Source organism: Oenanthe melanoleuca, chromosome 23, assembly GCF_029582105.1.
Source record: "Oenanthe melanoleuca isolate GR-GAL-2019-014 chromosome 23, OMel1.0, whole genome shotgun sequence".
Lineage (NCBI taxonomy): Eukaryota > Metazoa > Chordata > Aves > Passeriformes > Muscicapidae > Oenanthe > Oenanthe melanoleuca.
In genome coordinates, this window is record NC_079356.1 from 593,357 (window position 1) to 664,632 (window position 71,276).

At 50.3% G+C, this 71,276-nt stretch overlaps 1 long non-coding RNA gene across 1 annotated transcript; it reads left to right on the top strand.

Moving 5' to 3' along the window:
* The first annotated feature begins 36,308 nt into the window (after positions 1-36,308).
* Positions 36,309-40,091, top strand: LOC130262200 (uncharacterized). Its single transcript, XR_008842075.1, has 2 exons — positions 36,309-36,641; positions 37,577-40,091. It is a non-coding gene; the product is annotated as an uncharacterized LOC130262200 (long non-coding RNA).
* The last annotated feature ends 31,185 nt before the right edge of the window (positions 40,092-71,276 follow it).

Consider the following 71,276-nt stretch of genomic DNA (forward strand, 5'->3'; position numbering starts at 1 on the left):
GTCTGTTCCCAGCAGCCTGAAATGGCTCCTCCTGAACCAGTTCCAGCTGCCTGATAATTTATTTCCTGCAGCTATTTTAGCAGTTATTAGCTATTTTATTTTTATTAGTAATTGGTTTTTAGTTATTAGTTGGGGTTTTTTTTTTTTTTTTGTTTTACCTATTTTTTAATTAGTAGTTAATTTTTATTAGTTTTTGGCTATTTTATGAGTTATTTCCTGCAGTTCTCTCCACCAGCCTCAGCTGCCAGAAAACTGAGTGGTCCCATAACAATGCAAAAATTCCCAGCTGGGATTGCAGAACTTCCCTAAATTGAGAAACTGTTCCATCCTCCAGGCCCCAGCTCCAGTCCAGGACTGTTCCTGGTGTTCATCATGGGCAAGGTACCCAAATCCTGAGGAGAGGAAGGTTCCAGGTGCCTGGGCAGGTGTGAGCTGTCTCACTGCCCACCATGGGGGACTGACTCCTGCTCCCCCTCCCTCAGAATTACAGCAGATTTGCACTAAAAGGCAATGCCTACCAAAAGTTATCAAGATTATTTGAGAAAAGAATAATTTATCCCGTTTTCCAGGCACGTTGGTGTCCCTTTGCCCTCCCTGCCCACTCCCATTGTTTTTATTTTCTGCCGTCACTGTAAATATTTTATCTGGAGCCCAGATTAGTTCGGTGCCATTTACTGCTGCCGTTCCCATCTCCAGGAGAACGAACCCTGCTGGGCTTTAATGCCACCTGCCCCGGTGACAGATGGCTCTGTCCCCTGATCTGCTCTGTCTGGGTGTTTTTATGGGGCTGCTCCTCTGTTTTCTCTCCATTTACGGCCTCGCCGCGGGGAGGGAGCAGAGCAGGCATCGATCACTGCCAAGGGCTGCCAAGGGCAGAGCTGGGTGCAGAGCTGGCCTGGCAGGAGGGAGCAGCTCCCAGGGACACCTGGCACTGCCAGGGATGGCAGCTGCCCCCAAAGCCTTGTCCTGCCCCAGGGTCACTCCCTGGGCTCTGACCGTCTCCCGTGTCCAGATCGCTCCTGACAGCGCTGATTAAGTCAAGGATAGGACTAAAGCCCGCCTTAAAGGCCTGTTTTAACAAGTGCCAGGCCTGAAGGGCAGCTCTGTGAGGGCTCTGTCACCTCATCAGGGCCATGGCCCCTTCCTTATCTCACAATGCCACCTTTACCTGCCGGGACTGGGGCAGCAGAGCCCGGCTGGGTCACCCAGAGTGACCAGGCAGTGTTCAGGCTGAGCAGGGGCCTGACTGGGGCTAAACTGAGCCCCTCTCCTGCCCAGGCCAGGGCAGCACCACCCTGCCTGCAGGATTCTGGATTTTTTTGCAGTTCTGGGGCCGTGTGTTGCTTGTTCGTGCTCCCTGTGTGCCACAAGCACGCACAGACTCTGTCACTGCCACACACCGAGCTTGGGAGTGATCTCAGCAGTGCTGGGAAGCTGCAGAGCTCCTGCCTGAGCTCCTTCACCCTGCACACGACCAGAGGGTTTAAAGTCCTGCAGGCTCTCCTTGCCCATCACACCCAGAGCTACAAAACTTCACCTCACAAAGTTCTTCCTGTGCTCCAAACAAAGCCAGACCTTCATGTGGCTGAAATGACAGCCAGGTGAGGCACAAAATAGCCTGAGGTGGTGCAGGACAGGAACAGGATGGGCTGGGAAAGGTGTCCAGGAATCAGCCCTGAAACAGCAGAGCACAAAGACTTCTGCTTGGAAAGTTAAATGTGCCTGGGAAGGGCTGATTTAGCCTGAGCAAGGCAGCTGGGCAGATGGGTCAGTAATTTTAGAACCGGAATTTTGATTAAAAGCACTTGGCCACCCAAAGCTGGTCCCTGATGGTGATTAATTCACACTGCAGGGCGGGCACTGAACTCCTGCTCAGTTCTTATCAAGTGAAATGTATCCAGCGTGATCTGATAGGTCCTGAAAGGTTAATGTAAGCTAAATCAATGCTGTCTCCATCCCAATAAGGCGTGGAATTGTCCTTGAGTGTGAGTGTGCAGGGGCTGGGGACGAGGGCAATAAAGGGCTTTTAATCCCACGCTGATCCCTGCCAAGCCCACTGCGTGCCCGAGGGCTTGAGAAGGGCACTGATTTATCAGCCAGCAGACAGAACACTGAGTCTGCTGAGACATTCCATCTCCCTGCCTTAGCACTCTCTTAATAAACATTTTAAACACCCAAGCACCTTTCAGACAGCCAGAGGAGGGGAATGCAAAAAGCTGGAGTGGCACTGGCCTGGTGTGTGCCTGGGTTCTGAGCACAGAGACTCCCTCAGGACTGGGAAACCTCAGCTGGTGAAATGGTGTTAAAACTGGTTCTGTTGGAAGAAGGAGCTAAATGGAAACCTCTGCTGGTGAGATGGTGTTAAAAACGAGTTTTGCTGGAATAAGGAGTTAAATGGAAGCAGAGTTCTGGTGTGAGTTTAAACTTCCAGCACTTGGTTAAATCCCAGGGATCAAGGAGACTTCCAAGCTCTCTCAAAGCCATGGGGCATAAAGAGCTGTTGAGCTTCCACTCATATCTTTAAAAATAGCTCTTGAAATTAATAGCTAAACTTAAAGCCTTGGCTTAAACACTCTTCTGGTGAGCTGAGAGGGGCTGAGAGCAGGGGAGAGAGGGAAGCTCCAGGTTTGCCCAGCAGGATGTGCTTCTGCTGTTGGTTTAACCTGAGCACAAATGAACAATTGATGGCTCTAATTGACCCTGGCCTTGCACTGCCACACGTGCTCTGTGATTCTCCATGGAATGTGTCAGGATCAGGCTGGAAGCAGGCAGCAGGAGGGCTCAGGATCACACAGTCCAGCCCTGCCCCTCAGGCACAGGGGATCTTCCTGCCCCAGCCTTGTCCAGCTCCAGCCCCTCCAGAGCCCAGCCCAGCAGCTCACAGACACCCCGAGGTCACCACCATCTGGTGAGAAGCACAAAAGTGCACTTCTGACAGAGCTGGTGGCTAATTCTGAGCCTTACAAAGCCCAGCTCGTGCTCAATGCCAGACCAGCCCTCTGCCAGCTTCTGAGGCAGATTTGCCTCCATCCAGGCAGGTGGGGCTTGGAGCTGCACTCAGCACTGCCTCAGAGCATTATTGTTACAGTTGATTAATACCTGAGCACTCTGTAAAGAGATAAATTATGGTTATGCACACACAGGCACTCCATCCACTGACAGCAGATCCATTTCCCCCCGACGAGCTGCCAATTACTGAGTATTTCTACATTATGTTTACACAGCCTTTTATAATCAACACTCCAACCACTTTAGGAATTAAGTGCTTCAAACTATTGATTTGATTAATTCACCATCTTCAGAAAATCATCCTGCTCTGCTTTTCTTGCCCTTCTTGCTGGGATCTTCCCATGTCTGAGCACACGATCCAGGAGGAGCAGAGCTCACCTCCTTGAAACCACCTGCAGGAAAAGGCCCCTAAAACAGGGAGGGTGAGGGTAGATGGGATTTGGCAGCTGAAGGTCTGGGCTGAGGATGCTCCAAATCCCCATGGGAAATGCCCATCCTGGCTCTGAGGAGGCTCTGCCTTATCAGAGAGCCCAGGGGGCTGAGCAGGGGGATCCTGACAGGTAAAGGAGAGCTTTGATAAGAGCTCAGAAATTGTTTTTATCCTTGAGCAGTTTTTGCTGTTGCACGGAGATAATTCAGCTCCCAGCCTCCTCAGGAAGAGCTGCTGAGATGCAGCTGAAAGCCCCAAATCCAGGCTACTCCAAAAGCACTGTCTGGAAAATCCAGGCTTAAACTGAGACAAAATCTTCTCCTCGGAAATCGCAGTCCCAGCTAAGCTGGAGCTTTGTGGGCGCTTCTCATCTTTTACACTGCAAAAATGCTGCAGGAAAAAAGGGCAGGATGGAAACGCTTTCCAGGGAATGTGTAAAATCCCAGGGTGGCAAAATGTGGGATGTGCATAGGGACATATTGTTCTTACATGGGTTTTGTAGCCAGACCATAAAAACCCACCAATATATGGTGTAATATAAAACATATTTATAATATTCATCAAGAACTGTGGGGGTAGAACAAGGAACTGTGGGTTCAAACTGAAAGAAGGGAATTTAGGGTGAGAAATGTGGAAGGAATTCTCTCTGTGAGGGCTGGGATGGAATTCCCAGAGGATCTGTGCCTGCCCCTGGATTCCTGGCAATGCCTCCAGCCTGGCTGGATGGGGTTTGGAGCAGCCTGGGACAGTGGAAGCGTCCCTGCCGTGGCACTGGATCATTTTTAAGATCCTCCCAACCCAAACCACGCCATAATTCTCTATATTTTGCCCAAGAAATGGGAAAATCCAGGTGCAGGGCTGAAGGAATCTGGGATCTGTGCTGGCAGGAGCTGCCACTCCCCAGAGCAGCACAGAGAACTTTGCAGAGCTCAGCTCCAGAGCTGAATCCATCCGTGAATAATAATGGCACAGCCTCAAAAAAGAGGCCGGGATTATTCTTTTGAAAGCGTTGCAGCCTCCTTGAAAAATGACTGTTATTTATTTGATCGTCCCCCAAAGATTCCTTTGTCACAAGCTATTGTGTAAATTTGTGTTCAGACAATTCTGAAAATGTTGAATTATTCACTTGATTGGCCTTAATGTCTCCTGCTGAAACACCTCAATATGCTGCGATTATTATCGATATATGGCGGGCTAATAAAAGTGTGGCAAAAATAACTGCAGCTGGAATTTCTGACGGGAAAGGATAATTTCCTAACTGCTCAAACATTAGTAGTTAAGAAAGTTAAGATAAGGGTAATAAAGCCTCGTGCTTCAGGGCTTTGCAAACGGGGTTAGGAAGTAATTATTTTAAACTCATTTTTCAGTGTTATGTAATTTAACTCTCGTTAATAAAAGACCAGGTTTTGAAAGGCAGTGAAAGATGGAGCCTGGAAGCAGAGGGGATTTAAAATAGAGAAGCGAGTCCTCAACCTGCTTCAATGCTCCCCAACAGCACCCTCCAGACACTTATTTGCATTTTCTAACTCCTGTGATAAAATATTTCTCCTTCCCCAGATGTTGTGTTGGAACTCTGGCATTTCCCTGCAGTGCAGGAGCATCCCCTCATTTTCCTGGCACCACAAATCCCTTGCTGGAGGTGCTCACTTGGGTTCACCTGTGGTTTTTAAGTGTCCCTGGTGACTTGGAGCCGTTTGGGGTGATGTTCAAGGTCCCTTTCCATGATTCCTGTGCCTCTTCCTGCACATTCCCAGGGGCTGGAAGCACAGGGAATCTCCCTTGGCGTGGGGAGTGACCCTGAGGTTGTGTCCCTGGGCTGGCTGTGCTGGAATCAACAGTGGGGGGGAAATTGCTGCACATCTCACAGGGAGAGTCCCTCACTGGCCCCTCTGCCATCCTGGCTCCTCCAGGACACAGCCAGGGACAAGAGCTGGACAATCCCCAGATTCCAGATCCTCTTCCCAGAGGCACTTTCTCCCAGTGCTCCCCCAGCTCCATCACTGCCACACCATTATTAATTCCTGACTGTTGAATCTCTAGGGTTTTAGTATCACCTTTCAGGTTTTCTCCCAGGGTGATGCTGTGGAAAACTCTCAGTCATTCAACAATTTGCAGTTGAACAAACCCAGATTGTGCAGCACTGACACCAAACTCAGCCAAACAGGGCCTGGACAGAGCAGCAAATTCCTGCAAGGATTTAAACCTGTCTAGGTCAGTCCTGCTGCCACTAGAGGAGAAAATTCTTCACCTGCACAAGGTGTTCCAGTCAAATAAATCATTAAGAGCAGAATAATTCTCCCCACCCCACAGGGACGATTATATTTGGCTCTGTCTTGCCTCAGATTACAGGAGATGGCTGGGGGGGATTTCCTTCCCTTTGTTTCCCATCTGTGCTGAGTTCAAAACCGCTGCACTTGAAAAGCTCACCCAGAATCTACATAAGTGGGGTTTTCAGTCCTTGAAAAGAAACTTTTTGAGTTTTTCTTTGATTGAACCTTGCAGTAACTGAGATATCAGCCATTAGCAGGAGTTAAAACTTCCCCAAATGTCACCCAAACCCCCAGTTCAGGGCTGTGAAATTCCAGCTGCAAGGGCTGGGCTTAAAGATGTCATTGCCAAAGCTCAGGAATCAGAACTTCCTGAGCTGTTCTGTGGGAGAAGGATGGAGAGGAGCAGATGAGGGATTGTTTGGGGGGGTTGCACTCAGGTTTTTCTGGCTGGGTTTTTTTTCCTGTTTCTGGCTGTGAATGAAGCAGTGTTAACTCTGGGGAAAGAGCAGGAAATGAAATTTTGGGGCTGTTCTTCCAATCAGGCTCTCATCCTGCTGGGAATGATGAGCCCATGGAGCCCCAATCCCAATGTGAAATCCAAACCCCAGTGCAGCACTCCAAGTTTGCTCCCAGCAGGGCTGAGAAAAGGGGTGTCCCCTGCCATTCCTCACTGGAAATGGGGGACAGAGGGGACAGAGGGGACAGAGGGGTACAGCCCATCCCTGGGAGCCCTCTGGGGATATCCCTGTGCCATTCCTCACTGGAAATGGGGGACAGAGGGGACAGCGGGGACAGAGGGGACAGAGGGGGACAGCCCATCCCTGGGAGCCCTCTGGGGGTGTCCCCTGCCATTCCTCACTGGAAATGGGGGACAGAGGGGACAGAGGGGACAGCCCATCCCTGGGAGCCCTCTGGGAGTGTCCCCTGCCATTCCTCACTGGAAGTGGGGGACAAGAGGGAGAGGTTCCTCCTGGAGGGGCCGAGCGTGAGGAGCAGGCATTGCCCAGCCCCGAGCTGCAGCTCCCATCATTTACTCATGATCCATGGCTCTGCCCAGGCTGGAAATGGAGAGGAGGCTGTTCAGCAACTGCAGGGAATGTTTATCCAGGGCTAAGCAGATGCTGTGCAAACGAGGCTGCTGCTAACGAGCCAGAGAGAGACGCCAGATCCTCAAAGGCACAACAGCAGCGGGAACAGGGAGAGGCTTTAGTGCCAACCTGAGCAAGGAAAACCTCTCCCAACCTTTCCTGAGTGTGGAAAACCTCTCCCAACCTTTCCTGAGTGTGGAAACCTCTCCCAACCTCCTTTCCTGAGTGTGGAAAACCTCTCCCAACCTTTCCTGAGTGTGGAAACCTCTCCCAACATTTCCTGAGCATAGAAAACTTTTCCCAGCATTTCCTGAGCATAGAAAACATCTCCCAACGTTTGCTGAGCATGGAAAACCTCTCCCAACCTTTGCTGAGCGTAGAAAACCTCTCCCAACATTTCCTCAGCATGGAAAACCTCTCCCAACCTTTCCCGAGCATAGAAAACATCTCCCAACCTTTCCTGAGCGTAAAAAACTTCTCCCAACATTTCCTGAGCATTTCCCAATCTTTCCTGAGTGTTGGAAACCTCCCCCAGCTCCTCTCCTGCTGTCAGACGGATTTCCAAGGAGATCTCAGGATCCAGCCCCTGCCCTGACAAACCAGGCAGCTCCAAGGATGTGCTCCTGCCCCGTGGGATCCCCCAGCAGAGCCCACAGGAATTTCTGCCCAGCTGAGGAGCCAAATCTTCATGACTTCTTCAACTCAAATCTCTCCCATCCACCATTTCTGAGGAATTTTACAAGACCTCCTATTTTTTTTCCCCCGTTTCTCAAATGTCAAGTAGATCTTTTACAGCAGCTCTTAAGAAGATAAAGGGGATTAAAGGATCATTTTATCCTATTTAAAGTTAGCTCTGAGACGATAGGAGTAAACAGGAACATTTTAAAGGATGTTAATCTCGGCTCTTTTTTATCCCCCCCTCTCCTTTTCTTTTTCTTCTTCGCCAGCAAAATTTCACTTTGCTGGATGTGTTCCCTTTTGAGGGTGAAATGATTGCAAAGAGGCAAATGCTGCCACCCTTTCTCCTCACTTCAAAAAGCAAACACAAAATATTGCTCCTGATTGCAATATTAAACATTAAGTTTAAATTGGGCTGTCAATCACGGGCTTATGGAAAGAGATGGAGGGGATCAGAGGGGAACAAAAAGCTTTTGGGCAAGGGAGGGAGCCTGTCCCTGCTTGTGCCCCCAGAAAGTGAGGCCACAGCTTGTTAGCAGCAGAATTATGGAGATAACATTGTTGGAAAAAACCACAAGCAGCAGAAATTTGAGCTTTGGAGTGTTTGGGGGGATTTCAGGATACGCTGTCAGAGGCAGAGCCAGACGTGGTATCTGATGGTTCTCTCACACCTCAGAGTCACCAGCTCAGCTCCTCTCTGGGTGTTTGTAACCCAGCACAGCCCCAAGGACATCAGTCCATCAGAGGAACCAAACCTCTGCTATCAAACCTTGGCAGCTTCGCTAAACTGGCACCAGGGGCTCCCTGAGGGGCTGGAGCTGGGGCTGCCCTTGGGGCACAGCACCCCCTCCCCAGGGCAGGAGGGACCAGGAAAACCTGACAAATATGAATGCTTAGATTCTGAGAATATGGAAACCACAAGCGAGATTGAAATGAAAGCCACTTTTGAGATACCAAAGCTCAGTTACTGAATAACTAGAAGACAATAGAATGGCCAGCTGAAAGTAATCCCCTCTTGATAGAACAATGTCTTCTGCTGGAGAGCAGGTCCAAAGGTCAGAGAAGACCCTGCTAGGGTCCAAAGACCAGTTTTTAGAGTTTAAAGTAGAACACAATATGGTAATGTAAGGATTCTTATAGGCTGTATGTAAATGCTATAGGATTTGTATCTTGTGTTAGATTGGTGAGTGGAAATTAGAATATTCATCATAGAAGAAGATTTATTGGATTGCAAACAGAAAAATCACTCTCTTACTGCCACCACCCCTCTCTTACCTTACTCCCTCACCCCCTCACCCTCTTATTCTCTTACTTCTTTCTTTTCCCCCATTCTCTCCTTGTCCTGCTCTGGGCTGAGGCTGGCAGCTCTCAGCAGGACTCTGCACACCCACGCCCTTACAATAAACTGCAGCTTTCAGACCAAACAGGTGCCTGAGTGTGTCCCTGAGGACTGTCCACCCCCATACAAAGACTCCCAGACAGCCCCACGCTGTTCCTGCTCCTTCCAGATCCAGCAGATCCCGCAGACTATTGCTGGTCTCCAAAAACCCCAAGCATCAGCTCCTCTAAAGCAATTCCCATTTTCCTGGGGGTTTTATAGACCCCAGTGGATCCAGGGGATGGTGCAAACAGGAAAGTGTGCTCAGGGTTTCCTGAGGTGTCACCCAAGCACGGCCTTGCAGTGGCTTCCAGAATCGCCCCCTTGTTTTGGGGCACATCTGGAGATGTGGGATCCACCCCATGAGGGGGGACTCACCAAACGAGCCCTGCTGGGGTCTCAGCAGGCTCTGAATGCTCAGGAGAAGCAAAGTCACCTCCAGCTTTCATTTCTGGGGGCTGTGGAAGCAGCACGAGCTGTTGCTGTAGCAGCTTTTGGCTCAGGTACTGATCAGATGCTTCCTCTCCCAGAGTGTTTAAGATTTGTTCATTCTTTGTTTATTCCCCTTAATCTAAAATAAAAGTCACAGAGCCTTCAAGTGCATGTTTTACTCTTTGTTTGAGCTACATAACAAAGAAAAACAATTGCAAAGGCAGGCAGTGCATTCCACTTCCAGGCTTTCAAAGGATTATTACCAATGGCAGGAGAGAAGGGAATTACAGCTTTGGAAACTCAGGGGGAAATTCTGGGACAGCAGCTGCATTAAAGAGCTTCCTTCATTTTTAAGCTGCACTAATTATGTTCATTTAATACCAGACAGGAAAATATTGACAAACAACGCAGGAATTAAATGGAATTTTCAGAATTTTCAGCCATAGTGCAGCTGAACCTCTGCTGGAGCCTCTGGAGAGGGGCTGAGCACTGGGGTTGGGCTGGGATGTCCTGCACCAAAGGCAAGGACCTGCCAGGGAAAGGGCAGTTATTCCAAGGGTGGAATGGCATGGAAAGGGCAGTTATTCCATGGATGGAATGCCAAGGAAAGGGCAGTTATTCCATGGATGGAATGCCAAGGAAAGGGCAGTTATTCCAAGGGTGGAATGGCATGGAAAGGGCAGTTATTCCATGGATGGAATGCCATGGAAAGGGCAGTTATTCCATGGATGGAATGCCAAGGAAAGGGCAGTTATTCCAAGGGTGGAATGGCATGGAAAGGGCAGTTATTCCATGGATGGAATGCCATGGAAAGGGCAGTTATTCCATGGATGGAATGCCATGGAAAGGGCAGTTATTCCATGGATGGAATGCCAGGGAACGGGCAGTTATTCCATGGATGGAATGCCATGGAAAGGGCAGTTATTCCAAGGATGCAATGCCATGGAAAGGGCAGTTATTCCAGTGGTGAACATGCCAGGGAAAAGTGTCTGGGCTCAGGCAGAGGGTGCCCTGTGGGCCTGGCATGGCTCCAGCACAGCCCCTTGTCCTGCAGTGAGAGCCTTCCCTCCCTCCCAGCCCAGCCCAGCTCAGCCCAGCCCAGCCCAGCCCAGCCCAGCCCAGCCCAGCCCAGCTCAGCCCAGCTCAGCCCAGCCAAGCCCAGCCCAGCTCAGCCCAGCCCAGCTCAGCCCAGCTCAGCCCAGCCCAGCCCAGCCCAGCTCAGCCCAGCCCAGCCCAGCCCAGCCCAGCTCAGCCCAGCCCAGCTCAGCCCAGCCCAGCCCAGCCCAGCTCAGCCCAGCTCAGCCCAGCTCAGCCCAGCCCCCTCTCACCCCTGAGCTGTCCCAGGGCTCCAGGTGCTCCATCCAGGAGTTTTAGGGACACCAGGCTGAGCCTCTCACCACGAAAGTCTCCCCTCTCCCTCTCCTCTCGCAGAGTGGAGTCTCTCAGTTATTTTTCCCCACTTTTCTCCATCCCTTTCCACTCCTGCCAATGTCCAGGCAGGGGAGGAACTCCCAGCAAGCTCATTCTAGGCTGGAGCCCCTTCAGTCCCCTCATGGCTCCAAGCACCCCAGTCCAGAGGAATCCAATGCTCTGATTCTCCTCTGCCAGAGGAAGATTAATCAAATCCATCTTCACTAATTGGTTCCCTCAAAAAGGACAGCCTGGATTGGTACCAGGTGTGGGGTCATTAATAGGGATCACCAGCTGGATGAGAGAAACCCTCGATTAACAGGAAAATATCCTGATTTTATGAGGGAGTCCAGGCTTTGATCCCCATAAAAGCGACACAGGATGTTCTGGAGGGCTGTCAAAGAGAGCAGAACCTGGCTCATCAGGGCCTGTCACCAGCCAAGCTCCAGCCCAGCCTCTCCCAGAGAAAAGCTGCTGAGATGGAAAGCGAGCGAGCTCCGGGCAGCACATCGATCCCACAGCCTGGGCCTGCCAGATAAACACTTCAGGAAAAGCTTCCAAAAATATAATTTGGACATCCATTATCTCAGCCAGCCCAGCAGAGCACACAGCCCTGCATTCCCATGGTGCTTCCAGAGGGGTTTGTGGCCCGAGTGGCAGCGCTGCAAAGCCCAGATATGGGATTGGGAAGGGATAAAACAATGGAGCAGGGAGGGGAAGAGCCTGTGCTGCAGCAGGGTTGGCTTTGAGGCTGGGGCACAAGCAGAGTGCCTCTCCCCTCTTCTTCTGCTCTGAGTTGTGTTTATCAGCCCTGAGGAGATCTGAGCTCTCCTCTGGCTCCTCTGCACAAAGACTTTGGTTTTATCTTTTTTTCACAGAAAATGAACCCAAGCACAAAGCAGAGGATAATTCCTGGCAGTGCCCACTGCTCCTCCTGGTGTGCCCATGGCCAGGCTGGTCCCTCGGGCTGGGGGAGGCAGCTCTGGGGACTCAATCCCAGCCCCTGTGTGCTCAGCTCTGGCATCCCAGCACTTCCCCAGGCAGGGGCCAAAGGCTGCTCAGAAATCTGACCCCAATGAGGTTTTGCTGCCCCTCTGAGATGGGGTGGGGCTGTTGGTCACCGCTGCTGCACAAAGTGGGGACAGACAGAGGGACAAACCAGTGATGGGGGGACTGAGGAAAGGGAGTTGGAGATTTTGGAGAGATTCTCCTGTTCCTGTTTCCTGGGGGTGAGCACCAAGGGCAGCCCCAGCAGCTGTTCCAGCTGTGCTGAAACTGGTCTGGCCCTCCCAGGTGTGTGGTGGAGGAACAGAACAGAAGGATTATGAGGGATGGAAGCACCCAGGCACGGGGGGCCATGGAAATCATCTCATCCCACCCCTCCCACTGTCCCAGCTACTCCCAGCCCCGTCCAGCCTGGCCTGGGACATTCCAGGGATCCAGGGGCAGCCCCAGCTGCTCTGGGAGAGCACCCAGAGATGCCTGAGGGCCCTGTCCCAGCCTGGCTGAGCAGGGAGCAGCACGGCCTGGATGCAGCTGTGCCCAGAGAGCTGCAACTCTCAGAAACAACTGAAAAGTGGGGCTGGGAGCCACCTCTGGAGCATTTTGGTGTCCCTTCACTGCCCCAGCCCTGCAGCTCTGTGTCTGAGCCCTGCCCCGGGCACAGGAGCAAATACTGCAGTGCTCTGATGAACCAGAGTTAAACTGAACTCGGCTCAATTGAATCAAGCCCATTTTCACTGGGAATGAGCTGCTAATATGGTTTAACCATCCGCTGGAGAAGTTAATTTGGATTAATTTCCCGGAAAACTCCCGAGTAGGGGATTCCTGCACCACAGAGGCCTGGGGAGTTGGCAAAGTGACCTCTCCATTAGGCCAGTGTCACCATGTGCTGCACTGCTCCCTCCCAATCCCTGGGGCAGCAGAACACCAGGAACACCGGCCGGATTGGAAATCACCACAGCAGGCTGAACAGGTCTGCTGCAACAAGCACCTTGCCCATAACTGGAAATCCCTTTAATACTGCACTGACTGATTTCTTTATTGCCCTTGGATGAGGTTTAACACAGAAAACACCAGAGGTCTCGGCGCTTTGTCCTGCTGAGAGGGGCTGCATTCTCCAATCGCATCGCAGCGATTGTTCTGCTGGTAGCATTGCTCACGTCTGCCGGTGACAGACGGCTCTGCAAACGACAGCAGATTTGTGTTTCATTAGGACACTTAGCCAGGAGGTCGATCCCGCTGCGCTTCTGGCTCAGTGAGATTTGGGGAGCGCGGGCTCCCCGGCACACGGATGCTGAATTTGGAACAGAGCCTCATCGATTCCCAAACAGCCCTGCTGGGAACCAGGAGCTCTGACAGGCACGCTGCACCTCTTCCCCCGCGTGGTGGCATTTTCTGGGTGCTGTAAGAGCGCAGCACCCAGTGACCCCTGCTGCCCTCCCAGCCCGGCTCTGGCTCCATTCTCCATTGCCCTCTTGTGGTTCTGGAGCAGCACCTCAGCTGGAAACCTCCCCAGACCCCGAGAATCCCTCCGAAATTACAGCTCAGCGCACTGAAGGAGGCTGGCGGTGTTTTAGAGGAAACGCAAAATATTTCCAAAAGGCCTTGTTTTGTTTAACCCCTTCTCCCTCCCTCTCACTGTTCCATCCTCCCCCTGCTCCATTGGCATAATTGATTCCATCCAGGAGTTACTCTGGAGTTCAGGTTGTATTGATGATTTGGGTGCTAATGAGTCTTCCCAGTCTAGGCAGCCTTGCATAAAAAATGCGTTTTAAACCTCGTTATGGAGCATTGATCCGATGTGATTAAAGGTGGGCACCAGGCTTCAGTTACTCACTGCTCAGACATCAGCACAGGAAACACTGGGAATGACGTCCCCAAAAGTGCTGGTTGTGCTCAGAGCTGCAAATGAGCACAGTGTTTGTGCCAGGCTCTGGGTTCACTGAGGGGAGGATTCCTGCAGCAGATATTGCTGAAAAATCCTTCCCTAGGAGGGTGGGGAGGCACTGGCACAGGTTCCCAGAGAAGCAGGACAGCCTCTGGATCCCTGGAAGTGTCCAAGGCATGCTGGAATACCCTGGGACAGTGGAAGGTGTCTCTGCCCATGGCAGGGCTGGAATGAAATGATCTTTCAAGTCCTTTCCATAAACCAAGCCACTGTGATTCCATGAACCCAACAATGTTTTCATGAACACAACCACTGTGATTCCATGAACCCATCCACTGAGATTCCATGAACACAACCATTGAAATTCCATGAACACAACCACTGTGATTTCATGATCACAACCATTGAGATTCCCTTAACCCAATGATGATTCCATGAACCCATCCACTGAGATTCCATTAACCCAATAATTGAGATTCCATGAACCCAACCACTGAGATTCCATGAACCCATTCACTGTGATTCCATGAACACAACCATTGAAATTCCATGAACACAACCACTGTGATTCCATGAACCCATTCACTGTGATTCCATGAACACAACCATTGAAATTCCATGAACACAACCACTGTGATTCCATGAACCCATTCACTGTGATTCCATGATCACAACCATTGAGATTCCCTTAACCCAATGATGATTCCGTGAACCCATCCACTGAGATTCCATTAACCCAATAACTGAGATTCCATGAACCCAACCACTGAGATTCCATGAACCTATTCACTGTGATTCCATGAACACAACCACTGAGATTCCATGAACACAACCACTGAGATTCCATGAACACAACCACTGTGATTCCATGAACCCAACAATGTTTTCATGAACACAACCACTGTGATTTCATGAACCCATCCACTGTGATTCCATGAACACAACCATTGAAATTCCATGAACACAACCACTGTGATTCCATGAACCCATCCACTGTGATTCCATGAACACAACCATTGAAATTCCATGAACACAACCACTGTGATTTCATGAACCCATCCACTGAGATTCCATGGACCCTATCATGATTCCATGGCCTCGGGGAGGCGGGATGGGAATCCCAGGAAGGAGTTCCTGCCCTGCTGGAAGTGCTCTCCAGGGTATGAAGAACACACAAAGCACTTTTAAGGTGGAATTTGTACCCAGCCCACCCCGTGTCTGTCTCAGCTGCCACACAGGATGCCCTCAGACAGGGGGCTTCACCCAGAGCCACTGTCACCGACCTTAACCCCTCCCTGACCTCGCTGCTGTCACTCCTGATTCACACAGGGCCACTGGGACCAGTCCCAGCCTGCACTAACCTGTGCAGCTTCAGGAGCCTTTGGCACTTGGAGAAAAAGGGGAAAAATCTTATAAACCCTGTTTGATGTTGAGCAGCAGCTTCATGAATTGTAAAACCACTTTAAAATCTGGGTATTACAGGAAAATCTGTTCTGCTTCGGTGCCTCTGTCACTAAAGCTCCCCACATGCCCCTTGCCAAGGCAATTAGAGTGGGATCCTGAAATCATCGGGTCTGGGCCAGTCTCCAGCCCTCTGACCGAATATTTCATCTCCCAGGGCAATTTAGGAAGTTGCAGGGAGAGTCAGGAGTGGGGGGAGAGTGTTTGTCAGGAGAAAAAGCCAGAAGACGCCAAAGAAGAATCTCCTTTATGATATAAATCTCCTCAGCTTCATTTCCTCTGCTCAGAGCGTGGAGTGGAGGGAAAAACAGCAGCAAAGCCTCGAGGGCAGAGGACTCCTGACCCATCCCTGCCTTGCCATCATAAAGTCTGCTGGCCCCAAAGTCCCTGTTAGAGGCTGGACTTTGAAGAGCAATAAAGAATGTCAGGCTGACAAATCTATGCTATCAGCAGAGATCTCCCCTGCAGTCTCCAGGATGATTGCCCAGTTTTATTGCCCCTCTCTGGGCTGGGAGCTGGGATTGCTCTGCTCCAGCTCAGAGACAGGAGCCAGCAGCTCCAGGGGAGCTCTGTGCCCAGCTCAGCTGTCTCTCCAGCATCACAAATTTGGGTGGATAAACCTTCAAAGGTCAATGACTGACAAAATCAAAGCAGATTGCTAAGAAGGGAGGAAAATATAAATGATGGCATTGACTCAGGGTAATAGAGACACAAATGGAAATCAAATCCTGGATCTCAGACTTCAGATTCTGCCACAAACTGATTTCAGGGTGTGGAGATGTACAGCAGCTGCTCCAAACACACCAGGGACTGTGGCAAGGGAACATCTGAGCCAGAAAAGGGACATGGATTTATTGTTATGCATTTCTATGGGTTGTATGATCACTCTAAATTTCTGATGCTTCTGGAAATGTGGAATTCTGCAGAAAAAGTCCCATTCTACCTCAGGGTGAGAATGATGGGACCATTATCACTCCTGTTTGTTCCTGAAGTCCCCACACAACAGCCAGAGCAATCCAATACTCAGGGTCCCTTCCTTCCTCCTGGCCTTGAACTCCCATAAACCAGGCTTGCATTAATGTGGGGTGAGAAATCAGATTGATGTACAAGGGGGAGTGTCTGCCCCCACATTGTATAATTACATAATAAACTGTGGGAACGGTAGATTTTTATGTGTGATACTTCAGAAATATGGATGTACTACAAATCCAGGCCTAGTGGAGAGGCTAAAAAGCATTTTGAGGCCATTCTGAGGGATATTTAAGCAAAAACAGCTCGGCACCAACAGCCTGCAGCCCCCAGGAGAAAAAAGCTTCCAGAAAAATCAGACTGGCAAGAATTTGGTGGAAAAGGCTGGATTTTGGGGCCTTGTTCTTCCCCCATGGCTGAGGGGGAGGAGAGGCCCAATTAGGTGAGTTAAGTACAATAACAGTGAAATGCTGCACACATTCCACTGCAATAAAAATGATAATGATTCTACTGAAAAATATCATTACTTCACACTCATTTAATTCTGGAAATCTAAATTCACAAAGGAAACAAGAAGCCCTTTAATCTCAGGGTAGATAAATAGCCCAATTTTATTCCTACTATTATTTTTTATCCGTTTCCAAGACATTTTATAAGACTTCAGAACACGAGAGCTTGGTTTAATTAACATTATCACATTAAAAAGCACAGCCAAAAATTTCATGGCATTTTAATTGAAATATAATACTGTCTCACTTCATTTTTATTCTTTTTTTCTGTGTCGAGCACCACGATGAAAAACAGTCTGCCCTGCTTGCTGGCCTGGATGTGGATTAGCAGAGAGGGGTTATAAAAGTGGCCATTTGCTCAGCCTGAGCAGGGAGGAATGTTCTCATTTCCTTTGTTCCCACCCCAAAACCACGGCTCTGCCTCCGTAGGTGATGCCAATTCCATGCAAATAATTTTTGGATGAGGTTTGTGCACCTGCTGCCCAGGATAAAGGCAGCTCTGTGCTCCAGCCACCCCTTCCAGCAGGACGTGCCACGGCCTGGCCTTTGGCAGCAGATCCAGCTGGGGGTTTGCACTGAAAAATGCCAATATTCCCCTTTTCCAGAGCTCTGGGAATGTGGGACAGGGGGAAAGGACAAACAGCCAGGAGAATTAACAATTTACAAAGACATAAGATGTTAACAACAAATAGTCAATGCAGATATTAACAATTGTGATCAACGGAGTGCACACACAATAACACAGAATTTAACAACCGTAGTCAACTGGGTGGGCACCTTGTAGGGAAAAACCTTCATTGGGGGATTTATTCCTGACAGCAGGAGGTTGTTTGGCACAGGATTTGGGAAGGAGCAGAGCTCAGAGGGGCCCTGGCACTCACTGCACCCAGACCTTCCCTCTGCTGTGCCAGCCCCAGGAGCCAGAGCTGACATTCCCATTTATAAAACCAAGGCAATGGGTGGGATGAGATTTTCCAGGCTGACCGTGGGGTTTGGGCAGCACAACCTTATCAGGCTGTGCAGGAGCTGTGTGTCCCTTTCCCTCAGGCAGGAAAAATGGGATTTCCCTTCTGGGGTTGGCTGAGGCACCTTCCCAGGGCAGGGACAGAGCTGGGAAGGGTCTGAGCCCCAGGAGGGGCTGAGGGAGCTGGGAAGGGGCTCAGCCTGGAGAAAAGGAGGCTCAGGGGCCCTTGTGGCTCTGCACAACTCCCTGACAGGAGGGGACAGCTCTGTTCCCAGCTTTAGTTCTGTACTCAATCCTTGGGAAGCAGAATTCCAAACGGAGAGTTTCACTCCCTGAGTTCCTCCACTGGATTTCCCTGAGGCTGTGGGCAGTATTTGGAATTTGCAGTGGGATCCCTGATGGTCAGAACGTTCTGCTCAGTGACCTGTCACCAAAAGCTGCAGAGCTGCTGCAGCCAGCTTCTCCTAGGGAATCACTCTGGGATTGGCCAGGGGGGTTTTCTGCAGCTGGAGAGGGAGAAAGTCCTGGAAAGAAAGAGAGATGGCATGAAAAAAAAAAAATTGCAAAATGATGTGTCAAGAAAATATCCTGGGTTTGTTCTTCAGCAGAGAGAAAAGAGAATTTGAAACCTCTGTGGAAGAGAGTCAGGGTTCATTTCTTTCGTCTGAACAGAACTTGGAGAGTCCACTGAGGGCAGTTTCCACCTGATGCTTTAATCCATCCTTACCCTTGACAATTTCTTTTCTCAGCCATCCATAGCAGAAATCTTCTAGCAAATAATAACATTTTCTATACTGGATCAATACATTGGCTGGTGCTCATTGATCTGAATAAATAAACTGCCTTCCAGGAGTACTGGGACTTTGATTGGAATCTAATTATAAGAGTTCTGTGTATCTATATATTAAAAGTCCATGTTTCTCTGTGTTTCTGGGTGGCCACACAATTTCTGATGAAGTGTGTGCAGAACTCCAGATCTGTTCATGGACAAGGTGACCTTACCCACGTCTGGCTGGCACAGGGATGGGCTGTGTCCTTTCCTTGGGATACAAAAAGCATCTTTAATGAATTGCTTGGGAGCATTTTGCTCTGTGCATTAGCAATGATACCCTGATAACTGCACTTATAAATTTCTATTTCTCCCCCAGAGCTCTCAAGCTCTTGGCAAACACAAGAAAGGACGGATCTGAAGGCCCAACTTCAATTCTCCTTTTTGTTCCTGCCCGTCCTAAATCAATAGAGATATAAAAGTTGGAGATGAAAACAAATCATGGCCATGCTGCAGCTTTCAGGGGGAAGCACTGGCTACAAGCAAACAAATCAATAAAACTTCATATTCTTGGACCTGGGCTTGGCTTTGGTCAATAAATGCTCGGTGTTCTGCAGTTTTTCACAGCAGCCTGCAGGTCTCTGCCAGGGCCTGAGCTTTGGGTAGGGATGAGATGGGAGCTCCACTTTTAACTCTGCTTCTCAAATTTAATGTGGTTTGCCTCTGAGTGGAGAATTTCTGCCTGCCCAGCAGGTGGGAGCAGCCAGAGCCCAATGCCAGCACAGCCTCCTGCAGCTTCCTTTGTGCAGTTTGCTCCTCTAAAACAGAAGGACTTCCCTGGTAAGTGTTTCCTGCACACTTTCAGCTGGGAAGGGTCATTGATTTCAGCCGGCAAGCAGAAAACAAAGCAGGAGTGAAGGTGAGCAGGTGGATTTGGTTCAATCCCATTGAATCCTCTCTTTAATGCTCAGACCCCAGTGAAGAAAAACAAATCTTTCTAAACGCCCAGCAAAACCTCACCTCAGGATTCAGGCCCAGGATGGGAGAGGCTGCTTTGGTCTCTGCAAGAAGGAGGCAGAGCTGGTTGGAGTCCAGGCACGATTCAGATGGAATTTTCTTCATGAATAATAAAGGAAATGACACAGGTGGGGCTGCTCGAGGTGCAGGAGGTGTTAAAGGTCGGCGTGCCCTGATGTTGGAAAATTCATACTTAGAGGAGAAAAAGGTGTTTTTACAGAGTTCCCTTGGGGTGCTTTGTACAGCTCACGTTGGGTCAGGGGGAGGCTGGGCTGTCCCAGGTCTCTCATTTCCCAAACCCACCTGGGCACTGGGGGCAGGGACAGCCTGGCTTAACGAGCAGGGGGATTAATCAGTGCAATTCCGATGAATGAGTGGGAATTCCCTCCCTCACCGGGACACAGCAGCGGGATCTCACCGGGGTTTGATCAGCTCCCGGGGGGAGCAGCCACAGAGACCCCCGAGGGTCCCAGCCCTGCCCCAGCCTGGCCAGCACCAGGGTGCTGCAGTCCCACCTCTGCCCCTGGGTGCCTCCCCTGAACCCGCTGCCCTCATCACACCCGTCCCAGTCTGTCCCAGAAAAGATCTTCATTCTGCTGGCCAGGCTTCCCCAGCAGCACAGGGAGTCCGTCTGTCCCGCCAGAAATCACCAAGGAGTCCGTCTGTCCGTCCCGCCAGGAGTCACGAGGGAGTCTGTCTGTCCCACCAGAAATCACCACGGAGTCTGTCTGTCCCACCAGAAATCACCACGGAGTCCGTCTGTCCCACCAGGGAGTCTGTCTGTCCCTCCAGGGAGTGTGTCTATCCCACCAGGAGTCACCAAAGAGTCTGTCTGTCCCACCAGGAGTCACCAGGGAGTCCGTCTGTCCCACCAGGGAGTCTGTCTGTCCCACCAGGAGGGCAGGGCTGGGGGGATCCTGGGCAGGAATTGTTCCCTGGGAGGGTGGGCAAGGCTGGGATGGAATTGCCAGAGCAGCTGTGGCTGCCCCTGGATCCCTGGCAGTGCCCAAGGCCAGGCTGGACACTGGGAGCAGCTGGGACAGTGGGAGGTGTCCCTGGGGTGGCAGGGGTGGCACAAACACAAATCTGAGCCAGTCCTGCTGCTCCTCAGCTGCTCTGGGCCCTGTGACCCCTCCTGCCTGCAGAGCAGCCAGCCCAGCCCTGCTGGGGCACAGCACAAATCCTGCAGGGTTGGGGTTTTCCCTGGCCGAGAGGGGCAGAACACAGAGCAAGGAATTCCTGGGCAAACCCCAGAGGATGTGCTGCTCCTTCCCACCTCCCTGCCCGTCCTGTGTGAGACCCCAGACAAACCACAGCAGCCTTGGCCCTGACCCTGCCCCTCGGCCCCACTGATTAAAGTCAGTGCTTGTTCTGCAGTTGTTTATGATTTTCATGATCTGCAGATTTGCAGCTGATCACTCAAATCCCCTCAGTCAGACAAACACTTTGGATTTATTGTGCTGCACATTTTCAAATGATTATTTGATTCATATTTCCCCTAATGTTTTCAAAGCTTCATTTTTATTTTTCAGATTAATGGGAGCTGACAAGAATCACCCCACCCTCTGCTGTACCCACGGTGATTGATGGGCTTGTTGAAGGCACAACCCTTTCACATCCCTTGGAAAATTCCAGAGTTTGTGCAGCAGCAGTTGGATTTTCTTCTGGGAGGGTCACTGCTGAGATATGTGAATCCATTAAACACGAGGAATATCCCATTCCCAAGGACTAAGCCCAGGCACACAGCATCTCTTAAAGTATCCTTTACCCTTTATTGCCCTTATTAAAGTATATATTATTATATATATTATATATTATATATTATATATTATATATTATATATTATATATTATATATTATATATTATATATTATATATTATATATTAAGTATATATTATTACCCTTAGTAAAGTATTCATTGGGAAGCCAAAGGAGGCAGCTGGGAGCTCCTTCCAGGGCTGCCTTCAATGCCAGGGGTGCATCCCTCTCCCACTTTGAGCAGAGCTCCTCGGGAGGGTTTCTATTCTCCCTGACAAGCACAGGTAGCACATTAAAGTGAAGTTCAGCAAAGCACTCAGAAAATAAACTGAATGAATCTCCTGTCATTTTTAGGTGCTGAACGGGGATGTGCAGCTCCACGTGCCAGAGATGCTCTGGAGCCACAGAACCACTGAATATTTTAGGGTGGAAAAGACCCCCAGGACCATCCAGTCCAGCTTTGACCAATGCCACGTGTCCATTGTCACTGTCCCTTCCAGAGGAGGTGATTCTGCCCCAGCTGATCTTGGCTGAAATGGCAGCAGCTCCTGCTGGAGGAGCTGATTCCTCCCTCTGGCCCCACAAAGATTGCACACCCAAAAACAAATCCATGCCTTAGTGCAGAGGGACCCCCTCAGGGGGAAGGGTTTGATATTTCTTGGCAGGCTGATCTGTGATTTGTGCAGGGAGCTCACCAGCTGATGGGAACCAGGCAAGAAGGGAATGGGACAGTCCCTGTGTTCCTGGATAACCTGCACTTGAATATTAACTGTTGTATTAATAGGAGGAGGAGGAGGAGGAGGAGGAGGCTGCAGAGCTCTGCTCATTCCCTGAGCCCCGTGCTGGGCCCTGGCTCTGGGCAGGGACACACAGGGTGCTGCTGGAGGCCTGGGGGATTTATGGGCTGGGGGGATGGAGCAGCAGGGGATAAATCACCTTGGAGCTCTCCATCATCCTCAGCTGCTGATTTGTGGCAATATTATCCTGCCATGATTCATCTGGGTTCCTGGCCCCTCTGAACGCTGGGGCAGCTCTGGGCAGAGCTTGGCTGCTGCCTTTGGACACCCCAAACCCTGGGGTGTTTCCTGGGCCCTGCCCTGCCCCTCATCCCACCTCTCCTGAGTGTTCTCCATGGCCAGCACAGCCATCAGGAACAGCCAAATTCCCCTTCCCTGGGCTCCTTTCCCAGCCTGTTTTGGGCCCTCTGAAGGCACCACAACCTTCTGCTCTCCCAGCTCCTGCCAGTTCATCTTCACACACCCAGAGGTGCCCACGGGCTTTGAGAACATGACAAAATGTGACAGGAGCTCATTCTAATAGTGAATTTCACTCAGTGGCAGTTTCAGAACTGGGAATGGAGTCCACATCACCACTGGATCATCCAGGCTGGGCTGGTCCTCTGGGACAAAATTAGTGTGGGAGTATCAACACAGAATTCCAGAATGGTTTGGGCTGGAAAGGACCTGAAATCCCCTCCAGTGCCCTGGCAGGGACACTCCCACTGTCCCAGTGTCCAGCCTGGCCTTGGGCACTGCCAGGGATCCAGGGGCAGCCACAGCTGCTCTGGCAATTCCATCCCAGCCCTGCCCACCCTCCCAGGGAACAATTCCTGCCCAGGATCCCCCCCAGCCCTGCCCTCTGGCAGTGGGAGCCAGGAGCTCCATGGCATAGGACAGTGCTCCCAACATCCCAAACAGCAAAAGCTCCCATGGAATGCTGGGGTTTCAGTTCAATAATGCATTTTTAAACTTTGCTGTTATGGGAAGATGTCATTTCTATCGAAAGGTTTCAGTCCTTCCCCAGATAATGCCAGAGCCAAGACCTTCATTTTCAGGAAAATTTGCAATATGGGGATGAAATTACTGTTTCCATTTAAAAATTATTTCTTAAATTCTCTCTTCCATCTTTCTAACTAAATCAAATTTTCAAAAATCAAATTACACGGCTCAGGAAAATGACAGCGAATTAACTCTCGGGAAGTTTCTGCTCAAGTCACTTTCCCTCTTGTTTTAGGGACCACAGGAAAATGCACAGTGACATTTTAAACCTCAGCTAGACAAAGATTGGCACTTGGGTTGGAAATATTGACTGGAATGTTTCCACCGAGCCCTGAATTAGCCCGTGGCAGTGGGAGCCATTCCCTGTGTCCTGTCCCTCCGTGCTCTGCAGGTGGGAATACATTCAACATATCCTGCTGCCCAAACTCTGTTACTAACAGGACATCTCCTGCTCTCTGGTCATACTCAGTGGAAGGAGGGAATTTTGGATGCAAGAAATCCCTGTTTATTCAGGAAACAATAATTTCCTCAGTAATTATCTCTTCCCCAAGGATTCTGAAGCACCCAGGTGACTCTGGAGCAGATTTTTCATTTCCCTGCCAGCACAGGCCCTGTGCTCACAAACCCCAAGTGCAGCAGTTTTGCACTTAAAAACTCCTGTAAAAAAATCTCCATATAAATCTGTGAACTAAATATATAAATTTCCAGTCATGCAAAAACACATTCCCTAATTCCTACATAAAAAGCAGTGCATTGTAACAGTTTTATTATAATGGGAACTTGAGGATGCTTCTTGTTTATGGGCTGCAATAACCACATCATAGACAAAATAAATCCTAAAAGGCAGTGCTGGAGTGTTCAGGGCTGGAGTTTATCAGCTGGGGATGGAGTTATTTCAAGTCAGCCACAAACACACTCATCATCCTGTTGTTATGATTATGATGATGCTTTTAATTAAAATGTTAAAAGGAAAAATAGGAAAAGCTGTGGGAAAACACGTGGGGGAAGGTGAAGGAAGAAAGACAATTTTGGTCCTTCCTTTTCCTGTGTGTTCCTATTTCTCCCAAAATGCTTTCCAAACCTTCTCCTCTCCTTCCTTCCAAGGAACAAATCCCTGTCTGTGAGGCACCAGTGGGACTGAAATGGTGCAGTTGGAGCTGAAGGAGGGCAGGGCTGGATGGATTTTGGGAGGAAATGTTCCCTGGGAGGGTGGGAGGCCCTGGCACAGGGGGGCTGTGGCTGACACCTTGTTCATGTCCTGCCTTCAACCAGGCAAATAATTCCCACCCAGCTGGGAGGGGCAGCTGCAGCTGGAGGGGTTTGAGCCCAATTCCAGCCAGTCACTGCCCTGGCTGCCTGCAGCTCTCTGTTCTGAGCTCAGCGTGCTGGGTCTGCTTTGCCTTCTGTAAGAGCTTTCCTCATAATCAGTAATAAATTAATAAACACACTAAACAGACAAGGCTGGGCTGGGTATTTTTCTCTGTGAGGGTGGTGAGGACATGGGATGGAATTGCCAGAGCAGCTGTGGCTGCCCCTGGATCCCTGGCAGTGCCCAAGGCCAGGCTGGACACTGGGAGCAGCTGGGACAGTGGGAGTGTCCCTGCCAGGGCAGGGGTGGCACTGGGTGGGATTTATGGTAATTTCCAACCCAAACCATTCCAGGACTCCCTGATTATCAATTAGGATTTTAATTAGAATTTCTTGTCCAGGATCATACATTCTTTAACCCTGTGGAGGTGAAGTTAATGAAAAGGAGTTGAAGCAGAGAATGGGATGGAAAAGAACAATCCCAAATGCACTGGCTGAGGAAGCACAGCCAGAACATGCCACATAAAGTAGGTTCAGTCCAACATAAAACACATTTAAAGCCACGTTAAAACTGCATTTTTAAGGATTGCTCATCCAGGACAGGCTGCAGCAGCAGTGGATAAACCACCCATTCCTACATCTCAACAATCTTCACCTTCTCTGCGCTCATCCCATGGTGATGTTTTGGGAGGAGAGGGCTGCAGGCAGAGCAAGGATGGTTCAGAAGCTGGGATGACTCTCAGTGCTGTGCTGGCACTGAGCAGCAGAGAGGAATTCGTAGCAGGAGGATGATGCCTGGCTGCAAGGGGCACTGCCCTTGGCTCCAGAGCCTTGAGAAACAACAACAACCACAACAAGAAACAACAACAACCATAACAACAACCCAGCCCGGGGTTCTGACCTTGGTCAAACAGAGAACTCAGCTCTGGCATTCACAGAACTCACCAGGCTGGGGTTGCAGTCTGTCCTGCAGCTGGGATTTAATAAAACATCACCTGGAGACGGATCCAGGGCACACCTGAGCCATTAGCAGAGCTCTGTTTGTTGTCCAGGTCTGAGCAGGACCTGCAGCTCCTGGGGCTGAGCTGGGTTTGTGTCCCCCAGGAGCTCACCCCAGGGATCCTCTTGGCTTGGAAACAAAGCAAAACAAAGCAAAACAAAGCAAAATAAAATAAAATAAAATAAAGTATAAAATGTAAAATATAAAAAATAAAATAAAGTAAAATATAATAAAATAAAATAAAATAACATTTAAAATAAAATAAAATAAAATAAAATAAAATAAAATAAAATAAAATACAAAAAATATTAAAAATAAAATAAAATAATAAAATAAAATAAAATAAAATAAAATAAAATAAAATAAAATATAAAATAAAATAAAATAAAACCACTCAGCTCAAGAAGGCAGAGAGAGCCTCACCCCAGTGCTATGCCATATGCACGTAGAACTGGGAGCCAACATAAAATGTGTCATCTCCTGGCTGGAAAAATATCCCTGTTCTTATTTCTAAGTCACTGGCTCCAATGAAATTGTTGCTGTTATTTATCTTGTAAACATCTTCCCCAATCCACCACTGTCAGCTCCCATTATTCTCCTACAAGCTGCTGATAATGATCCATATCATCATCCCTCTGTGTCCAGGGAAGCCACAGCTTTCCTCTGCAAAGCATCAGCCTCTCACAGCCCTCCCAGAGCAGCAGAAAAAATTACACAGGTGACCAGACAGCAGAAGGTGAAGAAGAAAAATATGAAATGGCAGAGAAAAATCCAATAAAAGGAAAAGGAAACTCATAATTTATTGTGAGGGTGGGCAGGGCTGGACCAGTGCCCAGAGCAGCTGTGGCTGCCCCTGGATCCCTGGAGTGCCCAAGGCCAGGCTGGACACTGGGAGCAGCTGGGACAGTGGGAGGTGTCCCTGCCAGGGCAGGGGGGGAACAGGACTGGCTTTAAAGTCCCCTCCAACACAAACCATCCTGTGATTCCATGATTTGTTAAAGCAAATTTTGGGGTGAACTTTGGATGCATTCAGGAGCTGGAGCTGCCCATGAATGCATCCAGAATTCATCCCAGAATTCATCCCAGAATTCATCCCAGAATTCATCCCAAAATTCATCCCAGAATTCATCCCAGAATTCATCCCAAAATTCATCCTTGCTTCTCCCACCCCGTGGGGCTGGGGAGGCCACGGGGCTGGAGGGGTTTCTCTCACACTGCTGCTCAAGTGGGGCTTCAAACAGGGTGGGCCTGTGGTGGGGGCGATGGATCAGCATCCAAAATCCATCCAAAATACATCCTAAACACAGCACTGGCAGGGCAGGCTGGTGAACAGCCCACCTGGGCTCTTTTCTCTTTTTTTGGACATCACACCCTGCTGCTGAACAACTGTCTGGAGTTTTAAACAGCATTTCACCCAGGCCTGGGCACTTTTTGTGCAGACCAGTCCAAAACAAGAGCTGTTAATTAAGCAAAGCAGCAGTGAGGGCAGCAGTGATGCCAACATCCCTCCTAATCCCCAAGGATGTGGTTGGGAAAGTCACCCAGAGCAGGGGCAGAAGGTCTGAATGATCAGAAGCAACTGCTCAGCTCTTGTTTAATCACAGAGGAGCTCGGAGAGGAGCAGGAGTTTCTCTGCTAATTCCTGGGATGAGAGGCAGCAGGAGGGGATTTATCACCCTGTGAGCACCAAATGGGGATGAATGAAGGAATGAGTGAGTGGCAGCTTGTCCAGAGCCCGGCAGGAGGAGGAGACAGAGCAGCAAAGCTGTTGTTAATCTGGAGCTCAGCTGAGCTGAGGCACGGCCAGCGTGGCACTGCCACTTGGCTGCCCACCAGAGGAACTCAGCGTTGAACAGGAGCTCTTTTCCTGATGGATGCATTCCTGAGAATGGAGACTCATAAAAGAGAAAAATAGACTGGTTGTGCTCTGGTAGCAACAACCTGTGCAGTCATTATCACCAGCTGCCCCTGTGGATCAGGATTCTGCGTCTGTGCAAGGCACTTTCTGTGGTAATTTATCAGCACGTGGATTTATGGAGTCCACAAATGCTGTCTGGGGCGTTGTTTTCCCCTCCAGTTCCCCAGAAATGCCTCTATTTGTGTTTTGGCAGGATTGCTGCTCCTCTGGGCATGGTGGGTGGGAGGAGTGGCCCGGGCTGCCAGCAGGGCAAGGGATGCTGAGCCCAGGGTGCCAGTGGCTCCCAGGGGCTGCTGATGCTGGCCTTGTCTCCGAGGTGTCCCAAAGGATCCCCTCCCATCTCTTCTCATTCTGGCTGGGAAGTTCTTGCAGGCAAACACCTCCCACCCCTGGACTCCCTGGTACAGCTCCATTTTTAAATCACAGAATCCCAGGTTTGGGTTGGAAAGGACCTTAAATCCCACCCAGTGCCACCCCAGGGACACTTCCACTGTCCCAGCTGCTCCCAGTGTCCAGCCTGGCCTTGGGCACTGCCAGGGATCCAGGGGCAGCCACAGCTGCTCTGGCAATTCCATCCCAGCCCTGCCCACCCTCCCAGGGAACAATTCCTGCCCAGGATCCCCCCCCAGCCCTGCCCTCTGGCAGTGGGAGCCATTCCCTGGGTCCTGTCCCTCCATCCTTGTCCCCAGTCCCTCTCTATGTTTCTTGTGGCTCCTTCAGGTCCTGGAAGAGGCAATCAGGTCACTCTGGAGCCTTCTCCAGGCTGAACAGTCCCAGCTCTCCCAGCCTTTCCTCCAGCAGAGCTGCTCCATCCCTGGATCATCCTGGAGCCTCCTCTGGCCCAGCTCCAGCAGCTCCAGGTCCTCCTGATGTTGAAATTCCCAGGGAATGTGGCCAGGAAAATGGGATAAAAAGGAGGCTGTGTCCTCCAAAAATCTGAGAGATCCCAGGGGAATGGCCCATGGCCTCTGCCTTTATTTGAATGAAGTTACAGGACTCCTCTGTCTCCTTTTTGGACATAAAACTCTGGTGTTTGTGGATTAATTTTCCTGACAGCAGCAGCACTTCCAGCACAGGTTGTGCAAACCCAGGCAGAAGCCACAGGAAACAGAAGGGAGAGGAAAAGCAATGTTTGTGCAACAGAAATGCACAAAAACAATGGGAAATGAACGTGGTTTTGATGCTTCAACAAGAAGGCTCTGCAGAAAAACATTATTGTACCTGGATATTGGAGGGAAGGAGCTGAAATCACTGGAAATAGTTCAGCTCCCCCTGACAGTGTGACTAAAAATCCCATATGTACAATGTGTGCTTTGTACAGATGGCAGCATGAGGAGACCAGAGACTTGAGGAACAAAAATATCAGCCCCAAATCACCTGATTCTGGGTGTTTTCCCCAGCTCCATGTCCCTCTCAGCCCTTTTTGCTCCCATGGGGTGGTTTTCACTGAACTCCAGTGCAGAACAGTGTGGGTGTGTTGGGGCAGAGGTCTCCTGTCTCCTCTGTGCATCCCCAGGCTCGTGTAGGCAGGTGAAATGAATTCCTTCCTTTGCCATTCCCAGAGAATTCTCCATCCCCAAGTTGATTCTGAGTGCATTTTGAATCAAGGCTGCAGATAGGTTGGGTAAAAAATTAAAGTTAAGCTCTGCAGAAGGGACATTTACATGCAGCAGTGGTACAAGTGGGCAGATATATTTTAAAAATTAATTGTACCATAAATTAGTAAGTTAATTAATGACCATGCTTAGCATTCTGCTTTCAACACGTGTAATGATGGTGCTTTTTTTACAAGAAACTCATAAACTCTTCAGCTGTCTGAGAGGTTGTGATGAGGGACAAAGAGCTCAGGTTGGGGAACCAAATGTGGGGAAATCTCACAGGCTTCAAATCCTAAACTCCTCAAATCTTACATTCCTCAAAGAACTGCTTTTTTTCCACAGGTAGAGAGAAAAAGATTTGTTCTACAAATACAGCTTGTGGTCAAATGATCAGTGCAGTTTAACGAGTCTGGTTGCAGACAAGGGCTTGTTCTGCATCCCTAAATCTCAGCCCTTCTGTGCCATTTCCTTGCACTGCAGCATTCTCCAAAAATTCCTCATGAAATCTGAATCCCCCCTTAGTGCAGGTGAGTAATTTCTGGCAGACACAGGCAGGCATGGCCCTGCCAGGGGGAGGGGGTGTCAGAGAGGACAGAGATGAAAATCATCAGTGCTGAACCACTCCCAGGTGCTGCCCTGACCCCCTGGAGCACAGAGCTGGGGATAGTTCTGGAAATCCGTGTTTGCCATGAGCTGATCCCACCAGGAGCCACTGGGGTCTGTTGGGGAGGGAATAGAAAAATCTCATGAGTGCCTGGCAAGTAGTTCTGAACCAAGAGATGAAACAGAGATGTTGGCATTCTTTGACATAGAGGCTGAAAACAGCCATGTGAAGGTTTGAGGCCTCTTCTTTTGTCTGGATGATACCAAATGCCACAAACACCAAAGAACCAACAGACATCCTGTCCCAAGGCTGGCAGGAAGGGTCTGAAGATAAGGGTTACAGATAAGAAAGACATAAAACATGGGAATTTAGTAGTTCCTATAGGTTGCATGCACATATTAGGAAATTAGTGTATTGTATTAGATGGGTTATTGGAAATTAGAATATTCATCATAGAAGAATACTTATTGTATTGTAAAGGGCAAATCTCTCTCTTGCTCTCTCTCACCCCCTTGCTCTTATCTCTCACTTCTCACTCTCCATGCTCTACACTCTCTCACACCCACACCTTTATAATAAACTACAAACCTGAAGAACAGAAAATAGAGAGCTCCTGAGTCTGTCCTGACCATCCAACCAACAATCCAACCCCCACAGGGTGGGGTTGGAGCCGAGGCTGAGCTCAGGTGCAGCTCCCCCTCAGGAAAGATTTCCCTTTCTCAGGGAATTGCCTGTGTTTGGCAGCCTGTGACAAGAGGCAGCCAAACTCCATTTCACTGATCTCTGCCCTGAGCTCCTGATTCCAGCTCTTATCCTGGCAGGAATCAGCTGAGATCTTCCCAGGACACATCTCTGACTCCTACCAGTGAATTCCCGATTTTCCCCAGCCCAGACAGGCAGTGATTCAGAGTTTATTTTGGGAAAAGCTCTTTGATCCACATTCCTTCCAGGCTGGATTTTCATTTTGCCTTAGAAATCAATGCACAGAAAGCCATTCCATGGCCTCACACCACACAGTCCTACCAAAGGCCTCAGGATTTGAAAGAGAGGGGGAAAAGGGAAGGAGAGATAACAGGGAATAGAAGAGCTTTTGCTGTTCACCCCACGGAGTAGCTGTTCCCAAATCAATGCTCTCTCCTTTCAGCTCAGGTTCTCTGGGTACAAAGCAGAATTCATCTGGATAAAGCTGAGCAAAACTCAGGATTCTTCCTCCGTAGCAAATCTCTGTGGTTCCATCCTTTATTTCCATTGGAACTGGGGTGAGAAGGGAATGTTTGTTACTGAACTGAAGCTCCAGAAGTTTCCACAAGACAATTTTGAAGTGAAAGGAACAGATTGACACATTTTGAGTGGAAAGATTTCACTGCTTTTTGCTCAGCAGCTCTCAAACATTCCCTCAGTTCTGGGCTGTATTTTCCCCTTTCAGGTGCAGTGTCATATCACAGCTGAAGATTTGTTACCAGTTCTGGAAGAATCCTGCAAAAAGTACCAGGAATTATTGAACAAGGAAATAATCCATTGTTCCTCATTCACAGAACTAACTTTTGAAGGAAAAAAGCTGATTTTTTTTTTCCCCATTTTAATGGGAAGTTGCACTTTCAACACAAAACTGAACTCTTCCCTGTCACTGCTGTTCCAGTGAGATGATGTTTCATGGAATTTTTTGGGTTGGAAAAGTCATCTGAGACCATTGAGCCCAATCTTTAACCCAGCCAAGGCCGCCTCTGATCATGTCCCCAAGTGCTACATCCACAGGATTTTAAATCCTTCCAGCCATGGTGACTCCACCATGTCCCAGAGAGCTGTGCCAGGGCTGGACAACTCTTTCCATGAAGAAATGTTCCTGATATCTAACCTGATCCTCCCTTAACACAACCTGAGGCTGTTTCCTCTTGTCCTGTCCCTTGTTCTTAGCACTTGACCACAGAAAACTCCAAGGAATCCAAACTGATCCCAAAAGCTATGTCCTTTGTCCTGATTTGAAGGACAGATATCTGCCAATAAAGGCAGAAGCTTCTCTTTGAAATGGAGAATGTAAAGCCCCTCCCTCCAAATTATTATAATTTTGAAATTAAGGGGCTCTCAGGCAAAGATATGGGAATTAGGAATAACAGTTCATTACTAGGAAAATTAAAATAGAAATACAGTATTACAAAGAACAATCCCAAACCCTGCCAGAGTCAGAATCCAAGCTGACACCCGTCAGTCAGTCAGGGTGTTGGCACAGTCCCATTCAATGGTGGCTGCATCCTCCTGCAGTGGCAGATGTGGTTCAGCTGGAGCAGTGCTCCTGGAGAAGGTGCAGTTTCCTCTGAAGCTCCAGGGATGATGTGCAAAGGTCTGGTTTTCCTCTGGAATCCAGTGGAAAAGGCTGCTCTGATGTTCCAAATCTCAGTTTTTATCTGGGTAGGAAATGTTTGGCTCCTCCCCTGGCTGGAGCATCTCCCAGTGGGATGATGGAATTTTATCAGTCATGCCCTGGGACTCACTGGCCATGAACAGGAGATATCTCCTGGAGGGAGGATGGGCTGTGGGAAAGATAAAGATGATTGCCCCAGCTGGTTTAAAGATGGCCCATGAGCAGATAATGTGTGCCAGGAGATCAGGGTCACTGCCCCAGCTGGGTTAACAGATGGGGACAGAATTCACATTTCTGGTCACACCAACCCAACACATCCTTGCTCTGCAGCTGGAAGGGATTTGAAACTTTTATGAGGAGAACTGACCAAGGTGTGAAAGAGCTAAGCCCAGCTCTGTAGAACACGCTCAGTGCAGAGCTTGAGTTTACAGAGACCAGGCCCTGGGCCCAGGTGACTTTCCCAAGGTCAGAACAGGAGCCAGAACTGGCGGATCCCTTTGTGCCCTTATTTAATCAACGTCATTAAATTTAAGTGTGAATTCTACCACCCCTTTAATCCTTCTTCACAATAAGAAGCCCTATTAAATCCTTCATGTGCCTGCTTTAATTATAACCTATCAAAGCTGGGATCAATTCCGGGCGGTAAACACGGAGCGCGGGATTCTGCGGCAGGATGAGATCACGCCTCTTAAAATGCAAATGGAGGCTGAGGCATTAAACCTGTAATAAAGCTCAATTAATCTTTCCTCCTTAAAACACACACAAAATATTTAATCTCAGTCTAAACTCGGGGGCTGTCAGAATCAGAGCCAGCGAAGGCAGCGTTGGTTGTAGGGAGCTGGGATGTTTTATCCTTAAATTCCCACAAATTTAGGGAGGTGGATGTGTGGGGAGGGACCTGGGGAGCTGAGCCATTAAAGTTCAGAATGAAAATGATGATTTTGGGAGGATTATATCTATTAAAATATCCCATTATCTCATGGAGCTTTTAAAATCCCCTACCTGAAGAGGCATCCACAGGGAGATGAGAGTTACCTGAGTGAGAACACAACAGCCATCCCTGCCTCTTTGGGAGAGGGAAATCCTTGGATTTAAGTGATTTACAGCTCTTTTCTGCCTGCCAGGGCTGAGAGGGAGCAGAGCTGTAAATCAGAGAGGTGAATTATAGCGGAGATGCTCTTGTAGTCTCACAGTACAGGCAGAGCAAAGGATGCTCCGTGTCCTGTGCCTGTCCCACCTCCCAGGCAGCAGCAGAGCACTCAAGGCGGTTCCTAAACATCCTGTGCTGGGTATTTCAACCCCTCCCCTCCTCCTGCAGCATCAATTTGTTCCGAGGCAACACCCCCACCGTGTTCCTCCCGCAGCAGGGGGATGAAAACATTCGGTTGTTGTGTTCACACTCAGCTCGTGTTTGTTCCCTCCCAGGGCTGCGAGGACGGGCAGCACTCGTGGATTCCATTATCGAGTTTGTGTTCGCTGCTCTGAGCAGTGCAGGAAGGAAAAATAGAGATGCCAGTGCTGGGAGTGTTAATAAACAGGCATTTGGGGACAATAAAGATATTTCATTTGATGAAAGAGAAATGTCCCGCGCCGGTTGCGTGTTTTTAAAGCAATATTTATGTTGGGAAACAAAGAGACTTCTAAACAAAAAGTCATTCAGAATACAAACACAAATGTTCTGTTTTGGCAAAGTGGGAACAGGAGCCTGATGTATTATTGAAGCAGCCTGGGTATTTCTTTTCCCTGTCTGAAATATGAATACAAAAAACCCAGCACACTCATGTGGAGCATTCTGCTGTAAAAAACTGCCTGGGTTTGGCTGGAAAAATGTTCAATTGGAAGATTACAGAGCGAGTCCATGTGAACAAAGTGAGTGTGGAGGGGGATTAAATCCACCCCGAGGTCTGGACACTGCTCAGGTGCCTGTGTTGACACTGGATGCTCTGCAGGGGAGAGATATGGGTTTATTATCAGTGCTACTCAGCTCTGATAACAGGCTCGGCCCTGCAGGGAATATCAATGGAGCTGCACAGCTGGGCAAATAACGACAATATTTGTCTTCATGTCATTTTTGATGAGAAACCTTGGCCAAAAGCCCAATGAAATTTAGTTGTAATGAATTAGTGGATAATTCAACAAATGAAGACAGAACAGGCGGAAAACAGACGGAGGACAAGGCTCCAGCACACCCCAGGCTGCTGTGAGCAGCAGCAAACACGGGTGGGAAATGTCACCGGGACAGCTGGACAGACCTGGGCCACTCCCAGCAGCTCCAGGGGCATTAATGGGAGTGCTGAACTGGAGTCCTGGAATGTGAGATGTTAAATCCATGGAATGGGTCAGGCTGGAAGGAACACACAGGGTCGCTGGTGCCACTCCCTGCTCCAGCAGGGCCATCCCTGAGCACAGGGTGCAGGATTGTGTCCATGTGGCTCCGGAATATCCCAGGGAGGAGACTCCAGCCCCTCTCTGGGAACCATCCATACACCAGGAACATTTGTTCTGTTCCTAAAAAACACTTCCTTTTTGCTTGGTTTTGGCTGGAAAGCCCAAATTGCCTGAAATGCCCCAGAAAGGCATGAGACTGGTACAAAGAGTTTTGTGCTGATTCCAACAGCAGCAGATTATCTCTGCCAGCAGAATCACCTGGGGGAAGGCATGGGAGGTGCAACGTGAGCTCCCACGAGGGCTGGCGATGAAAACAGACTCGTGTCACCTCCAGGCTGTCGCTCCTCTCCAAGCAAGCCTGAACAGATTGATTTCCAGGTCTCCTTCAGCAGAACTTAATCAATTTGGAGTGGATTTAGCCGGGCATATGGATGATCATGTGGCTGGCACTGCTCCCTCCCCTCTGACGGTGACAGGAATTTCAATCACAGCCACCAGTGGCTCCCAGCTTGGAACACAAAAGCCTTTAATGCATTTGGAGCAGTAATTCCTCCAGTCTGGCGCCTGGGATGGGGTGGGAACACGGGCTGTGTTTCCAGGGAGTGCCTCAGAACCTCTGTGTCCTCTTGGGTTGTTCTGAATTCCTCCAGAGGGAAATGCTTCACCTTTATCCAGGAGGAAGTTCCTCAGGTGGGCATCCAAAAACGTTGGTTTGAATCTAGAAGATCACAGAGAGAGGCTGCTTGAAGGGTGAACTCGTGTTCCAATTCCCAAGTGATTCCTGCTTGGAGAAGCAACAGGGCATGGAGAAAACCGGGATGGATTCACTTCCATGAGCTCAGGATTCAGTCCTGGCTGAGGAGCCTTTGGCTGCCCTGGACACATCAGCACCTGGCAGGTCCTGTGAGAGACCCGAGGCCTCTGGCAGCCACAGCTCCAGGATTTGCTGGAATTGTCACTTTGGAAAAACTCCTCCTTTTTTAGGAAGCTGGATGGAGCCCCCAGGACCAGCCTAAAGCAGAGCTGACTCCTCCCAGCCCTGGAGTGGGAGCAGCAGAGGGAACGACAGGCCCAGGGTGAGAGATTCCATCCCTGGAGATGCTGCTGGAGAAAAACCCTCATTTCTGGGGAGGTGCAGAATTGACAGCACAGGCAGTGGGGAAAAAAAAACCTTTGGGAATGAAATCTCAGCTTTTCCTGGCCCAGTGGAAGCAAAGGGATGGGATTTCCTTCCATCCAGGAGGGGCTGCTGGGCTGCTCTGCCTGGAATTCCAGTGACCTCAGTTAACCCTGCAGCTCTCCAGGGCCTCTGGGATTTTCTCCTGATTAACTGAAGGCTAATCTGCAGCTCTGCCCTGGCAAAAATGGCTGCAAAATGAGATAATCAGAGGCTGAAGGAGTAGCTGTGCTTATTGATTTTTTATTTTTTTAACAAGTAGTGGCTCTTTTTCCAAAAATATGAGGAAAATATGGATTTTTTTTTTTTTTTTGATGGCTGTTAAATTTCTTGTGGGATTTTTTTTCTTTGAGCTATTATTTAGTATCCTGTTGACATTTTCTGTTTACTTATAACTAAATTTTCATTAAATGTAAAATCTTCAGTGATTATTTTGGTGTCTTCATGCAATTATCAATGAAAATCACAGACGCTTTGAAAGAAGTGAAAAAACACCCTCATTTTAAAAGATGCCAAATAGGGAAAGCTCAGAACTATTTGTTCAATTATTTGCTGTCTCTCTCTTGGGTAAAAAAAAAAAAGCACTTAAAATAACAACAACAGAAAAAAACAACTTGTGAGTAATGCTGGAGTCAGCAAATGGGGTTTAAAAAGCATCTCAGAATTTCTCAGATTTATTCATTTATCACTACAACAGAGAGGGAGATGGGAATGAGGGAGAAATCCATGACGGAGCTCCACGCAGAGCATTGGTGTGGAGAGCAGCTGGGCACAAATTCCTGCTGCACAGAAATTGGAAATGGAGCATTTCAGGGCAAAAATGCACCCTGCAGTGGGGAGGCTGCAGCAGGGAAAAGGAAATCCTGGGATCACGCAGCCCTGACCCCACGTGTCCCTAACCCTGAGCACCACAGCCCCACCATTCCCCTCTGTCTCTCTCTCCTTCCTCCAAAATTGTTTTTTTTCCAGCGTTCCTTTGAATCCCGGATGGATTTGGGCAGTTCCTGGTGTCACACCTGCACTCCTCCCCACAAACACGATTTTTTTTTTTTTTGCAGTGCCTGCTGCTGTCCCAGCCCCTGGAGCCCTGAGCAGGACCAGCCTGGTCCCTGTGGTTTGCAGTCCAGGATGAATCCAAGCACAGTTTCCTTCCAGGACCTCTGGAGCTCCCCATGGGCCCCAGGGCTGAGCAATCAGTTCCAGCTCTGCCTGGAATGGCCGTGGCTGACACCATCAACGAGAAATATTCCAGCTCTTGCCACGGAATTGCACTTTGTGATGTCATTCTCAGCTCTTCCCAGCCCTGTGGGCTGAAAATGAGACGGGGCTGCTCTGTGTTGGCTCCAGGAAATGAAAACAAGAATGAAATGGGAATGCAAAGCTCCTCTGCCTGTCTGGAGAGGGACTTTCACTCCCTCCTGCACTGTTAATTAAAACATGAACCCTGCTCCAGAGCTGAGAATCCCATCTCCATTCTGGTGAGTTCTCATCAGACACTTCAGGAAGGGAGAGTGGATTCATTCTGGGAGCAGCCGACGGTGGTGGTGGATGCTCTGCCCTCAGGGCAGGACCCTCCCTGTGGCACCCAGGCCCAGGGGCTGTGTGCTGGGCAGGTGGGACAAGGGGCTCAGGAGGGGCCTGTGCTGCTCCTTTGCAGCCCCTGAGCAGAAGGGTGGGAGCTGTAATCCCCAAAGAGCTGAGGAATCCCAGGAAAGCTGTGGGCACCAACCTGGCCACAGCTGCAGGGCTGCACCAGGGTCCCAAAGCAGCAGCAGCAGCCAGGCCTGGCTGTGGGGAGCCCACCAGCCTTTAGAAACTGTGCTGGGCTCCATCTCTGCTCCCAGAATCTGGATTGGATTGTGGCTGCTTGGGAATTTCAGTCTCTGCTCCCAGAATCTGGATTTGATTGTGGCTGCTTGGGAATTTCAGTCTCTGTTCCCAGCATGGCTGGATTGGATTGTGGCTGTTTGGGAATTTCAGTCTCCTCTCCCAGAATAGCAGGATTGGATTGTGGCTGTTTGGGAATTGCAGTCTCCTCTCCCAGAATAGCTGGATTGGATTGTGGCTGTTTGGGAATTGCAGTCTGTGCTCCCAGTACCTGGATTTGATTGTGGCTGTTTGGGAATTTCAGTCTCTGCTCTCAGCATGGCTGGATTGGATTGTGGCTGTTTGGGAATTGCAGTCCTGCCATCAGGCATGAGCCAAATTACACGGAGAGCCTGGTGCAAAGAGCTGTGAGTCAGCCTCACATCTCCAGGGTCTCACTCCCTGTCAGCTCCAGCCTCTGCAGCCAGAATTGCGACAAGCCAGACGTGGGCGCTGGGCTGGGGCTCTCGCAGTGACATTCATTAACAATATCGTGGTGACAGATCTTGAAGAGTCCGTAAGTGCTGGTAAACATCTTTCTCCCCAGTTCAGAGCTGCGCTCCCACCCTGAGGACTAACCCAAGGTCGTGCATCACAGAATTGAGAGAGAACAAACAAAAAGCACTCCTCAAGTCTGCCAGATGAATTCCTTCTTGTCGGGACCATCTGCAGCAGCTGTGCCAGCGGAGATTGTTGGAATGTCCTGGATATGTCCAAGCGCTGCAGTGCTGAGCGCCCTTGGCCACGTTTGGCGTCTGTCAGCAGCGCTGTTAATCACAGCCCGGATAATGGGTCACAGCTCCTCAGTTCCCCTGCGCTCCCCGGTGATTTATGTGAGCAGAGACACGGCCTCTCTGGGGTCTGGGGGATCCCTTCTGGTCTCCCCAGTGAGCAATTTCCCTGCCCAGCAGCCCCGGTGGCATCCCCCCACCCCGGGGCTTTTCACACACCAGGAACGTGCCAGGCTGCTCTGCAAAACTCCCCTCCCCTGTGGGAGTGAATCCAAAGGCTCCTGGAACTGGGACACCACTTTCTTATTCCAGAAGTAAAGCTCTTGGGAATTACTCTTGTGCAAATTCCACTTGTGGAATCCCGAGCATGTGAATCCTGGAGTCTGTCACTTGCACTCCAGTCGCAGTGGTTAGAATTCCATCAACCCCGGGCTTCTGCTGCCATCTGGGAGCTCTGGGATTTTCCAGCCCATTAAAGCTGCCTCAGAGCTCGCCTGGCTCTGCCTGGTCCCGTCTCTGCTCCTCAGTTCCGAGGCACAGGACGAGGCAGAGTGGAACACACACCCAGAGAGGCTCTGTCAGCCCATGGGGGGACAAAAGCCACAAACCCCAGTGAACCCCATTGATGGCCTTGTCATTTATAGGACAGGGGGAAACGGCTTCAGACGTCCAGAGGACAGGGCTGGGTGGGATCTGGGGCAGGAAACGTTCCCTGGGCAGGGCTGGGATGGAATTGCCAGAGCAGCTGTGGCTGCCCCTGGATCCCTGGCAGTGCCCAAGGCCAGGCTGGACACTGGGACAGTGGGAGGTGTCCCTGCCAGGGCAGGGGTGGCACTGGGTGGGATTTCAGGTCCCTTCCCACCCAAACCATTCCATGATTTTGTGACTCCTCTGCCCTTCTAAAGTCCAGTGACAACATTTTCTCCACATGGGACCAAAAGCCAGGCCAGCCCTGCAGTCAGTTGGCAAATCTGTTCTCAGATTTGCTGCAGCACTGGAAAAGAACAACAGCAAAAGGCAAAACAAAAACAAAGCTGCAAAAAAACCCATGAGTCACCAAAAAATCCTCAAACAAACAAGGGAAGCTTTAATTTTTATAGCAGCATGTTTAATTAGCTTCATTTATCTGAGAATTTGGTTTGTTTGTGTTAGGCATAATAAACACTGCAGGCTGTTGTTAATTCAAGATCTACAGCCTGTCCCCAGCAGTGCTGGGATGGGTCACTGCTCTCCTGCCCTCTGAGTTCCATCCCTGAGAGCCAAACCTGGCTAACTCTGATTTGGGCTTTTGGAAAACTCAGCATGGAGACAGCAAATCCTTTCCCCTCCGCAGTTCTTCTCTGCGTAGTGTGAATAAAAATCAAATTAAAAGTGCCAGGAAAGGCAGGGTGTGCAGGTGAGCCCCTGTGGGAGCACAAGGACACTGGGCTGGGCTGGCATTCAGCCCTTTTTTGGGAGAAGGGCTTTGCAGCCCTGCCCTGGCTGGGCTTTGCCAGCTCTGAGTCATTATCTGGACAAACTCTCAGTCCCTGTTTGAGCTGCTGATCCAACCTGACGGGATTCAGCAGCTCCATTACAAAGGATAAAGGATTGTCTTTAGCAGGAGAGAGGGACAGGAAGAGACAGAACCGAGAGTCTTTAACCAGAGCCCTGAATTAACCTTCCCAGAAGGAAATCCGTGTGGACTGTGGCTTTTATTTATAAACCTCTTCCTTCCTCCGGGCTTTCTGTGCTCACAAGGAGAAGCAAAGCCATGGAGAAAGGCAGGATTTGAGGATATCTTGGCTGAGGGGATCTGTGTGGCTCTGCCAGAGAGCCCAAATAATGAGAAATAATTAAACCCTGAAGCACAAATCGGCAAATACAACTCTTGTCCCACAAAACAAAAAAGAAATCTCATCAACATCTGTAGAAGGTATCCCTGCTGAGCTCCAAGCAGCCTGAACTCTCTTCTCAGGACTTTTGCAAATAGAGGGATTATTTCCCTTTTATTGTATTAGAAGGGGGGTGGAAGGGTGAGCAATTGAGAAACTTCATTATGCACTGAAAGAGGAAATGATTCCTGGAAAAATGTATTTCTCCATATGGGAAAAGCAGGGCTATTTGAGACTCACACTGTGTTCTTCTTCTCCTGCCACTTGCAAAGGCTTTTCATTCCACTTGTACTTCATGTTTCAAGTGGATTATTTCCTTCCATTGATAAGGGGATAATTCAGTTAGGCCTTGCAGATAGTTATTTCTTTGCTCAGAAGGATATTTTGCATGCAAGGATCAATTTTTTCTCTCTCTTTTCTTTTTTTTAAATACCACCTAGAGCCTGTGGAAATGAGATATATTAGCGAGGGCTGAGTGGCTGATCACAGGGAGAGTGAGGGGTGAATTAAACTGTGCTGGGAGGAAAGCAGTACTTTGCCTGGCCACGAGGACTTTGGGGAAGTCAGTGTGTAATAAAGTCATGCTCTGCCACTTCAGGCAGCTCCTCTGCATCCCTCAATCCTCTCTGCAGCCCAGGCAATGCTGCTTTGAAACCAAGGAAACAATGCAGCCCAAAAGTTCCCTGCACTTCCCTTCTCCAGGGAGTTTGGCTGTGGATTGCCCTGGGCCTTGTGGGCTGGAACAAATGGTGTCACCAGCACTGGGGCCAGGCTCCTGTCACTCTGTGAACGTCCCGTGGGGCTGCTGAAGGAGCAGAGCCTGGTTCTCCTGGTTTGGGTCCCTGGGAAGGTGGAGGGAAGGGCTGCCATCAGTGGCACCTCAACAGCAGCCAGGGGCTGCCAGGAGTGGCTCTTGGTCTGCACTGGGATGAGAGCCCAGGGCAGGGCTGGCTCCTGGACCAGCTCAGGACCACGTCAGGCCCTTTTCCCAGGCACAGTTTGGGTACAGACACAGCTTTGAGCCAGTCCAACCCCCTGGCCTTTCCAGTCCTGGCCAGAGCATGGCCTGGGCCCCTCAGGGTGATGGGCACAGACAGTGGCAGCTCCCTGGGCACACCTGGGACCCTGGGTGGGTTTATCTAAGAGATAAGGCTCAGATCTGGCAACGTGGCTGGCAAAGTGTTTACATGGCCACTGTGCCCAGAGCCTGAGCCCCACTGCCTGCTTCAAACCCCGCAGGGATGGTCCAGAGAAAAATCCCAGCGGAACCAGCCAGGTTCAGAGCCAGCAGCACTGCTCAGGGACTCACTGACAGCAGCAGCAGCAGTTTGCCCTTGACCTGGGGCCAGCTTTCCCAGCTCCTGGCTCAGCGCAGCCCCACGGCCTGAGGGTACGGGAGGGGTGGCCCTGTGACACCCAGTGGCCCTGTGACACCAGGCACGGTGGCCCTGTGACACTCAGTGGCCCTGTGACACCAGACATGGGGGCCCTGTGACACTCAGTGGCCCTGTGACACTCAGTGGCCCTGTGACACCAGACATGGGGGCCCTGTGACACCAGGCACGGTGGCCCTGTGACACTCAGTGGCCCTGTGACACCCAGTGGCCCTGTGACACCAGACATGGGGGCCCTGTGACACCAGGCACGGTGGCCCTGTGACACTCAGTGGCCCTGTGACACCCAGTGGCCCTGTGACACCAGACATGGGGGCCCTGTGACACTCAGTGGCCCTGTGACACCCAGTGGCCCTGTGACACCAGGCACGGTGGCCCTGTGACACTCAGTGGCCCTGTGACACCCAGTGGCCCTGTGACACCAGACATGGGGGCCCTGTGACACCAGGCACGGTGGCCCTGTGACACTCAGTGGCCCTGTGACACCCAGTGGCCCTGTGACACCAGACATGGGGGCCCTGTGACACCCAGTGGCCCTGTGACACTCAGTAGCCCTATGACACCAGAAATGGGGGCCCTGTGACACCCAGTGGCCCTGTGACACTCAGTGGCCCTGTGACACCCAGTGGCCCTGTGACACTCAGTGGCCCTGTGACATTCGGTGGCCCTGTGACACTCAGTGGCCCTGTGACACCAGACATGGGGGCCCTGTGACACTCGGTGGCCCTGTGACACTCAGTGGCCCTGTGACACCAGGCACAGTGGCCCTGTGACACTCAGTGGCCCTGTGACACCCAGTGGCCCTGTGACACCAGGCACGAGTGGCACTGCCACCCGCTGATGGAGTTTCCTGGAGTCCCAGCTGTTAGGAGCAAGTTCCTAAGTTTGTTCGGTTTCTGTGTCAAATTTCAAGCCTTGCTCTGTTCTGGTTCTTAATTAACGTTAATTGTTGATGTTAAATGATTGGTCTCACTCTGTTGCAGCCCCCATTTGCCCTTCCCCTCCCATCGGGCAGCACCTTCACTGCCTCCCTAAAATGGTGCCTGTGACTGGGAGAGGAGCGATGTCACAACTGTATGCAAATGAAGAAGGACACAAAGGACGCTGGGACACTATTCAGAGTTAAAAACCCCTAAAACAATGAGCCCAAATAACATCTGGAACTGAGAATGGTGTTCCCAGGTTAAGAAAAACAGTGGAAAAAACAAAATTTATCATCCTGACCTGCTTTGTCCCATCGCCACAACCACAATAGCACCTGGTTAAAATTACACCCTCTGACAAAATAAGTCAGTTTTTTCTTTTTTGGGATTCTCGTGGAGCTGGAAGTGCTGGCTGTGCCTCCAGACAAAGCTGCATTCCGCCTCCTCGTCCTCCAGTTTGTCCATTGGGAGCAGCGGTGGTGCCAGTGATCCCTCAGACTTCCCACCCAGAGTTGATTTGCAGTAAAGGTTTCACAAAGGATCTGGTCTCCTGGCCCAATTTATTTCACCTGAGGCTCACAGGGGGCCCCAGGCTGTTCGTTTGGGGAGACCAGAACCACAGCAGTGTTCACTGATGGGGTCACCCACCCCTCTGGCACCAAGGCAAGTGAAGATTGACATTCACACCTCGCAGTTTAAATGCTCCACATCCTTTTACCAACCCCCAGCTTTGTGTTTTTCCCATGTTGCTGCTCAAGTTTTGAGCCTGTTTTGTAGAAGACTTCAATTAAACACCTCTGAGGACAATCTCTCGTTAGTATGAGACTGCTGCTGTCATTCTCTTCAGCCCCTCCTGGCTACTTCTCTCTCAATTTGGGTGAATTACAGGAGGTTTTCTGAGCTGCATTCAAATGATGTTGGGTGCAGAGCAGTGCTCGGTGTGAGGGAGGGAAGAGCTGTGGCTGGAATGTTAATGTGGGATGGCAGCTCCACAGGAGGCACTCAGTGTGCTCTGCCCAGCCTGGGATTGCTCCTGGCTGGTCTCCCTGCCCCCTGACTGCTTCCCCAGGACACCCTGCAGGTCACTCAGGACGTGGGAGCTGTCCTGACCTCTGGGACACATCTGAAAATTTTTCTTCGCTCCCTGAACTCCTGCCTCTGAGGTTCTCAGCTCTTCCCACGTGAGGGAGCAAATACGTGTCAGGAGAGGTGGCCCCAGCTGTGCAGGGCAAGGAAAAACCAGTCCCCAGTAAAGCCTTTTAAACTGGGAAGTCTGGGACATTTTCAGGGAGTTCCCAGTCCCTTCACTGGGTTTCATGGAATCCTGGGATGGTTTGGGTCAGAAGGGGCTGTAAAACCCATCCAGTTCCTGGGCAGGGACACCTTCCACTGGCCCAGGTTGTTTGGGGTGGTCTGGAACAGATTTAATCCCACTGTGAGCACCTAAACCAAGCACTGAGAAATCCTTTGTAATGAGTGTTTGATGCTTGAGGAGGGGCAAAATGAGCAGAACTCCTGTTACAAATAAAAAAAATTATTCTCTCCTACCACCTAAGAGGGACTGGGTAGATTTGTACAGCTCTCAGGGTTTGGGGGAAGCTGCTGTGTCCCTAAATCACCCTCCCCATGGGAATTAGCAATGCAGAGGCATTGCTCAGGATCCTGCTCTCCCCTCCTCACCTCCCTCTCCCTGTGGGTAAGTTTTTGGGTGTTTCAAAGAGGCCCAGACCCCACCTGAGCCCGGGCAGGCTCCAAGTGTGCTCCCCAGAATGGCATTCATTAGTCTGTTTGACATAAATACTGTTTTCAGGTTAATGTCTTTAACTTAATGAGGCATTTATTTGCAGTAAGAACTCTTTAAGAAGCTCTGTTTTCTTCCAGAGAGCTGAGCTGACGAGGGGATTAATAACAGGCTTGAACAAGCAGGCTAAGAAAATAAATCTACCAAAGTCCTCTGTGCAGGTTGTGAAGGATGCTTGGATTGATCCCAGTAAAGGCAATCATTTCTGACAGGATGGAGTGAAATAAAGCACATTCTCCTTGCCTGCACATCTCCCTCGTTCCTGTCAGGGGCTATCTGCTCCCCTAATGCTTCTCTCCAACCTCAGGAAATGTCTGACCCGAGTTCAGCCAGCAGCAGGACCAGGTGTCTCAGAGCCAGAGGGATTCCAGCATGTATTGAATGGAGCAATCCCTCCTAGAAGCAGGGGGATTTCCCCCAGCCCTTCCCCAGGTGAAGGAATTGGGATATTCCCAGTGCACAGAGATTCCCCTGAGCCCCTTCCCACCACAGGTATTCCAGCCCAGCCCTGTGCCCCAGGATGGCCCTGCTGGAGCAGGGAGGAGGGACCAATGGCCCTGTCTGACCCTTTCCAGCCTGGCCCATTCCACCATTCCATCATTCTCTTTTCTATGACATCATTGCCCAAATAACAACATTAACTCGTTAAGCCTGGAAGGGTTTTCTTTTTCCTTTAAGGAATAAACAGGGAGCTGAGAAACAAACACGGGCAAAATTCATGGGCTGAAGTGTGCCACCAGGACATCTCCTGCTGGTCTTTCAGGAAATCCAGAATTTTGCAGGAGTCCAGACAAGAACTGTTAAAAAGGGACCAAAACTTGGAAGGCATCACAGAGGCCTGGCCTCAAACTGAGGATTTTTGTGGCTGGTACTGAGCAGGGGAGGGAAGGTGCAGCCAAACTGTCCCTTAGGAGATCTCACAGTGCTGTTTCCCTCTGCTTCCAGTTCATTGCCCTGCTCAGTGTGTAAATTTTCTTCCCTTAAAATGTCAGGTTACGTGGAGAGGAACAAGCAGAGTGAGGCTGCTTGAGTGTGCACTGGACATGCCCAGGCTGCCACAGGGGAACATCATCAATATTAACACAGGATATGACAGAGATACAGAAACTCCTCGTCCTAAATTGACTCTCAGATAATTTGCCAAACACAAAAATCATTGAGGTTAATCTGCCATGGAAAAATGCCACTTCTTTTTTTCCTTACTGAGGCAGATTCCTCCATCCTTTGGGAATGATCACCCTGAGGGGTCACAGGACTGCAGGGCTCACCTGAACCCCAAGACAGTGAAACATCTGCAGCAGGAGAAATGCCCTGTCCACAGAGGGGCCTCAGCTTGTTTGGGGACATCCTGGGAGCAAAGGCTGGGCTTGTTCAGCCTGGAAAGAAAAGCTTTGGGGTGACCCCACTGTGCCCTCCCAGTGCCTGAAGGGGCTCCAGGAGAGCTCAGAGGGACTGGGGACAAGGATGGAGGGACAGGACACAGGGAATGGCTCCCACTGCCAGAGGGCAGGGCTGGGGGGGATCCTGGGCAGGAATTGTTCCCTGGGAGGGTGGGCAGGGCTGGGATGGAATTGCCAGAGCAGCTGTGGCTGCCCCTGGATCCTGGCAGTGCCCAAGGCCAGGCTGGACACTGGGACAGTGGGAGGTGTCCCTGCCATGGCAGGATTGGCACTGGGTGGGATTTCAGGTCCCTTCCCAGCCCAGACCACCCTGAGACTCTGAGATTTAGAAATGTGGAGGTACCAGGGAATCCAAGGGTGACCCATGTGGGATGTGCTGCCTGCAGGAGACTTTGTGTGAGAGGTAGGAAACGAAAGGAGAAAAAAAAAAAAATTTTTCTTTTGGGGAAGTTTTGCTGGCATCTCAGCGGGTACAAAACAGCTACATGAGAAACTCTCTGTGTTTTCTCTTGTTTTCAAACTCTCCCCCTCATTCAGGAGATCAGAGTTCACCTCTGCACCAGCCTTGTGTTCACCTCTCACCTGGGGTCGTACCACGAGGGCTCTGGCTTGACCTCCCTTCCCTCTTAAAGATTCCAGGTTTTCCTCTAAAATACAGTGAAATATCTGTCTGGGCTTGGCCCCTGGCACTCACTTTTTCCCTGACCTACCTGAATCCAAGTTATTTTCCACCTCAGAGTGCAGCTTTCAGCAAAGCAACTCCCTGAGACCTCTCTCTTCATTACCTGCCTGTGGCTAATTAGATTTCTGCAGGTTTCTTTCTGCTCAGCAACCCTTAAACATCAACTTCCACATCTTTTGGTCCCTCCTGGGAACCTGTTGGCCACCAGGATTCAATCTGGTGGGTTTGGAAACATTTCAAACGCTGCAGCACGGCCAGGAGTGCATCTGTCAAGCGAGCATCTGTGGCTCACAATTCCAGCTGGTTTGTCCACAGGATACAGGAAATTTAAAATGTGCTTCTGCTTTTTCAGAGCAAGGACAGGATAAAGTCTTCCCTGATCAGCTGAAATAGGGCTGGAGCTGTCACATATCAGGGATGGATCAATACAGGACTCCCTCAGTGTCGGGCTGGACAGTTTGTGGATGGATGGGATTTGCATTAGAGAGATATATATAGCAATTTAGGGAGGAGGAGTGGAAATTCTGCTACCAAAAAATAATAAAATATGCTCGAGGAGCCTTTTAGTCTTTCTTGGACGCTTTCCAGCTAGAATCCCAGTGTTTTTTATGGAGCAAGGCTCTGACAGAGCTGCACCAGTCGATGGGAGTGGAGCTGCTGCTCAGAGCCCAGCAGGGCTCTGATACCACACCAGCCACAGAATGAAATTCCTGGAGTTTAACACGGACAGACCACGGGATTTGGGGAAATTCCTGGAATATAGCACAGACAGGCCACGGGATTTGGGATATTTCTGAAATGTAGTACAGAACAGCCACAGGATTTGGGATATTTTCAAAATTTAACACAGCCAGGCCATGGGACTGGGGGAATTCCTGGAATATAAGACTGACAGACCATGGGATTTGGGGATATTTCTGAAACTGATCACAGATCAGGTCACAGGAGGAGAGCCCATGTCCTCGTGTGACCCTGGCTCAAGCCAGGTGCAGGGCTTTGCTCACCCAAAGCAGCCCCTGGTGAGGCCAGAAGGGGCCCTGCTGTGGCCCTGCTCTGCCCCAAAGAGGGCTTGGGACTTGTTCCCCCAGAGAAAAGAAGGGGAAACATCCTGGGGGGAGTTACAAGTGCTCTGTGATCTCCACAAATGAGAGGGAGCTCAGAGCTGAGATTCTTACAGCAACCCCAATGCTTCAGAATATCCATTTGAAAGATCAAAACCCCTCCCTGTGCTCGTTGTTTATAGCAAATGGGGCTGTACCTGTATAAATCAGCACGATGCACATTTGGGCAATTTTACCCAGGATTGTGGGAAGGAAAGCATTAATTCAGCAATAGATATTAATGCTGGAAAAGAAGCAGCTCCTATTTGCTGCCTCAGTTGCAGACAAAATGCAATTCCTTGCAATGATATTATTCTGGATTACACGCTGGAGCACATTAACATATCCCCCAGTGTTTTGTGATCTCATAATGAAACTTCTATTACCAATCATCCATGAAAGAGATGCTGTTGTGGGGGAAAAAACCCTGGCAGAGGCTCCAGGCTGAGCCAGCAGCACCAGCAGAGTTTGGGCTGCCAGGTGCCACTGGCAGCTTTGGTGGGGTCAGCACAGGACACACGAGTGGGAAATTCACCCTCTCCCCTCACGAGTCTCCTGTTCAGAGGGGGCTGAGAAGGGCTCTGCCCCTGCCTCCCTCTGCTGCACCCTCTGGGATGTCTCTGAGTGGAGGGATTGGTGATCAACCCCTGTCCAGGGTATTTCCACTCTTCCAGGTCCACCTGCAGCAGGGGAGCAGCTCCTGCCCTGCTGGATAAAATCCCTGAGCAGGTAAGAGGATTTGGACAGACAGAGGGGATTTCATTGGTTTGGGACTGAGCTTTATGTGCCAAACCTGAGCACTGCACTGCAGCTGCCTCAAGAGCTTGGGGACAAGTCAGTGTGACAAAAAAGACTGTTGTAACTGGCAGGGAAAGCAGCTGGGTTCAGCCAGAGCTGTTTTCCTTGAAATGTGCTGTGATGTCTCGAATTACACCCATTTCAGCTGAGTTTAATAAGAATCTTACTGCAGGTTAAACAAATACCAAAGGATCACTGCAGACAAGAATCAGCTGCATTGTTAGAACTGTTCTGGAGAAGATAATTACCTCTTACATTGTAAACCTCATCCTTTTTTTTTTTTTTTTCCTAATAATCATTGTTTAAATACATTTACTGCCTTATTAAAAATTAACCTTTGAGAAGCTTAATTTACTATAGAACACTTGCATGTTTGGAAGCCCAGAAGGTGGGGAAATCTGCAGGCTAATGAGTCTGATTCTTCTCAGGTCTCAGCCACAACCTCTCTCCTTTACCTGGTAATTTGATTTTCTCTTTTGCAATGAGCAGCACCAGCAGCTCTGAGCAGAAGCTGTGATTCTGTTCTGCTCTTTCCCAAAGCCAGGCTGGGACTTCCCAATGCCAAGGACAGCTGTGGCCATCAGGAATAGGGACAGGGAGGGGCTGGGGACAGCTCCATATCCCTGGCGAGCAGGAATAGGGACAGGAAGGGGTTGGGGACAGCTCCATACCCCTGGTGAGCAGAAATAGGGACAGGAAGGGGTTGGGGACAGTTCCACACCTGTGGTCAGCAGGAATAGGGACAGGAAGGGGTTGGGGACAGCTCCACACTGAGTGCTCCCTGCCTCGGGGCAGGAGCAGAGAAGGGCTCCAGCCCATGAGGAATTTTAGCATGAAAGGATCCCTGGGCAGTCACGGGAGGGCTCAGAGGGGTCTCTGGGGTGCCCGTTTTCCTCTCTGGAGTCTGGAACATCCAATGGTAGCTTTGTGCCAAGGTGTGCCCCAGAGCCAGAGGCAATAAGCTGATCCCATTCTCATTGTGCCCCCTCACACCGAGTACAACCCTCTGGAGCAAGCCCAGGAGATCACATCCTGATCCACCCTGTGATATCCATGGCCATGGGAAGAGCCAGTCCTCCCCTCTGAAGGGAAGGCTCCTTCCAGGGACTTGTCTTTATTCCCTCCATTTGCATTTCCTGAAGGCAGGTGTGGCTGGCACGGCAATTCCCTCCCAGGAGCACTGCCTGGGCCTCTGCCTCCCTCTGATCCCAAGCCCTGGAAGGTGACAGAACATCTCCAGCTCCATGGAAAACGGGACCCGTGGATGTCCCCTGCAGGATCCATGTTCAGCATGGGGTAAAAGTGCCAGCAATCCCTGAACTCCTGAATTCCTGCTTGGAGGAGGCTGTCCATGCCATGCAAATGCTGAGCAGTTTTTAATGAAACCTCGTTTTGCCTCAAAACTGCAATTATATTATCAGCAGTTAATTATCACCTGTCAAACCGAGCTCACGCTGCTGTGGGGTTTGGTTCTCCCGCAGCTGTGTGGAGCTGAATTCCTCGGTGCAGGATGAGGAGCCCTTTTTGTCAGGAGATGTTCATGACTGAACTGCTCTCGTGGCTCCTGGGATGGCAGTGAGCTTTGATTTCCTGGGAGATGACAGGCTCAGTGTTCCTGAAGTGGCTCATCTGCAGATCAGGCAGCACAATGGTGAATATATCCTAATGACTGTTTACACTGTGCTCTCACATCGCTCAGACACATTTTCTCCTCAGGTATTTCATAAACTGTTTGTAGCTGTGGCTCTGTGCTGAGTGTGCTGAGGTGTCTGGAACAGCTTTTGCTACACCTGAGCTTTCTTCATTTCTTCCAGAGGAGGACAGAGATCCTCAGAACATTTCAACACCTCTTGCAAATTCAATTTCAGTCCTTTGAAAGAGACCCTGAGTTTGGGTGTTCCTCCTGACACTGCTCACATCTCATAAAACAGCCTTTTAAACTGCTTTTCTATTGGTTTTGGGGAAAAGTGAATATAGAAAACTAGCAAAAGCATAATTGCTCTTGGGAAGGGAAGGGAAGGGAAGGGAAGGGAAGGGAAGGGAAGGGAAGGGAAGGGAAGGGAAGGGAAGGGAAGGGAAGGGAAGGGAAGGGAAGGGAAGGGAAGGGAAGGGAAGGGAAGGGAAGGGAAGGGAAGGGAAGGGAAGGGAAGGGAAGGGAAGGGGCTCTCCATTAAGGACATTCCCCACTGGCAGAGCTGGAAGACATTTCCCACACTGATGTGCTGAGCTCTAGGGCAGAGTTGGTGTCCCCACACATGTGATCCCAAAACCACCTTTGGAGTTTCTCACTGAGCAGATCAGCACCAGGATCTCGGCAGCAGCCAATGCTGTCCTGCACCCCCGTGGCAATAAAGGCAGAAGAAATCCATAAAATATTGCTCAGTTCCATCACAGACTGTGCAAATCTCCCTCATCCTGCATCCAACGAGGATATTTTCTCTTTCCTTTGGCAGCCTGTCTTTCTTGCAGGCCCACAGCTCCCTTTGTCCAACTGCAGCCATTGAAATGAAGGATTTTTGCAGCTCGAATCTCCTAAGTAGCTGCTCATTAACCAGCTGACACTCCCACTCTGCGCGGGCAGGAATTCCTTTCTCTGCCGTGATTAAAGGGAGCAGCACTTGGAAGATGCGCCCATAAATTCTTGCATTCATTTGAGTGCGGAGTGGCGTGAGCACAATGGACAGATCGCGGCTGAGGCTGGCACAATAAAACCGTCCCCGGGAATTGATGGAAGTGTCATCCCCCGAGAGCACGGCTCAAAGGCGGAGTGTCGGTGTTAGCACAGCCAGCGAGAAACGCAGGAGATGGGGGGATGTTTAGGGACTGAAATCCATGGCTGGGGACTGAAATCCATTGTTGGGACTGAAGTACATTTTTAGGGACTGAAATCCATTGTTGGGGGACTGAAATCCATTGTTAGGGATTGAAATCCATTGTTAGGGATTGAAATCAATTGTTAGGGATTGAAATCAATTGTTGGGGGACTGAAATCCATTGCTGGGGGCTGAAATCCATTTTTGGGGACTGAAATCCATTGTTAGGGATTGAAATCCATTGTTAGGGATTGAAATCAATTGTTGGGGACTGAAATCCACTGTTGGGACTGAAATCCATTGTTGGGGGACTGAAATCCATTGTTGGGGATTGAAATCCATTGTTAGGGATTGAAATCAATTGTTGGGGACTGAAATCCATTGTTGGGACTGAAATCCATTGCTGGGGGCTGAAATCCATTGTTGGGGACTGAAATCCATTGTTAGGGACTGAAATCCATTTTTTGCACTGAAATCCATTCTCCTGCAGCTGCGGAGGGGATTCCTGCCCTGATGTGTGGTGCTGCCCAGACCCAAGCCCCTCCACAGGCTGTTTGTTGTCCCTCAGGGTGTGGGGCCAGCACAGCTGGGGTGACCCCAGGTGTCCCTGTGGTGCCCGCAGCCCCTGGGCAGTGCCAGCTCTGAGCTGGACACACCACTGGAGCTGCAGCTCTGCAGGAGCAGCTCGGGAGAGATTTCCTTGGGGACAAACAGAGGGACATCAGTGCCTGTGGCAGCACTGGGTGCCTCCCTGAGGCTGCAGCCCCAGGAGCCCCATGGTCACTGCCAGGGTTGTCTCCTCTCTTTTTGTCCTGCTGGGTTTCCAGGGACTGCGCAGGGAATCAAACCTGTACAGAGAATTAAACCTACATAGGGAATTAAACCTACATAGGGAATTAAACCTGCACAGGGAATCAAACCTGCACCCTGCCTGATGGCTCCACAGGAGAGAGCAAACCCTCCTCCTGGAGCAGCAGGAAGATCCATGGAAGGATGGAATCATTTAAGGTCCCCAAGTTCAACCACCCACCATGGTCACCACTGACCGTGTCCCCAAGGGCCACACCCACGTTGTTTGAGCACTCCCAGGGATGGAACTCCATAAAGTTCCCTGTCCCAGTGATTTCCAACCATTCTGTGATGAAATATTCCCTCATATCTCATCCAGACCTCTTCTGGAGCACCTTGAGACCATTCCCTTCCATCCTGGGCTGCTGCATTTCCTTTGCTGATCCCTGGGTGAACCAGGAGGGCCCAAGCAGCCCATGGCCAAGGCTGGGAGCTCAGAGCAGCTCCAGGTTCTATCCAAGCATTTGTCACTGCCTTAGGCTGCAATACAGGATGTGGCCAGAAATGTGTATTTTGTCACCATGTGCTGAAACCAGGTGGGGCAGTGATCCTTATCTCCATGGAGATATCCTCTGCTAATGGGCCATCTTTAAACCAGCTGGGCAATCATCTTTATCTTCCCACAGCCCATCCTCCCTCCAGGAGATATCTCCTGTTCATGGCCACTGAGTCCCAGTGCATGGCTGATAAAATTCCATCATCCCATGGGAGATGCTCCACCCAGGGGGAGGAGCCAAACATTTCCTACCCAGATAAAAACTGAGATTTTGGACACCAAGGAACCTTCTTTCCACTGGATTCCAGAGGAAAACCAGACCTTTCCACATCATCCCTGGAGCTTCAGAGGAAACTGCACCTTCTCCAGGAGCACTGCTCCAGCTGAACCACATCTGCCACTGCAGGAGGATGCAGCCACCATTGAATGGGACTGTGCCAACACCCTGACTGACTGACGGGTGTCAGCTTGGATTCTGACTCTGGCAGGGTTTGGGATTGTTCTGTGTAATACTGCATTTCTATTTTAATTTTCCTAGTGAAGAACTGTTATTCCTAATTCCCCTATCTTTGCCTGAGAGCCTCTTAATTTCAAAATTATAATAATTTGGAGGGAGAGGGTTTACATTCTCCATTTCAAAGAGAAGCTCCTGCCTTTATTGGCAGACACCTGTCCTCCAAACCAGGACAGTCACTCGTGGAGAGCCTGGAGCAGCCCCTCACAGATCACGATGATTTCCTGGCTGTTTCTGGTCAGGGACAGCTCATTTGGGACAAACTTCCTGTGTGAGAGCTTTCCCTCCAGGCTGGAGCTGTCCACACGAAACAAGGACAAAGTGGGAAGAAAAACAGGAGAGAAACAGAGCAGCAGAAGAATGAAAAGTGCTGAACTCCAGGCAGCTTGCGCTCATTTTTCATAATTCCAGATCAACGTCAGCATCTCCAATTTTCTGCATTGTGCTGTAATTTCCCTTAATGCTGAATTAGGTCCAAATCATTTGTATAATTTAAAATATTATTTCTTTGGCTGGACACAGAAGGTTCTGCTGGGTATTTTGTTGCTCTTTTTTTTCTTTTTCCCTGGAATGTTTTTATGAAAATTATGCCTTTATAGGAGCATCCTTTACTTTAAAAAAGGAGGGGAGGAACATTATTACTTACACAGAGGGCTAATGGGAGTGTAGCCATTCAGGCAATTTACTTTTTAACTGAGTATTACATTAAATACTTTCATTGTGGTGCCCAGTCCCAATCACTCCTCCCCACCTGCTCTCCCACAGTTTGGCACTGAAGTTTTGTTCCAGTCCCTTCTCCCAGCTAAAATAAAACCCTCCAAGAACAGCCATCAGCACATTGAGCAAAATTCTCTGCCTGGAAACCACTGTAATTGAAAAACTGCAGCCTCTGAGAAGTCAGCCCTGCGTTCCTGGGGATGTTCAGCCCAGCCAGGGTGGGGATGTCACAGAGCAGGGGCTGCACGCTGGGTTTTCCCCCAGGGGGTCTCTGGATAATGAGAAATATGTGAGACTTTGCACTGCCAGCATCGCCTCTCACCAGAGCAGCACAGAGAGCTCTGAGCGAGCTCCAAGGATGGGGCTGCAGGAAGTTTTCCATTTACCAGTTCCAGGCATTTTCCAGTGAATTCTTTAGCACTGCCACGATTTTGTTCCCCTAGCCTGTCACTTCATTCTACTCCAGAAAAAAGTGAAAGAGGCTCCTGCAGGTTGGAGCCACCAGGAATGAAAGTTTCCACTCCCGTTTTCCCTTTAATGCACGAGGATTGAAGGAATGGGGAAAATCCCACCAAGGACGGGCCTTACCCAATCTGCTGCTTAAAGGAGGTTTTCCTGCCCCAGGGATGTGCTGAGGCACATGTGCTCTGAAATCCAGGATTTCTCATCCCCAGAGCATGGGGAGGCCCCTGCCCAGCACTGATGGACTCTCAGAAGCAGCTCTGGAGATGGAACCTCCTGGTTGGTGGCCGTGGCTCACCCTGGCAAAGTGTGGGAGCAGGGAAGGGGCTCATCCATGAACCTGCAGCATCCCACCCATCCTGGTGTTCCCTCACCTGCCCTGGGCTTTCCCTGGAGCTGTTCAGAGGCACCTCAGACATGCAGCCAAATGCCCAATCTCTTAATTCCTCATCCTTTGGAATTAAGAGCATTCCCCCCCGTTTTACAAGTTTGGGAACAGCCACAGAAATCATGGGAATTGGATCCCTCACCTTTTCATCTTCTGGGGGCTGATTTCTTCTCCACAGCTCAGCAGGAAATTATTTTTTCTAAAGTGTAAACAAAATGCTCAGAGAGGATAGAACTCCCCCGGGAGTGAGCCCAAGCAGGGCACCAAACATCACTGTTTCCATTTGGGCTGCGGATAAACTCCAACCTCATTTCTTATCTGGAAAGTTGCACTAATCCACCTTGGAGCCAACAATTCCAGTGGGGTAAAACCCTGGAATCAAAGGCACTCTGAGGATTTACACCAGCTGAAACCCACAGCAGACATGAGGTAATTGCAGTGAGAAGGGAATCAAAGAAATGCCTCTTTTTTTTTTTTTTTTTTATGCTGACAACTTTAAAACCACGCTTTTCATGTGTGAAATGAAAGATTTGTATAATTGCTCATCCTTTGAACTCGGGTTTATTAAAACTGTGACATGCACATTAAAATGAGATTATAGAGGAAGGGAGGAGAAACACAGAGGGAGTAATTGCCACATAATGCAGGGACTGGGAAGAGGAACAGCCGGGTTTGGTGGCAGGAGATGCAGGATAAAGTTCCTCTAAGGACACAGAGAAATCAGAGGTTGTGGTGTTTGGTGTTTGGTGTTTGGTGTTTGGTGTCTGGTGTCTCAGCCCCTGCAAGAGGAGCCAGAGCCCAACCTGACTCACCTTTTTGGGGCTGTTTGGTGCAGTGGGCTCCAGCTTACAGAGCTGGGAACAGCCCATGAAGCTTCCAAGTCCCAAATTCAGAAGTGGTTGCACTTGGCCAGGGGTGTCACGGGGACAAGGGGATGTCCCCACAGGCCAGCCCTTGGTGGCAGGGGCACAGGGATGTGCCCAGAGCCCAGCCCAGCTCAGCAGCTGCTCCCAGAGCTCCCTGACTCCCCCCAGGGCTGGAAGCTGGGCTGGGAGCAGCACTGCAGGGGTGGGAGGTGAGGAACTGGAGAAGGGCAAGAAGCAGGCTCCAGGCACAGCTGGAACTGGTCTGTGTGTGTCTGTGTGTGTCTGTGTGTCTGTGTGTCTGTGTCTGCCTGTCTGTGTCTGTATGTCTGTCTGTGTCTGTGTGTCTGTGCATCTCTCTCTGTGTGTCTGTGTGTGTCTGTGTGTCTGTGTGTGTCTGTGTCTGCCTGTCTGTGTCTGTGTTTGTGTGTCTGTGTCTGTGTGTGTATCTGTGTGTCTGTGCCTCTCCCTCTGTGTGTCTGTGTCTGTGTGTCTGTCTGTCTGCAGCCCCTCAGGGTCCCACAGCCCCCCAGGGTTTCACCTCTCCCCAGCCAGTGCAGCCAGCCCAGTTCTTTCAGAGGCTGGACCTGGGTGTCTGTCCAAGGAGCTGCTGAGCCACCTCCTGGGGCAGCCCTGGGCCCCTCAAGAAAAGGACACTGAGGGGCTGGAGCGTGTCCAGGGCAGGGAATGGGGCTGGGGAAGGGTCTGAGCCCCAGGAGAGGCTGAGGGAGCTGGGAAGGGGCTCAGCCTGGAGAAAAGGAGGCTCAGGGGCCCTTGTGGCTCTGCACAACTCCCTGCCAGGAGGGGACACTGGGGGGGTCGGGCTTGGGATCCCACCCAAAACTTCAATCCTGGCCCCACAGCTGCTTCCCAGTGAGGAATAAAAAGACAAAAGGTAAATTTGGTGCAAGCAAAAGAAAACCTGCCAGAGTCCTTTGGGCTCTTTGCTGCAGTAACTGTCAGTGCTGAGAGTTTTTCCAGCACTGGAAGGAGAGCTGGGAATGGTGCTGGCTGCTGCTTGGGACAGGCAGCCCCAGCAGCCAGGCCACTGCTGCTGTCACCCTCATTATTGCTGCACAGAATGGGATGCAGGGAGAAAAGGGGGGGAAAATGTTTAAGCTGACAAGCTCTTTCTTTAATTCTAAGTCGCTCCAAATCCCAGCTCTCTGGATTTACATGGCTTATGAACAGCGTGTGCTACGGAGCAGAACAAAAGCATTAAACACTGGGGATGAATCCTGATTTATCCCCAGCAGGATCAATCCTGCTGCTGGGCTGGCAGGGCTGGTGCCCCGTGGCACCTCTGGGAGCCAGGACGGGGACAGGCCACCAGGGAAAAACGGGGAGGAAACCCAAGCCCCCTCCAAGGCAGAGCAGCTGGCAGCTGCAGGATTTCTGTGTCCTCTGGCCAGCCCTCCTCCTTTCCCAGCTCAGCAGGGGCAGAGAGCAGCTGCAGGGATGTGCTGGGGTGGCTCTGCAGGGTGATAACCGAGGGGAAAGGGGAAGGGGAAAGGTGCAGAGGTGTCAAACGCTCCCAAAGACTCACCTGGCCCAGGAAAGGGAAAGAGATGCAAGGGAATTCAGCCTGCAGCAGAGAAAGCTCTGGGGTGACCCCACACTTCTCTGCTGAGGGGAGGCTGAGGGAGCTGGGGCTGCTCCCCTTGAGAGGAGACACCTGAGAGGGGCATCAACAAATCCCTTTGGGGTGCCCAGAGACAGCACAAACTGAGACATGGGATGTTCCATCTCAAAATGAGGGAGAATCCCTTTATTTTGGGTGTAGAAGAGCCTTGGAAGAGGCTGCCTGGAGAAGGAGTGGAGATCCTCAGAGCCCTGCTGCAGGTAGGGATGGGCTGGTGATTTCCAGCCCCATCCAGCCTGGAATTCTGTGCCATGTGCCCATTTTTCACTCCATTCTCAGTGATGCTGTCATTAGTGCTGTTATTTGACAGATATTTTCTTCTTCTTTAACCCTTTTGCCCCGAACATGGACTATAAAAAGCAGCTTTGTAATTTTCCCTGTCTTTTTTTCTTCCCATAAAATTGTTCTGAGAAGCAAAATCGTTGTTATTAAGACTAAATGTTCTTGCTCTTTTTATATTAAAAAAAAATCAAATCTTTAACAATAGCAGGGAGGGTGGAGAGAGGGAAAAATTACATTTCTCTGCAAAGTGGCTTTGGTATTTTAACACACTGATTTTCCAGGAGAAAAGCTTCGGGGATCATATCAAATGAATTTTGCCATCAGAGTAAGAGATCTGTCTTCAGATGGGGAAAATAAATTTTAATTTGACAGAGAGCTTCGAGGGACTGTGGCAGAACCACAGAACTCATTTTGCTGGCAGGAGTGATCAGGAACTGGAGAAAAACACATTTCTGCAGGAAATCCCTGCTGGGGAGCTTTGGGCACAGCCAGGAGTTGGTGGAAGTGACATTTTCCTGCCAGTGAAGATCTGGATCATCATTCCCAGCTGAAATCCCCCATTCAAGCATGGGGAGCACTAACAGGAGAGTCCTTTTACACAGGTATGAATATTGGAAACCACCAAAACTTTCTGGCACCATCAAGCAGTGGTTTGGAGGTGGCTTGAATTTGCCCCCAGCTCCAGCTTGTTTCAACAAGTGTTGGGATGGAAATTCTCCTCCCAGTCGGGTCCTCTCTAGAAATGGTTTTTTCTTTGCAGTTTTTCCCCTATTTCATTTTCCCCCCATCTCTCCCTTTCCCCCGACTTTTTTTCATGCTTTAAAGCTCACTGAGTTAATTCTGTGCTCCTGCTCCAGCTCTGTTTGGAGAAGGAATGAGAAGAGCGTGGGTTCACTTGCTGAATTTTTTTAACAAACTTCTCCTTGGTTTGAGAAGTTGTGAGTGATAAATCACAGCCTCCATCGTTGTGGGTTCTGACAGCAACATGGAAATGTTTTTAAACAAAGCAATCAAAAATTACATCTTTATCTAATGAATAAATCACCCTTGGTGCAGAAACAGCCCAGGCAGGGCTTCACCATGGCAATGCAGGAATATTTACAGTACCTGGGCCAGAGAATCACAGCCTGATCCCTGAATCCTTAAATCCCAGACTGGGAGGGACCTTAAATCCCATCCCACCCCTGCCCTGGCAGGGACACCTCCCACTGTCCCAGCTGCTCCCAGTGTCCAGCCTGGCCTTGGGCACTGCCAGGGATCCAGGGGCAGCCACAGCTGCTCTGGCAATTCCATCCCAGCCCTGCCCACCCTCCCAGGGAACAATTCCTGCCCAGGATCCCCCCCAGCCCTGCCCTCTGGCAGTGGGAGCCATTCCCTGTGTCCTGTCCCTCCGTCCTTGTCCATGATTCCCACCAGCACAGCCCAGCCTGGAGCAGCACAGGCTCATCCCAAGAGGAGGAATTGACGGGAAAAGGGAAGGGAAGGGAAGGGAAGGGAAGGGAAGGGAAGGGAAGGGAAGGGAAGGGAAGGGAAGGGAAGGGAAGGGAAGGGAAGGGAAGGGAAGGGAAGGGAAGGGAAGGGAAGGGAAGGGAAGGGAAGGGAAGGGAAGGGAAGGGAAGGGAAGGGAAGGGAAGGGAAGGGAAGGGAAGGGAAGGGAAGGGAAGGGAAGGGAAGGGAAGGGAAGGGAAGGGAAGGGAAGGGAAGGGAAGGGAAGGGAAGGGAAGGGGGAAGGGAAGGGAAGGGAAGGGAAGGGAAGGGAAGCAGTTGCTGTGACTGCTCCACAGGGAAGGTGCAGCCCCAGACAGAAAAGCTGCCGCAGATCCCGTTCCCTGCTCCAGGAGGAGAACAGGGCTTGGTGAGGGAGGTGTGGGAGCACAGGGAGAGGCCCCAGCCCCTCCTTTCAGGATCGAATGGGATGGAAGGGGGAGCTCGGATCAGTGCGTGCCCCCTTGTCCCGCTGAATTCCCGTGTGGAAACGCACGGAACACGAAGTGAGAGTTCAGGAGACAGAGCGAGCCTCCAGGATGTATGCTGGGCAATAATTAGCTAATTAACAGTCTCCTGCTTGGCTGCAGGGGAATGTGCAATCCGTTCCCGTGGAATGGGGAGCACTGAAGCTGTCCTGGATTCTAAACTGTCCCCATCACTGTCAGGCACAGGTGAGTGAGGGGAGCTGGCTCCGACCCTCGAGGTGACCTGAGAGGTGCTCTCCAGCCTGCAGGAGTCTGGGATGCTCTGAACAAGATCTTCAGGCACCAAAAAAGCGCTTTTCTGTATTTTGTGTCCATGTCCAAGCGCCCAGGGCCAGGCTGGACAGGGCTTGGAGCAGCCTGGGGTAGTGGAAGGTGTCCCTGGACTGGGTGGGCTTCAGGGTCCCTTCCACCCAAACCATCCTGGGGTTCTCTGACTCCCTGGCACATCCAGGATCCTTTGGCTGTGATTATCTCTGTAAACACTGATCAGTGTTTCCCCAGAAATCAGAAAACCACGGATCATCCCAGAACAGCCCCCTGTAACATCAGTGACAGCCAATTGCTGCCCCCATCCCTCCCCTCACGTTCGTCACTGCTCTGGCACAGTGACACCGGTGACAAAGCCATCACTTACTGCTGCTGCTCCCCACCTCCCCCCGGGCCTGCCAGCAATGCCTCAGGAATGATTAATTAAAGGGAAAAAACAACAGACAGTAACTTAATTCAGAGGCATAACAGCTTAAGCAATGGAGTCTTGTTGTTTGTCTCTTTTTTTAATGTAGTTCTTGCAGAAACTCTTCATTTTCATACGAATGCAGCAGGGAAATGTCCCCGTGTGTGCCACTGGGACCGGGATAATTAATGGATCTAATGTGAAAGTTTAAGGTTCATTAGGTTAGGAATTCCGGCAGGTTTTTAATCAAGCATGTTCCAGCAAATCATTAAAAGCTAAACACAATTTGTAAAATCCTGCAGTGCTGGGAGCTGGCTGAGGGCAGGGACGGAGGCGCCTCTGCCACCTGTCAGGTCAGGCAGGACAGGGACAGGTGACACAGCCCATCCTGTCCTTGGCAGGGGCACAGCAGCTGGGAAGGGGTCGATTTCCCCATAACGGCGACAATTAAGGGACAGCAGAGTCAAAGTCAGGGGTGGCAAGGTGACATCCCCTCCCTGCCATTAGCATGTCACTCATCAGGCTGTCACAAGGCGTTAATTATGGTACAAGGGGCCTGTGGCAGCTCGGCCACGCTGGGAGATTCCCAAACCAAATCCTGGCAGGAATTCCCGATGCCAGCAGGACTGAGAGGCTGAGCAGGGGCTGCTGTCCTCACCCAGAGCCCGGGGATGTGTCCCCGAGGAGCCCCAGTGACCCCTCAGACACAGCACGGTGCCATCGAGAGGCCAGTGTGCCACCAAGGTAACATTTGACCCCAGTGTGTCACCAAGGTGAACGTTTGGATCCCAACATGACACCAAGGTGAATATTTGGATCCCAATGTGTCACCAAGATGAATATTTGGATCCCAGTGTGTCGCCAAGGTGGACATTTGGATCCTCCCTCATGGGAATTCTGGCATCCCAAAGAAAACGGCTCTGGGGGCAGCTGTGCCAGGTGTGGCACTGAGGGTGACTCTGAAGGAAGTTTGGGACAGGATACAAACCCACAGCTCCTAAAGGATCCTAAAGACACAAACAGTGAGGAATTCTCTGTCCCAAGAAACCCATGGGCATGTGGGAAACCTTCAGCAGAGCCCTGATAAAGCAGACTCCCACTTCCCTCCCAATTCCTGTTACCCTCCCTGTGTTGTCTGCATTTTATTCCTTAAGCTTCCTTTATTCCTTTATTCCTTATTTCTTTATTCCTTTATTCCTTATTCCTTTATTCTTTCCTTCCTTTATTCATTTTATTCCTTCCTTCCTTTATTCATTTTATTCCTTAAGTTTACAAGGTTTTCTTCCCTGTTTTCTTGTCCCTTTTCTCTTTTCTCCAAATGAAAAGATGCTGGGCCAGCAGGAATTCTCAGGTTTCAGCAGCTCCAGCTGCATCCCGGGTAATGACCAAGGACACAGCAGGGCAGGAACCAGAGCCATGGACACAGTGAGCTCAGTCAGTGCTGGGGTCATCAATTAGCTGCCAGCTCCCCATTCCACTCCAGGAGAGTGGCTCCAGCCCCTCAGTTCCACGTTTTTGGGTTGCAAACCTCAGGACAGGAGGCTCCCCTGCTGTCAGTGGTGCAGGAGGTTGATTCGTGGCCTCTGGGCTTTAGAGGAGAGGGAAGGGCAGAGCTGATGGGCTGGAGGGGCCCTGAGCTGCCCCTGGATCCTGGAGGTGCCCAAGGCCAGGCTGGACCATGCTGGGAGAGCAGGAGGTGTCTGTGCCCATGGGGGAATGGGATCAGTGTGAATTTCCATTCTTTCCTTTCTTTGAGGATTTCCCTGACGCCTCCAGTGCTGGTTTTTATTCTGCACCCTCACATTGCCAGCCCTGCTGGGATCCCTCAGGCAGCCCTGATGTCAGCTTCCACTCAAAGAAGTTTGGCAACACCATCTGATCTTTATTTTATCAATTTGCTTTGTTCTTCCCTATTTCCTGCAGATGTTGACATCCATCTGCTGGAACCTGGGATGAGAGCAGGAATTCAACCCCAAATCTGATTGCCCCAGTCCCTTCTGGCACTGGAATTTCTGGGACAATTACCAGGCACGACAGAGAACCTCTCCCCATGCCAAGTTAACCCTGAACAGCAATATTTGTGTAGGAATTTAGGGGTGGGGAAAGCTGAACATCAGCATTTGGGTTTATATCAGCTGGATATCAATGGGGTGTCTTCATTCCCCACCTCCAGCATTTCATCTGCCCACAGAAGAGGAAAAAAGAGATTAAAAAGAAACATTTTTGCAAGCTCTGCTTAGAAGGAAAAGGCTTTTTTCCTCACTGCTCCCCTGCTTCTAAACTGAGCCCCCCCTAAGCTCTGTGTGGCCCTGATACCCTCCTGGAGGTGCCTTTTAAATTGTGTTTCTTTCATGTCCCACTCTGAACCAAACATCTCTGGCCTTGTTTCTGTTACAGGAGATGAGAATTCCCCAGGATTTATTGTGGCAGGTGACCACCCAGGTGACACTGAGGAGGCGGCTCAGTTTATTACTGCTTTGAAGACCTTTTATATATTCATTTAATGCTCCAAAACATCACAGAATGGGTTGAATCCCTATTTTAGAAGGGTCTGAACAAATCCCACTCTGGTTTTTGGGTTGGCAGCTCTCCATGGAAGGCCCAGCCCTGGCTCTGGCTCCTCCTAACTGCGAAGTGAGGATGCTTTGGATGCCTCTGTCTTTTCCAGGACCCAGGAGTTTGCTCCACCACTTGTTGGAAATGGGGCAGGGAGTGGTGACTTTTTAAGGGATGTGACTCTTCCAGTCGTGCTCATTCCATCACTGTGATTATTCCACAGCTTTTGGAGTGTTAAAACCCAACTTTACACATTTTTGGAGCTTCTGAAGATGGTCTCATGTCCGATTCCAATGAAAGCCACATCCTCTGCCCCAAAAGTTCATGGCCCCAGTCATTTTCACAGCTTCTTGTTTATTTTCCCCTGGTTTAGGTCACGCTCAAGTCTCAGCTTTGTCCCAAGTGCCATCACAAATGTCATTAAAGTTCCCTCCCTAAGTCACATCCACATCCACCCTCCTCCTCCCCACAGCACCTTCTCAAAAACGTGAATATCAGCAGTGATTTACGGGGTAATTTCACCGGTTTTGACATTGTGTTGAGCATCTGCTCTTTGATGTGCACTTCAGCACCGGGGAAATTTAACTTTAACAGTCTCTGTAGCATTTCCAATTACTTTTGATTATGAAAGAGAGGGAAACTCAGTGAACTTTGCCAATCTGCTTTTGATAGGTTTCATGGCTTTTATATTTCTGTAAGACGGGAGATTTGTGGGAGGAAAGGATCTGATTCCTGATGGGGCACGGCTCAGGCAGCAGGAATGATGCCATTTGTCCTGACACAATGGTTGTTCCTCCTCTAATTGCGTGGAATCAACCTCACTAATGATAAAACACTTTCTTCTCCTCTAACACTGAGCAGACACAACCCCAGAACTTTCACAGTCATCCCAGAAAAGGAGATGAAAACACAGCATGTCGGGAGCAGGGAAGGGAAAGGTTTATCAGTCTGAGGGTTGTTCCTCTGCTCTCCTGCGGGACAAGGGTAAAAATCAGAATAAGACAGAACAAAGCCCTAAAGGAGCCCCATGAAAGCTCCTGACCTGAGGCAGCTCCTGGTTCTGTTTGTGCCCTGGGAATGTGGCTGGAGCTGCTGTGCTGGGGGCAGTCAGGGGACAGATCCCAGCCCCAGGGACAGGGACAGTATCCCCAAGCCAGGGCCAGCCAGGGGCACCCAGGGAGCTCATTTTGGCACAAATGGGACTTCCCCAGTGACTGCTTACAGTCATTTCCTAATTCTCTTCCTCCAGAGGGAGAACGGGACCACAGAGCTCTTCCAGAGGCTCTAAAGGGGATGTGAGACTGTCAGGATGGGCTGAAAACATCCCACAGCCATGAAAGAGATAAAAATGTGCTGTTCTGACTGTCAGGACAAGCTGAAAACACCCCACAGCCAGAATTGGGATAAAAATGTGCTGCTCTGACTGTCAAGAGAGGCTGGAAACACCCAGAGCTCCAAATGTGCTGTTCTGGCTGTCAGGACAGGATGAAAACACCCCACAGCCAAGCCAGTCCTCAAAGGGAGTTGGCCCCACACAGACAGGGATGTTCCAGCACCCCCAAATTCCAGCAGGAGCCCCTTGCCCCCCGGATTCCAGCTCAAAAAGCAGGATAATCTGGGAAAAGCATCAGGAATTCCTGGCTCCTGGCCTGTGAGAGCACCGTGGTGTGCACAGAGCAAAGGCTCATGCAAGAACCCCTTGGGATGTGTGAGAAGCCACAGAGCTCCTGGCCCAGCAGCAAATCCTTCCTTGCAGAGATTGCTCCCTGAGAGGCTGGAACTGCTCCCAGATGTGGCTGGAGCTGGCTGCAGTGTCCCTGTCACCTCCTGGACACTTGGCTTACACCCAGTTTCCCAGGTCTAGGTTTGGATCTGAAACTCTCCATATTCTGAAGCGGGAAGGAAGATCCTTGTCGTTAGGATACTGCTGGGAACCAGGGAAAAAGCAGCCTTGAAGCCTTGGGATTCTCAGCCTGCACAAGGACAAGGAATTATAACACTGATTATGGGCCTGCAGGGTGAGTGAGAGCCCGTGAGTGTCTCGTGATGTTTTGCAGAAAGCATGTTTTCAGAAAGGTGTTGCCTTCTTGGACCAATGAGCCTTTTCTATTTTGTATTGCACAAACTGTCCTATAGAAGTGTAGTGTTTCTTTAAATAAAGCTTTCTTCTGCTTCTCCATTACAGGAGGAACTATGTTGCATTATTCTTTCCACTGTTCCTACAGCCAAAATGCAACAGATCCTGGCTCTTCACAGTTCGCTCCAAACTCCACATTTCAGTCCCTTCAGGATCCTTCAGTTATCTCCCCACTTAAACAAACACAGCCTGAGCGTTATTTTCCTGTAGGGGTCGGGAGCTGCTGTGTAAAATAGGAATTGTCATGTGCAATGGCACATGTCTGATGCAATTCAAATGCTTTTCACCCTCCTGGGCATAATTACTGGGAAGAATGAAAAAAAGGTTCCTTGGAAGCATGGCACAATTCACACCCCGAGCCCCTCCTGGTGCAAATGAAAGCAATTTTATTACTGTTCCAGTGCTGATCAGCACGGAGCAAATCAAATATCAATCAGCCAAAGCTTGGGTGATCCAGGAGATGATTCCAGAGTGACACTGCCTCGGTAATGAGCCCCTGCGTGGCACGAAGGAATTGGAGTTATTGAATTCCAGGAACAGGCAATTTGTCCCCTCTCAAAGCCACTCCAGTCCCTGTCCCTGTCACCGAGGGCTGCTGGCTGGCAAGTTTGTTCCTCCTGATTATGCCAGGTCCTGGCAGCCTGCGAGCCCAGAATGTGACAGGCAGGGCCTGCAGGGAGTTTCTGGAGCTGGGCAGGATCCTGGTGGGCACAGGGGTGTCCTGTTAGTGCTGCTCAGAGCCCAGGGCACTGCCAGGTCCCAGCCAGGGCAGAGATGTCCCTTCATGTGTGTCGCATCTGGGCTGTGGGAGTGGCAAAAAGAATAGAGCAACAAAGTTCCTTCGTGCCATGGAGAAGCAAAAAGCCCTTCATTTAAAGAAACACTACACTTTTATACACCAGTCCATGGAACTAAGCACAGACATAATTTCATTGGTGCAAGAGAGGTGACACCCCTGGTAAACACACTTTCATGAAAACAGTCACGCCTCTCACACACTCTGCAGGTGCATAATCATTGTTATAATTATTTTCTCTTATGTTTTCCTTGAGCAGCCTGGTAAAGGCTGCTTCAAGGCTGCTTTTTCCCTGGCTTTCACCAGTATCCCACACGTGGATCACAAGCACTGGCTGATCCCATCAGGGGCTGGCAGCTCCAAGTGGTGGCTTGAGGCCAAAGGACCAAGCTAACACCAAAACAGAAAAAAAACCTGCATAGAGGCATTTGCTGTTTGTTATTTTTCCATCAGCTGGGCCACTTGGCTGCTCTGAGTCACCCGGGTGGGAGGAGGAGAGGGAGAGCACAGCTGGCACGTGCCAGGATGGCACAGCTGGGATGTGCCAGGATGGCACAGCTGGAATGTTCCAGGGTGACACAGCTGGGATGTGCCAGGGTGACACAGCTGGGACGTGCCAGGATGACACAGTTGGGATGTGCCAGGATAAATAGCCCATCTGGGATGTACCAGGATGGCACAGCTGGAATGTTCCAGGATGGCACAGTTGGGATGTGCCAGGATAGCCCAGCTGGGACGTGCCAGGATGGCACAGCTGGGATGTACCAGGATGACACAGCTGGAATGTTCCAGGGTGACACAGCTGGGATGTACCAGGATGGCACAGCTGGGACGTGCCAGGATGGCACAGCTGGGATGTGCCAGGGTGGCACAGCTGGGACTTGCCAGGATGACACAGCTGGGATGTACCAGGATGGCACAGCTGGAATGTGCCAGGATGGCACAGCTGGGACGTGCCAGGATGGCACAGCTGGAATGTTCCAGGGTGACACAGCTGGGATGTGCCAGGATGGCACAGCTGGGACGTGCCAGGATGACACAGCTGGGATGTGCCAGGATGACACAGCTGGGATGTGCCAGGATGACACAGCTGGGATGTACCAGGATGGCACAGCTGGGATGTTCCAGGGTGACACAGCTGGGACGTGCCAGGATGGCACAGCTGGGATGTGCCAGGGTGACACAGCTGGGATGTTCCAGGGTGACACAGCTGGAATGTGCCAGGGTGACACAGCTGGGATGTGCCAGGGTGGCACAGCTGGGATGTGCCAGGATGCTCCTGCCTGGGGCTGCCTCCACCTGGCAGCTCCTACCTGGGTTGGGCCCTTTGCTGTTGTTGGCAGCTTTGCTCCTCTTCCAAGTGTCCATTTAAATCTCAACGCAGATTTAAATGAGGGACATTTCCATCATGCCAGGCCTACAATCAATTTTCCTCCCTGGTGATTTGTGGCTCCCCTGTAGCTGCACCTGTGTGACAGAGATCTGGGGTTAACTACATCTCTTTACAGGCTCACATATCCTTCTCCTGGTGCAGAGGGCTCCGTCAGCCTCTGGTTCACAGCACAAATCATTATTTTCAGCTGCTTTGTCATTTTTTAGCTTGATGTCTAAAGAGTTTTGATAGCCCCTGAAAAGTTGCCATTACAGCAGGCTGCCCATGAATCCATTCACCAGCTCTGTGCATCCAGGGAATTTTGCTGACATCTTCCCCCCCTCGCTTTGGGTGATTGGCACTGCAGAGCTGCCTTTTGGAAATGCACACAAGTGGAGCTGATTTTCAGGCTTGGCTGGAAAATCTACATCCCAAGTAGGATTTTTTTTTTTCTGGTTGTTTTAGTGTTTTAACATCTTGCAATTAACATGGAAAATTTCTTTGGAAGAGCTTTTGTCTGGGAGGCAGATCAAATAGGAGCTGACACCTCCTAAGCACTGCAGGAGCAGCCTCTGTGGAGGATTTGAGGATGGAGAGTAAGGAAAGGTCAGATTTATGCTGGGCTGCAATCAGTGCAAGTGTTCCCTTGAAGACTGGATGATTAAAGCTCCTTTGGCATCTAATGATGTCAAATGGTTTCACAGAGCCCTGTGCTGTGTCTGAAGGCATGTCCAGCCTGCTCCAACCCTCAGGAAATGAGCCCTGTGTGAGAGTTCCAGCAGCTCAGGGCTGCAGCCCCAGGAATCCTGAGCAAGGACACGTCCAGCTCCCTGGGCAGAGTGCTGCTGATGGATTTCCCCTTTTCCCCCTGTGAGCTTTGCTTCCAAAATTTATTGTGTGAGCACAGCCAGGCTCCCAGGGACAGAGCACAGGAGTTCCAGAGCTGAATGATCCCACCTGGATTTACTTCCCAGCTCCTCCCATCAGTCCTGGTGCTTTCTGTCCCACTTTTACTCCTTCCAGCCTCTTCTCTTCCATCTCTGGCTTTGCCCTGTGGCTGTTACAGTAGTAGGAACTGTTTCCCCTTGTCCTGTCATTGATTTCCTGGGAAGAGACCCGCGGGAGTCTCTGGGATTTTTTGTGTCGGGGTAGACGGTATGGGACAAAACTCAAACGCTCTGTTGAAGCTAAAGGTGACAGTCGCAGTTTATTATAAAAGAGCCTGCTAGGGGCTGCCCAGCACAGCCCCAGAGCAGGACAAAGAGATAAAAGGGGGGAGAGAGAGAGAAGAGAGCAAGAAGAAGAGCAAGAGAGTAAAAAGAGAGAGTAAGGAGAAGAGAGGAAGAGGAGTAAGAGAGTAAAGAGAGAGACCAATTTCCTGTTTACAATACAATAAATCTTCTTCCATGATGAATATTCTGATTTCCACTAACCAATCTAATACAAAATACAAATTCTATAGCGTTTACATACAGCCTATAGGAATCCTTATATTAGCATATTGTGTTACATTTTAAACTCTAAGATCTAATCTTTGGACCCTGGCAAGTCTTTTTGTGACCTTTGGGCTTGCTCTCTGGCCAAGGGCATTGTTTAATCAAGAGAGGGTTACCTTCAGGGGCCATGCTATTGTTTCATGGTTATTTAGTAACTAAGACCTGGCATCTCAAACGTGGCTTTCATTTCAATTTTGTTCATGTTTTCTATATTCTCAGAATCTGAGCATTCATATTTGCAAGATTCCTCTGTTTCATCTTTTCCAACAAGGCCAAACCCCACCTTGTTAAAGCCCCTTGGGGTGCACGGGTCAGGTTATTCCAGCCCACAGCTTCCTGGAGCAGGAACACAAAGGAGCTTGGCTCTGATTCCCTAATTCCAGGTGATCCGTGGCAGGATCAGAGCTGGCAGTGTCCCCCTGTCCCCTGCCAGGCTCGGCTCCTCTGCCAGGGCGGGGTTTGTGCGGAGATCAGAGATCCAAGGCGATGGTTTCACCTCCTCCCGTCTCAATTCCCTCTTTGCTCACAGAATTCAGCTCTCTGCATCATTTCCCATGCCCAGGGATTTTCTCCCAAGGAGGAATCCCCATCTCTCCTCAAGAACCAGAACTTAAGAACAAAAAGAAGTGAAGTTGTCCCCAAACCCCCTTTATCCCTTGCTTTGGGTGTCACTGTCACCCCAGCCTGGACTGGGGCCAAATCCTCTGATTTTGCTCCAGGGCTGGGTGGAGTTGGGGAAGAACAAACCGAATTTGACAAACTGTGTTCTTAATTAATTTACATCCAATTAGCATTAATTAACTGCTGGCTACAGTATCACCCCATGTAATTACGTATCACAATAAATAATCCCAGGCTGCCGGGGAAGGCAGAGCAGGGGAACTCTCCAGCTGTGGTGGGATGGTTCTCAAAACACCCTAAAAACAGCTGCCAGCTTGGGTCCAACCCCTTCCTGTGCCTCTTTTCCCCAAAAAGGGAATGTTTGCACCCAATCCTTCCCCTTGGTGAGATCACCAGGTTGGGATTGCAGGGCTGGGGAGGGTCAGTGCTCAGCCCCTGTGAGGACTCCCCAGTTTGGGATTCCTGATTTTCTCTCTCTTTGGAGATGTGTGGAGCTTTTCCCCACTGCAGGCCAAGGCAAGCTGAAGTGGAAAAGTGCAGCCAGAAGAGTTAATCCTTTAAAATTTATTTTTTAATGCAACAGCAAAGCTGTAACTGAAATTTCTCATGCTGGGGACACAGGATGGACAGGAGATCCAAGCTGAGGTCTGGGGGTGTTAAGGACAATACAAACAGGACAACAAAACCACAAAGAACAGGGAAAAAAGGCTCATTTTAGGAGCAGGAGAGCAGGAAAGCAAACACAATCTAAAGCTGGTTTCCCACTGAGCTCCAGCCCTTTGCTCTGCACTTCTCTGGCTGATCCTCCCTGTTCCACTGAGCAAATTCAGTGTGACACTCACAGAGAGGCCGCTGGTGAAAAATGGGCAGATTTTTGTCAGGTTGTATAAATGGATTAGCCAAAGTGACACCGTGTGGGAGGCAGAACCATCTGAAGAGGAACAAAATCACCTCTCCCTTACAAGGTCTGGATTTCACCTTCCATTCCAGTGCCAATTGGAAGTGGCACTGCGGGTAATGGGCTTGGTGAGATGTTAAATGGAAAAGTGCAGGCAGGATAAATAATCTGTGAGTGCTGCTGGTGTGAGCACAGCAGGAAAAGCCAGGGGCTGGGAGAGGCTGCAGGGCTGCTCTGGGTGCACAGGGTGAAAGTGCTTCTTAATAACCCCAAAATGCAAGTTGGAGTTGTACTTTGAGTGCCAGCTGAAGTTGTTTTAGCGCTAAAAAGGTGAAACTGGGCAGGTTTGGCCACAGAATTCCTCTGTGGGTGCTGGTGAAGGGCTGGGATCTGCTCCCAGGAGGAACTGGAGGGACACAGGAGGAACCAGGGGCAGGTTTGTTCCCACAGAGCCCATTCCTTGTGCCCTTTGAGGCCAGGCTGGATTCCTGTTTATCTGGACAAAGTGAGACTGAATCACATGGGCTCTGAGCCCCTGCAGCCTGCCAGGGATGGGAATTTGGGATGCCCCTTGCCAGGAGCAGACAGTTCCCACCACGTGGGATGATGACATCCAGGATTTTCCTGCCACATCTCCTGGGTCAGGGAGTTTGGACAATGCTCTTTGGCACAGGGTGGAATTCCTGGGGCTGTGCAAGGCTCAGTGATCCTCACGGATCCCTTCCAGCTCAGAATATTCCACAGTTCTGTGAATTTTCCACTGCCAGCCCCAGCAATTCCCAGTTACCCGAGGGGTGAAGGAGACAGTCTGGCTTCAGGGACAGGGACAGGCTCTGCTCTGTGTCCCCCAGACTCCACCAGCAGCTCCAGGCATTTGCTCAGCAGAGCTTCCCTCCATGGGAATAATGTCATTATTCAGAATAATTCTTATTCTGGATGCTCAGCCTGTCCTTTCTGTGAATACCCCATGGAAAGGGGGAAATGCACCTTGGAATATTTTGATATCCAAGAGGAGAGGGAGAGGGAGAGGGAGAGGGAGAGGGAGAGGGAGAGGGAGAGGGAGAGGGAGAGGGAGAGGGAGAGGGAGAGGGAGAGGGAGAGGGAGAGGGGAGGAACCCCAGTTACCCAGGAGCAGTGCCCGAGGTTTCCAGCGAGCCCCAGCTCGGCTCATTTCCCCTCCCCTTGCCTGGGTGATGCTCTGCCTCCCTCCTCAGCATCCCTGCCTGCCCGGAGTCCTCGGAATCCCATTTCCCCCGGGATCTGTGGTTTGCTCTGGGGCAGTCCGTGCCTCTCCAGGCTGGAATTCCAGGGCAATCCTGGCAGGAGCAGTTTCCCAGGAGTGCAGGCAAAGCTGACTGCTGCCACCCCAAGGCTGCAGACCTTCCTGATCCCAGGGATCCTGTCAACCTCTGGCAAGGGAAGGGATGCAAAAGCATCTCCCAACCCTCATTTCCACAGCAGGACAAGGGCACAGGAATGTTCCTTCCAAAATCCAGGGGCAGCTCCTGCCTGAGGCCGGTCTTGCTCTCCCAGCTCCTGGAATGCTGCTCCTGTCAGAGGAGCTTTAGGGATGATTCCTCCACCACTCATCTTTTGACTTCCCTGCTCCACACAGGAGCCCAGTGCCAGGGCTGAGGTGGGAATTCAGTGCCCAAAAGGCTCTGGGAAATGTGGCCTTGGGTCTCCCATTTTCTGTCTGTGAGAACCACAATTCTCAAATATCTTTAATTTCATTTTCAATTTTTTATTTATTTGCTTTTTTTAACAGCAACACCACTCCTATCCCTCATTCCATTCTTTCCCGTGGCTTTAAATCATGGGGGGTTATCACCAGGGTGCCACATTTGGGAACTCTGCTGTGCTGGTGATGGGGCCTCCCAGGCTCGGGGAAAGTTTTCCTGTGGCAGCAAGGGGCTGGTAACCCCATCCAGGCTGCAGAGAGGGGCCAGATACCCCAGGAATAAATCACTGGAGCTCTGGGAGCTCAGCAGAGCTA